We start from the raw sequence: 72089 nt of genomic DNA, 5'->3' as shown, positions 1-72089 counted from the left end.
TTTCTGGTGGGCCAGTGAGGTGTGTGCCAATAACTACATTGAATGGATGAAAAAATTAATCAATTAACAATTTTTTACTTGTCTTATAACAAAAAATATGCAAGCCATCATAAAAATATTAATAGCCCACATACAATGGAAAAAGCAGGAGTAAACCTGGGATTCAGAGGAAACAGGAGACTTGAAAACAACCACTATCCTGTTCATCCATTGCTTACATCTGTGTCTTGGGATAGCTCGTCCTCAGGCTGATTTCACCCTCACGGTGAGAATTATGGTCCACAACTCCTTTACCTTGCGTCACACATATCTGTCCCCAGAGGGGAAAATGACCAATGTCCACTCTTCAAAAAAATAAAAAAGAGGCAAATAATGGTTGTCTCCCAGACTCTTTCCAAATTTGTTTCAAGTTATACATAACTCATTAAAACTTCAATCCATGCTAGAACAGAACTATTTAGAAACTGAGCTGATGAAAAAGTTCTGGAAGATATCATGAAGTTTTTTATTTGCCCCTTTACTCTTTGCTTAGAGATTCTTTTTTTAATAGTATACTTGATAACAACGGACAAAATTTTCAGTGATGAAAACATTTTCTGATGCAAAGATGGCTCATGCTGTCACAGCTTTGATCTTAGCAAGACTCACCTTTAACATAGCTGACTCTTGCCAGAGAACACATTATCAAACAAACTGGTAATCAAATATTTAAAGCCATCATTTTTACATGGGAAATTTTCCTCAAAAAATTGTCTCAAAACTAGAGAATAGTCATATTCACTTAAAATGTTAACAAGGAGGCTTTAAACAAAATAATAGTATAAGCTCGGAAAGATAAATGTCTGTTGTGCTTGGAATGTATTAAGAGGCCTTTTACCTAATCTCACAACATATATGGCTGAAGTTAAGAACTAGAAAAAAAAGGAATAATGATGATTCAATAAACAACATTAAAGAAGCTTAAAATCATACTCAACTACATAGTAAGTTATTAAATTGACAAATATCTATTATGTGTCTACTTGTATTTATCATGTATTAATTTGTCCTGGTCATTTAAAAATATTTGAGAAACATACTGAGTTTTAAAAATAAAACCTCAACAGTTCTAGCAGTAATGAGAAGTAAGGAGGCTCCACTCATTTTTCCCTCTTCCACTGTAAGCTGGCATTTCTGTGACATTGTCCAGTAGTTTGCTTACCAGACCTTTTCATTCAATGGTTATGCCAACACCATTGGGTGAATTTGGCAATGAGAACGAGCAGCACATTCCATGCTAGTCAGGACACCACTGGGATTTAGAAATATAGAAACTCAGGTCCCATCCCAGACATACTGATTAAAATCTGCCTTTTAACAACCCCCCAGGAATGCTGTTAAAATCTGAGCAGCACTGATCTAGGTCACTGAATTAAATCCTTTTAACAGACAAACTGTACATTACATGCAAATAAAACTATCATTCTGTGTGATCCCATAGGATCAGCACTATTTGATACACAGTAAAGCATTCCAAGCTGCTTAAAACACACATTGTGACTGAAAAATCAAAGAACTTAGAACTGAAGATGTCTCAAAACTTGTCTACTCCAATTTCCTTTTTGTGGATGAGAAAACTATTGCAGAGAATATGTAGGCCGTCCAAAGTCTCATAGTTTTTTCTTTAATTACACTATAACTCTTTAATAATTACAGGTTTCCAAACACCAGGAATGACGAGCAAATCAGTATTTACAGTTTGTATTCACTTTAAAATATATGCTATCAATTCTAACACTTGTAGCTGTTCAAGAACCTTAGAAATTTAGTCCCAAGACAGTAGGTGCTCCTTCTGAATGCTCCCAAATACCAATACTTCCACCCTCCTGGGTGTTTTGTCATTGGGTAAAGTGCCTATTTGCCAATCACTAAACCCCACTAGATTACAGTGCGTAAGAGATTGTGTGACACCACTGTATATATGTCTGGTGGACTATAGGAACCTAATACATTTCTTGTTAATGAATTAATATAACCAACCAAATGAAATTAACTGATCAAAATCACACAACTGTTATTGAGGAAACCAGGATTAAAAACAAGTCCTTTAACAGGTGGCAAGGAAATTAGCAAATCTTAACTTAATCCACATTTTAACCTTGTCCAGATAAAAACTGACTGAATAAACATTTACTGAGATCCTAGGCTGTCCAAGGAACTAGGTTACATACAACTTCTGGAAGGCAAGAGTGAGTAAAACAAAAGCCCTACTCTTGGTATTTGCCAGTACACACCACATACAGACATTTACTAAAAGAAGAAACTCTATAGACTTTGAGGGAAGGCAGAGTTGGGTGTTCCTCAGCTTACTTCAATGTGATTACACTCGTAAGTGACAATGATTAGTGGCAGAGGCAAACTTAAAAAGTAGTCTGTCTCCCTTTCCTAATTAGTCATGTTTCTTAGCATATATGTTTACTTTATGTAGACAGCATATATGTTTTCCATTGGAATGTGGTAGGCTTTTCAGCTGAGGCTTTGTGAGCTTCTTTTGCATGACAAGTTACCCCTTTCCAGTGGTTTTCATCCTAAAGACCTGCTTCTGGTGCTAAAGCAACTTGCACTCATCTAGAGGCCAGTGCACGCAGGTGGGGAGAGGGAGAAGGAATCCTCTGGGCAGGGGCAGGGTTGCAGGCATGCCAGCACTCAACATCCAGAACCCCATCTGTTTATCTTCAACCAAGAGCAGAAAATCATTCAGAACACACAGGGTCTTAATGAACTATCATGTAACCTCTTAAAAAATCAACCTATACTTCACACAGAAGTTCAGGCAATGCAAATTATTTTAACATAATTGAAGGCTATTCTTAGATTAATATTTTTAAATACTACCATTTATTGATTAATCAGTCTGCATCACACTGTTATTAAGACCATTCATACTATTTCATGAAACCACAACTCTGGTGGGGTAAGCATGGCCTTTACAGAAGAAACTGAAGGAACAGAGGTTAACTGGTCCAAAGTCATAAGGCATGGGACAAAATGGTATTTGCCCCATGATTTGCACTAGTTTTCTGCTGCTCTTCATTTATCACTACTATCCAGTTTGGCTTAGAACCTTAGTGCTAATGGGTATTTCAGCTCTATCAGTAAGGAAGAGAACCAGATGAGACACCCATGGACTTGATCATCCATTCAATAACCAAGAGTTGCCCATAATGTACAATTACCTATAATCTTCAATGTTACCATCTACATTCATACACTAAGTAAGCAGCATGTCACAAGGACTTAATACAGGGAGGGCATCAAAACAAGCATCCCAACATGTTTGGTAAAGTGGAATTTTCATCTCATAAAAAATTACCCCATTTCTGGCAGTAGTGATTTTGATAATTTTTAATTCAAATAAATGATTTTAATATTTCTTTGTAGCCTAACACACTTTCAAAAAGTAGCATTTTTAATAATCTCAAATCAGAAACCATCTAATTTCTGGTTTCAGTTTCAAAAATATACTTTGGAGATGTGCATTTTTTAATTTCAAAGAGTATAATTAAATTTTTCAAATAAATTTATAAACAATTTTACAACTTGATTACTGTGGTGGTCACTACCACCATGGCTAGATGCTTAGACATCAACTCTCAGGAGCCAAATACTGCCCAGAATATAAATACATAAGGCCACTGTTGTCAAGGAGGGGAACAGTGACAGGTGAGGAAAAAGATCTGCAAATCAGAGTGATGAAGAAGTTAGGAGAGTACCTAACATCTCAGGTTAATGAAGGGAACAGGAATAAACATTAACAGAGATGGTAAACAAAAGGCACAGGTGTGGAAAGGAGTCAGCACAGCCAATGATTCAAGCTGATGAAGCAATCTCTTAAGAGTATCCTTCAAATTCTTGGTTAGTGATTGATGTCAAAGAAATAAAGGGGATCACACCCAAGATAATGGGGAAAAGAAAGCTGAAAAAGCTTAAGAGAGTTTAAAGGAAGGATCCACTCAATAGGAACAGAATAGAATTTGTCACAAGACGATTAGAGGTGACTACAAGCTGAGAGATGAAGAGAAATTACAGCTAAGGGAGATCCACCAAAAAATGATGGCCCAGCAGTCAGAGTGGAAGGGGCCACTTTTGACTGCAGTTTATTTTCTAAACAATAAATGTATTCAGCACCCCTCACAACTGAGCTTGGGGAATCACACCATTTAGCTTTACAGTATCATTGATTTAAATAGGTTACCCTAGTTTCAAATGTTAATATCATTGCAATTCTTCACAATCAAGGGTTTAAGACAACTGTGGTCACAAAGTAGAATCAAAAGATTTAGGAATTTTTCTCTGCAAGTACTATCTCTGGCTAATAAAAAAGAACACCGGTGAACTTATAACTTAGTTGTATTTCTACTAAATGAATATTAGACATCATAAAAAAGATATTTTCACAGCAGTCTGGCAAGATAAAAAAGGTTGGAATCTTTGAGGTCCACACAAGACAGTATAGACATAGCCAAAATAGAGGCAGATTCATAGACAGAGAAAACTGACAGCTCTGGGGGAAGTTGGAAGGGGGTGGGGGTTGAGGGATCAAGCAAAAAAGAAAAAAAAGAGAAAGAACTCATAGACATGGGTTCTGTGTGGTGACTGCATGGAGAGGAGGGTGTGGGAAGGGATGGTAATAGAAAAAAATAACAATAAAAAAAGATAAAAGCCAAGAAGAGGCAACAACAATATTTATATTTCAAGCAGAATTAATTCAATGAAACAGCCTCATTATTAAATTATTTTATATTTTAATTACTGTGCACTGTGTAATCTATGTTTTAATTTTATAAGGACTAAGAGCCTAAGCTTATACATTTGCATTAATACAGTTTTGTGCCCTAAATAATGTTTTAACAAAAATAATTCAAATAATCCTGAATCCATAATATTTTTCTTTAAAGAAATTCATATATTACTCAATTAAAGAGTGTCAGGGTATCACCTTTGGCTGGTTTGGCTCAATGGAATGTGTGCCAGCCCGCAGACTTAAAGGTCACTGGTTCGATTCCCAGTCAGGGCCCATGCCTAGGTTGCAGGCCAGGTCCCCAGTCAGGGGAGTGTGAGAGGCAACCAATCAATGTACGTCTCACAGATTGATGTTTCTCCCTCTTTTTCTCCCTACTTTTCCCTCTCTTAAAGATAAATAATTTTTTAAAAAATCTTTTAAAAAATTAATATTTTGTTAAAAGCCAGATAATTAGATATTTTGCTTTTCTTGTGACTCAATTATTGTCACCTGAATATTAAGATGGTTGAAAAAAGTCTATTACCCACTTTGAATGTGTTATATTAGCCGTTACAATTAATTTACAGCAACAGAAAGATACTTTATGATAATGTATATAATCTGGACATCTGACCATCATTACTCACTTGGCCAAAATGGCTTAAGCAGGGGTAAAACAATACATTTCTTTTTTATCAGTTATCAACTGTGGATAAAACCTACATTTCTTCCTCAAATTAGCACTTATGAACTATATAGGCTATAAAATCCCAGCCCTGTTTAAAAAAAGCATTTATAATTACTGTGCTTGTTGACTATAAAAGGATGAGTCTTTTCATCCCAAAATATGACTTTAAGTATTGTATCAAATTTTACTACATTTTTTATGAGGAAGTCCTGTTAAAATCTCATGTCCCATTACTTTGTAAAGTTATCCATTTTCAAAAGTCTGTTATTTAAAAAAGCTATTATATTAGATGAAGGAAGACTGTACACTCATTTGTTAACAGTGCTTCCTTATAATCTTTGAATTATCTTTTTTCAAGTTACTCTTGAAAATTACTGCACTGAATAAGCAACTAAAATTTCAATCAGCTCAATGATTTGCTTTTTTACTGGCCACAGGTTTCTCATTACTGTTGGTTTCTTGGTGCCAACTATATTAGTCCACCTTTGTAGATCAGAATACTAACTTTACTTTTGTGTAATCTTTGGCTGAAATTTCTAGATAAATTTAATAAAAGTAACTGCTCATTAAACAAAGACAAGAAAAAAGACTTACTATTTGAAATCTACTTTTGGCAGCAAATGGATCACTGTACCTGAAATTTGGTCAGCTGATTCACTTGTGAAAGGATGACTCCTGGAATCTTTCTAAATTAAGCAGGTGAGATCTGACTTTTATCATGAATTTCATAAATGAACTTGTCAAAAAAAATTGATCTTATGGACTACATGTAAAAATAATGACATACAGCAAATCCTTAGGAATTTTTCTGGGTGAGAATACCCTACTAAGGATTTAAATATCATAGCAACCTCTTCATATCTGATTATCTTTTTTTATCATGTACTCACTTCATGAGTTCCCAAAACTTCTTTATTGACAAAATGGTAGTTTTGACTTGTCATTTATTTTCAGTATCATCAAATACCTCCATTAATTTTCTCTTCAGAAAATGGTGGTGGTATTTTACTTTCAATGGCACACAATCCTTCTTAAATAGCCAGCATTTTCAGTATGAACTATGAGATTCTCATCTACTCTTTAAAACTTCTATAAAGCATATCAATTTTAGCATAAAAGATATTCTAACCCCATGCATTTTCTGCTTTCTAGTAAACACATTACTAAGGGGGAATTACTGTTAATGCTATAATCAATTCCATCATACACTGTACCTATTCCTTTTTGTAATGTTTCTATTTTACAAAACAAAATGTATACACTTTCCAAAACCTTGAGTTAGAATCCTTTTGTGAAAATAACCAAAAGTCAATAAAGTTGGTACTAGAAAATTATATTGGTATTTATCAAAAAAATCTTTATGATCCTTACAGCAATAACTATAATTCTCCACATATATGTTAAAAGATACTTATAAAAATGTGAAATTCCTTAAATACCTCCCAAAATCAAATTACTCATGATATTACAATTTATCATTAATACAGTCAAATCTCAGTTCTTGAACATCTCCTAACAATTTAGTTCTCAACAAAGTGATTGGTGGAAAAAATGTCTCAGTTGTCAAACAAAACCAGTCTTCCATCCAACAACCCCTTCAAACTGATACAGTCAAACCTAGGTTCTTGAACATCTCCCATCTCAAACAATTTCTCGAACGGCCTTCCAAAACAAATTAAATCTGAGAAACAAGGTTCCACTGTATTTACTTACAGTCTTTAAAATGTATGTAAGAACATAGCCACGTGTTCACAAAGTGAACATAATTTTGGAGGGATCCATGATGGCAGCAGAGTAGGTGGGAGCTACACTGATATTCTCCCAGGACCAAACTGAAAAGACAGGAAAAATATAGAGCAACCAACCTCAACAGCCAAATGAAGACTAGCTGAAGAGAAGTATTATACCCAGGGATTTAAGAAGCCACACTGAGACTGGTAGAAACTGTGCAGACACGAACAGGGCAGGCCTATACCCACAGGCAGTAGCTGAAGTTCCAAAGAACTATCTCAGCTGCACTGGTTCCCCCTGATAAGCTTGGGGTCTCAAGTCGAAGTGAGGCTCCCCAGCCCAGAGCACCAGAGCCAGTAAGAGGTGCCCACATACACCTGGCTGTGAAAAGCAGTGGGGTTATGGTACACCATGGAAACAGTAGAGACACAGGCACCCTCTTTTAAGGGCCAATGCACAAAATCACTTTCCCAGCCACCCAACCTGGGCTCAGGTGGAGGAAAGGTAGATTAGATTAGAGCAGTGTGAGGAGAGACTGGGGTTTGCGGCTCTGGGGAGAAAACTGAAGGAACCACCACCGGGACACCTGTGCTGAGTCATTCTGCCACACCAAAAGATGCCATCTTTCTTGGCTGGAGCAAACTCCTCCATTATCAGCCTGGGGGAATACAATATCCTTATCCTCTGGATTTCCTGTCACCCTACCCAGTGGAGCACACCGCTAAGAGGTCAGCAGCAGCCTGAGCCAGGTGTAGAGGTCTGGGAAGACTCAGGGGATGTCAGTGTCTGAGTTGTGTGACTTAAGTGGTGGGAGTCATTCCCCCCACTTCCCTGTGATCCTGACTGCCTCCTCCACAATATTAGCTAGCCCCACCCTCTTGACTCCTGGTGGCTCCATCCTGCTGATATCTGGGAAGAATTGGAAACAGTCTAAGTTGTGCAACTCTTGGGCAGGGGCCCTCAAGCTTCTCTAAACCTGACTGGCACCACCCCTCTCTCAACAAGTGGCCACTCCCTGCTAAGTTCAAGCTCCATGCAGGGAGGGACAGACTCAGTTGTCTGGCCCGAGGATAAGGGAAAATTTTTCCATCACCCAGAGCCTTCCCTTCACACAGTCAAATATTGGCCTACTGAGGCCTGAAAAGCTCTGCTGGCTTCACCCACCTTGATGACTCCCTCACACTCTACCCAACTACAAAGTTATGCAAGGACCCATTGGGTGACAGCTAGGTTTGGTATATCCTTGGACATTTGCTAAGTGTCCTCAGACCCAACAGAGGCACCAAGACAGAACGTGTAGAGATCTGGAGAACACCTCTCACCCCTACCTGGTGACTAAGAACTTACTGCATGCAACTCAAGTACTGCAGGAGGCTCTTTCAGTCAATGAACCTAAAAAAAAAAAATAGCTGGCAGGTGGAGGTGGACCTCAGGGTTCCTAGGAACTTTTGCTGACCTGCTCTGTGGTCCAGTAACAGTAAATAGTGGCTTGGTGTGGAGCCTGATCTTTCCTCCACACATCCAAGCCCAGCAAAGGCAGCTAAAAACTGTGAATCACCTTGCAGCTCCAAACAGGTTGCCCAGGGCCAGTAACAAGCAGCGTCTGAAACTGATCTGCACCAGAGTCCCACCCAAGACATCCCAAACGGCAAACCCAGTGGCCAGCTTCAGACATCACAGCAGGATCCAATTAGCTTCAAAAACAACATACCCAATACCTTGGCAGGCAACAGATCCTGCTGAGGTAGATTGTGCTTTGAGAGGTTAGCACCTGAACAGCAGCTCATAGCACTGTGGTTGGAGTTGATCCACACAGTCAGTCAGCCTGAGGGTTGACCCCATCCATGAATGGGCCAGGCAATAAAGACACAATTAAAACAGGAGGACCCATATAACCCACATAGGGACATTCCGGGAACACCCAGTTAGGTCATCAAGGAGACTGTGTCATGGGGCCCTGCATGATACATAATGCCACCCTACTAAGACTTGGAATCATCGCAGATCTACCTAACACATAGAAACAAACACAAAAAGGCAGGCAATAGGGAGATTAAGAAATATGCCTCAAACAAAAGAACATGAGAAAACTCCAGAAAAAGAGCAAAATGAAATGGAGACAAGCAGTTTACCAGATATGGAGTTCAAAACAATGGTTGTTAAGAATGCTCAATGAACTCAGGGGAAGAATGGATAAAATCAATGAGACCTTAACCAAAGACACAGAAAGCATAAAAAAGGACATGGCAACCATAACAAAGAACCAGTCAGAAAAAAATACAGTATCTAAAATGAAGGATACACTAGAAGACCTGGCCAGTGTAGCTCAGTTGGTTGGAACATCATCCCATAAATGAAAAGGTTGTGAATTTGATTCCCAGTCAGGGCACATATCTAGGCTGCTGATTAGAGGTCCCCAAGGTATGTCTGAGATGCAACTGATCGCTGTTTCTCTCTCACATTGTTTCTCTTCTTCTCTTTCTCCCTCCCTTCCCCTCTCTCTACACTCAATGAGCATGTCTTTAGGTGTGAATTAAAAGAAATACACAAAAGGAATAAATGGTTGGATAAAGCAAAGGACTGAATCAGCGATTTGGAAGACAAGGTAGAAGAAAACACCCAATGACAGCAGCAAAAATAGAGAAATTTTAAAAATGAAGATAGTTTAAGGGACCTTTGGGACAACATGAAGTGTAGTAACGTTCACATCACAGGGGTACCAGAAGGAGAAGCGAGAGAACAAGGGATTGAGAACCTATTCGAAGAAATGACTGAAAACTTCCCTAACTTGTTAAATGATAGGACACACAGGTCCAGGAAGCACAGAGAGTCCCTAACAAGATGACCCCTAAGAGGCACACTCAGGCACATCATAATGTAAAAGACAAAGGGAGGGTCTTAAAAGCAGCAAAAGACAGTTACCTAAAAAAATCCCATTAGACTATCAGCTGATTTCTCATGACAAACATTTCAGACCAAAAGGGATTAACAAGAAATACTCAAAGTGATGAAAAGGAAAAACCTACAACCAAGATTATTTTACCCAGCAAGGCTACTATTTAAAATTGAAGGAGAAATAAAGAGCATCCTAGAACAAAACAAACAGAAAACCAAATTAGGTTCTTTACCACCAAACCACTATTAATAGAAATGTTAAAAGGTCTTCTTTAAGACAAAAAACAAAGGGAAGAGGAAGGTAAAGAAGGAGAACAGTTGTAAGGAATAAAATGGTAATAAATACGTATGTATCAATAATCATTTTAAATGTGAATGGCTTAAGTACTCTAATCAAAACACGTAGGTTAGCTGAATGGGTAAGAAAACAAGACCACATACACTAGGGGGGAGCCAAAAATATCCTAATTTATTTATTAAAAATTGTGTATTTATTCTTACATTTAAACTTCAGTCACCTTCAAAGTACCCTCCATTTGATGCAATACACCCATTGAAATGTTTTTCTCCATTGTTCAAAACAGTTTTTGAACTTGTCAATTTTGATGCCTTTTAGTGCATCCGCCATTTTTTATTTCATCTCTTCCAAATTGGCAAAATATTTCCCTTTGAGGACTTTGTTCATCCAGGATAGACATACTAAAAAAAGGTCACTTGGAGAGATCAGGTAAATAAGGAGGATGGGGCACAAGGGTCATGCTGTTTTTAGTCAAAAACTGCTGAAAACTTAAGTGGTGTGAGCAGGTGCACTTGTAAATTACCCATCATGAAATGGGAATACAGTTTTGAGAGTCTTCAAAAAAAATTTCCCTGATGCTAGACACAGCCTCTCACAATGCCCGATGGTATACTCCTACAGATACTCACCTAGCAGAGCAAGCCTGTACTACAAGGGGCCCACCCTCCAGAAGATATCGAGTTTTCTGGGGAATCTTACTGCATATGCTATTGACAAGAGTCAATTCAGAAGACACACACAGACTAAAAGTACAGAGAAGGAAAGAGATATTTCATGCAAATGGAAAGAAAACTGTAGCAGTAATACTTATATCTAACAAAATAGACTCTAAAACAACAGCTATAAACAGCAACAAATAAGGACTCTATGTAATAACAAAGAAAGTAAGGTAACAACAGGAATATAACCCTGTAAACATTAATGCAACCAACATAGGAGCAGCAAAATATATAAAGCAAATCTTGATGGACGTAAAGAAAGAGCTCAACAGTAATACAGTCACAGAAGGGAACTTCAACAAAATCCACTGACATCAATGGATAGATCTTGAAAATGGAGAACAAGGAAACAGTGGCCTCAAATGGCACACTAGATCAGATGGATTTAATTGACATCCTCAAGAGTATTTCAACCCAAACCAGCAGAATATACATTATTCTCAAGCGCACATGAAACATTTTCTAGAACAGACCACAGGTTAGGACACAGAACAAGTCTCAATAAATTTAAAACATTGAAATTATATATGAAACACCTTCTCTGACCACCATGGTATGACAAGAAAACTAAAAAACCCACTAAAACATGCAGGCTAGATAACATGTTAATAAACAGTGAATGCGTCAACTATGAGATCAAGGAAGAATTCAAAAAACCTTGAAACAAGTGAATATTAGAATACAACAACCCAAAAACTATGGAACATGGTGAAAAAGTCCTAACAGTGAAATTCATAGCTTCACAAAACTATCTCAGGAAACAAAAAACTCAAACAATCTAACTATACACTTAAAGCAACTAGAGGAAGAAAAACTAACAAAGTCCAAAGTAAGTAAAAGGAAGAAAATAATAAAGATCACAGCAGAAATAAACAAGAGTGTTTTATTTTTTTTTAAAGAGTGTTTTAAAAAATACAAAATATCAATGAAAGAAAGTGCTGGTTGTTTGAAAACATAAATAAGACTGACAAACCTGTGCCCAGACAAATGAAGAAAAAAAAAGAGAGAACCCAAATAAAATCAGAAATGAAAGAAGAGAAACAACAATTGACTCTACAGAAAAAAAGAGATTGTAAGAAAATACTACAACTATATGGCAACAAATTGGACAATCTAGATGAAAGAGAAAAATTCCTAGAAACATGAAATCTTCCAAAACTGAAACAGGAAGAATCACAGAATCTGTGTAGACAGATTAAAACTAGTGAAATTGTATCAGTATTCAAAAAAACTCCTAAGAAACACAAGTTCTGGGCCAGATGGCTTCACAGGCAAATTTTACCAAACATTCAAATAACACACACCTATCCTCAAACTAATTCAAAAAATTCAAGGGGAGGAAAGACTCCCAAGCTCATTTTACCAGGCCAGCATTATTCTAATTCCAAAATCAGATAAAGACACTAAAAAGAAAAAAAAATATATATAGGCCAATACCCCTGATAAACATAGATGCTAAAATCCTCAACAAAATATTAGCAAACTGGATCCAGCAATACATTTTAAAAAATCATACACCATAATTAAGTGGGATTTATTCCTGGCTGCAAACTTGGAACTATATCTGCATTCATTAACATGACACACCACATAAAATTAAGGTTGAAAATCACAAGATCGTATCAATAAATGCAGAAAAAGCATTTAATAAAATATTGCACATTTATGATAAAAACTCTCAGCAAAGTGGGACTAGAGGGAACATACCTCAACAGAATAAAGGCCATATACAAAACCCATAGCCAGCATCATACTCAACGAGTAAAAAAGTGTCTCCCTTGATCAGGAACAAGACAGGGAGGTCCACTTTCACCTCTCTTATTCAACACAGTACTGTAAGTCCTAGCCATTGCAATCAGACAAGAAGTAAAAGGTATTCACATTGCAAAAAAAGAAGTAAAATTGTCATAATGTGAAGATGGCATCGTACTGCATGTAGAGACACTAAAGATTCCACAAAAAAATAAATATTAGAACTGATAAATTAATTCAGTAATATAACAGGACACAAAATAAGTAACAGAAATCAGTTCCATTTCCATACACCAATAATGAACTATCAAAAAGAGACTGAGAAAACAATCCCATTTATGACTGCATCAAAAAAATAAAATACCTTGGGATAAATTTAACATAGGATGTAAAAGACCTGTACTCTGAAAACTGAAGGAAGAAACTAAAAAAGATACAAGTAAGTGGAAGCAGAAACTGTGTTCATGGATAGGAAGAAATGGCACCCTTTACCGGAACCCCGGGGGGCCAAGATGGAGGCATAGGCAGAATCGCTTCACTTCCTTGCACAACCAAAATAAGGAAAACAACCAACTTAAAAGCAAAGAACCACCAAAACTGCCAGAAAAACATTTGCATAGAAGTCCAACAACCAAGGAACTGAAGAAACATTCAACCAGAGATAGGAGGGCAGGAGACAGACAGTGGGGTAGAAAGGACGTGGCAAGGCTGCAGCTGGAGGACTGCACAGGCAATCCCACATTCCTGCGTAGACAAGCCTGAGGAAAAGCCAGGGAGCAAGATGGACCTCAAAATCCAGGGTTTCAGCATGGGCAACTAAGGACTCAAAACCACAGTTTGAGGAAAAGGTATGTGGGGATTGCAGTGGTGGGAGAAACTCCCAGTCTCACAGGACAGTACGCTGGAGAGACCCACAGGGTCCTAGAATGTACACAAACCCACCCACCTGCAAATCAGCACCTAAAGGGCACAAACCACTTGTGGAAAGCAAGGGAAGTGATGGAAACTGGGATGAGAACACAGCAAGCAGCAATGTTCCCTCTCCGACCCCTCCCCCACATAGAGCACCACAAAGCAGCAAAGAGGGTTGCTCCACCCTGGCGAATACCTAAGGCTCTGCCCCTTGGACATAACAGGTGCACAAAAAAAAAAAAAAAAAATATATATATATATATATATATGGCCCAAATGAATGAACAGTTCAAAGCTCCAGAAAAAGAAATAAGCGACAAGGAGATAGCCAACCTATCTGATGCAGAGTTCAAAGCACTGGTAATCAGGATGCTCACAGAATTGGTTGAGCTTGCTTGTAAAATGAAGGAAGAAATGAAGGCTACACAAAGTGAAATAAAGGTAATACACAGGGAACCAACAGTCAAGGGAAGGAAAGTGGGACTGAGATAAAGGATTTGGAACAAAAGGAAAAAATAAGCATCCAACTTGAACAGAATGAAGAAACAAGAATGCAAAAAAAAAAAAAAAAAAGAGGAGACACTTAGGAACGAACCTCTGGGACAACTTTAAGTGTTCCAACATCGGAATCATGGGAGTGCCAGAAGAAGAAGAGCTAGAAATTGAAAACTTATTTGAACAAATAATGAAGGAAAACTTCCCCAATATGGTGAAGGAAATAGATGTTGGTAAAATACAGATACATGCAAAAAATATAATAGACCACTTTCTTACACCATACATAAGAATAAACTCAAAATGGATTAAATACTTAAATGTTAGACTCAAAACCATAAATATTCTGGAAGAAAACATAGGCAGGATGATCTAGAAAATTTCTCATAGTAATGTTTTCTGAAATATCGCCTTGGGCAAGGGAAACAAAAGATAAACATGGGACTGCATCACACTAAAAAATTTTTGCACAGTAAAGGAAATCATCAACAAAATGAAATAGCAAACTGGCACACAGCAGCCAGTGCTGTTGGAGAACAGTCAGTGGGGTTCTACTGCTTACTGCCTATAGGCAAAACTCTGGAATCAGAAGTTTGGTGGAAAAGGAAAGGGATGTTTATTTAAAGGCTATACAGTTCTGGATAATGGCCAGGTTTCTGCAACAGAGACGCCACTCCCTTTAAAACACTAAAGTCAAATAATTTTGCCACCCTCTGCCAGGCCAGACCAGTTCTAGGATGTGCCTGAAATCCCTTTTCCCATTTTAAACTGCCATCCTTGGGAGAATGCCGGGGGGAGAATCCAGGCTGCTTGGCAGATTTTTGGGCAGCTTGGCTCCAGGTGTCTCTCACAAGTCTGTGGGACTTGCCGGGCAGGGCTGTGTATCACTGACAAAGCTGCTGCCACTTTCTGTACAGAAGGGGTGCTGGAATGCTCCCCAACCACATGGCCTCCAGGGCCAACCAACCTCAGGAACTCAAGCCCACTGTGGCCGACTGGACTAGCAGGGGAAGGGAAAGACCCACGTGCTTCTTGGCATTTTCATTTTTAAAGACTTGGCTCAGAAACCCTGCAACAGAGTATCTAGCTTTTCAACCAATGTGCATCAATGTCCACCATATCTGTCAGCTCCACAGTGTCTCTGACCCTCTTCCCACTGCCATTTTGAGGAAAGGGCTGAGTTTCCCAGCCCTGCACAGGGGCACAAGCATCTCCTTTGAAGCTGGGAGTCACCTTATTACATGTGTTTTGTGACCTTTTCAGCCCACACATGTTCTGTACAAGCTCCCTCCAGCTGTGTCATAGGCACACCGGTTGTTTACCTCCCCTGGGGTAAGAAAGCCTATTTCGCAGGTTGCAGTTTCAAACCACCACCTCTGGGTTTCTCACTGCCCGCTCCCTTCTCCTGGGGAGGAGGGTCAGGCAGCTTCTCATACTGGATTGGAGTTCACCCCTCTGTTCCCCAGCAATCTGCAATGAACCACGTTGTTACAAAACCTCTAATTGAGAGAAAATATTCTCCAATGATACATGTGATAAGGACGTAATATTCAAAATTAATACTCATACAACTCTACATCAATAAAAAAATAAGTAAATTAAAAACTGGGCAAAGAACCTAAATAGACACTTCTCCAGAGTGGATACACAGATGGGCAATACACATATGAAATAGACACATGGTATCAGAGAAATGCAAATTAAAACCACAATGAGGTATCACCTCACACCTGTCAGAATGGCTATCATCAACAAACAAGTGCTGATGAAGATGTGGAGAAAAGGTGTCCCTCAGGCATTGCTGGTGGGAATGCAGACTGGTACAGCCACTGTGGAAAGCAGTAGGGAATTACCTGAAACAATTAAAAATGAAACTTCCTTATGACCCAGCTATTCTTTTGAGAATTTATCCAAAGAAACCTGACACTAATTTGAAAGAATGTATACACCAGTATGTTAATTTCAGCATTAATTACAAAAGCCAAGATTTGTAAGCCCAAGTGCCCATCAGTAGATGAGCGGATAAAAAAGCTTTGGTACATATATACAATGGAACACTACTCACTAGTATAAAAAAAGGAAATCTTACCTTTTGCAATAGCACAGATTGACCTGGAAAGTATTATGTTAAGTGAAATAAGCCAGTCAGAGAAAGACAAATATATGATTTCACTTATATGTGGAATCTAATGAACGAAATAAACTAACCAACAAAACAGAAACAGACTCATAGATAGAGAGGACAGACTGTCCGAGGAGAGGTGGTAGTGGGGCTGAATGCAAATCGTGAAAGGATGAACAGGGGGAAAAAACCAAGAACAAAAAACTTCAGAGACAGACAACAGAATGACTATTACCAAGGGAAATAGAGGTGGGGAGAGAAAGAAGTGGGTCACGGGGGGGACGAATCGTGATGGCAGGAGATTTGACTTGGGGTGGTGAACACACAATACAATATACAAACGATGTATTATGAATTGTACCCCTGAAACCTATATACAATTTTATTAACCGTGACCCCAATAAAATTATTTTTTAAAAAGTTAACCTAAGTTTTGACTGAAGTCTTTAATTTCTTGAGCACCTGCCAGTACTACCCAAAGCCATGCACACCAAATCCATGAAGGAAAATGCATTAAAATTTTATAGCTTTGTCCTCTTTTCCCAAAAAATATGAATTTCATATGTATTTATCAATAATATTTAGTGGGAAATACTTATATGGATATATTGATATTAAGCAATCCAGACTAATAAATTATATGGGATTCAAACTAATGCACTTTACAATCATTTACCCAAGTCTGAAGTGTGATAAATTATTTTGAAAGGACTATTTAAAATTATACATTTTGGTATTTTACACATGAACACACAATACACTTAAATATCATCGACTATTCTTATAATTGTTCCAAAATTCTAAAAACTCCATAACAGCAAATGCCATTGCTTTAAAATACTAATAAAATTCTGAAAATTAGTAATTAAAACCATTAAAGCATAATACTGACCTAACAGGACAAGAATTTTATTTTTGTAATCTTTATTAATATAAAATCATCCCCTAGGGTCTCATCTCCTAACCTTTTAAACAAATTTCAAAGGCAATCTTACAGTTCATTTAAGTTAATAACACACTCCCACAACCTTAGCCACTTTACAAAACAGGCAAATAAAAAATAACTTCAAAACTGCTGTCTTAGAAATATTACTACATTTAAGAGTGGTTATGTATTAACTCCTATAATCAACCAGTGTGTCATAACTTGCCATGTACATCTTGACTGTTACATGCAAAATGGATCCTGCTTTGGAAATTAGCTAAAGAGCATGCAGATTTCAGCAGAGATCCAGTCTCAAAAACAAAAGAAGGGACATAAACATTATAGAGCCAACTCAGACAACATATACTTGAGGGAAATTAAAAAAAAAAATCAAAATTTCACAATATTGGATGGATATGGGGAAAGGAAAGAGGATGAGATTAAGGTACCCAGATTCTCAGCCCACCAATATAGAAATAATTTAATAGAATTCAAATGCTTCACAGCGCCCATGTATGATGAGATGCATTTTCAAAGTGGAAATTATTAAAGAGATTGATTTAGACCACCAGTAACTATGTATGACATCAGTGTAATCCAACTTAATCTCCTTTAACAATAGAATAATTTTAAGAATGTATTCCAAGGTTCATTTCAAACCTATTTTAATAAATTACACATGCACTAATTTGTATTGATATGTTCTCTATGTGTCAGTTTAAAGCATTTTAAAAATCTTCCACAATTAAAATAGAATAGCCATGTTGAAATTAAAAGTTTAGACAAACTGTTAATGACTTTAATATATTATTGACCCAGAAAAGGTAGCTCAAAGCTTTAGATTTAAATGAACTTGATACAAACATGTCAGGGCATGTTTAAGAAATCTGTCCTTGTCACCAGACTGCCTTTCTATTTTGTTCAGTGAATTCCGTATGAAAAAAGTATTTTCAGCACAGTAATACACCTAGGGCTTTGAAATGGAAACCAGTAATTTAAAACCTCTCATCACTTTGGTAAAACAGAACATCAGTACGGAATTACCTATGTGCCAAAGTGAAAGACAGTGGAATGGATCAAATTAATCCAGTTAGTATTAAAAGCATTGAGAGAAGAAATGTCCCAGAAAAATAAAGAAAAAAGTTATAAGGAAAAAAATATAACGTATATTAGAATAATTAAAATCTGTAATTCTATAAAAATTGCTAGAATTCAAACATATTTTTAATATATTTCTGGTAAAATCAAAGTGAAAATATAGTATTTGGGATTCCTCCTTGTCCAAAGAAATTAAACATTTCAAATAATTTGTACTCTGCAAATTCCAATTCACAAGAAGTATACAAAACAGGATAAATAATAAAAAGTGTATATGAATGGAAAGCTACAACAATTCAAATTTTTGCTACCTCGGCAAGGTACTGTACACATACCACATCAATATAATAGAAATGGCACAGTTTCTGAGGACACAATCCACATTTTATTTACATTTTAAGACTAACTTTAATCTCAAAAATCACATATCCATACACTTATTTCCTTTTTGCTGATTTCACTTAAACTTAAATGCATGTTTGCCAAAGACTGTAAACAAATATTTGTCATGTCTGTTACATGTAACATACAGAAATAGCTTTTAACAGAAATTCATCAACCTTTCCCATGACATTTTTTTTTATTATAAAGGCAGGTATCAAAACAATCCTTAACATATTTTTGATACTACTGGTAGTCAGCATCCACATTACTTTGAAAATTAAAACAATTTTTGACAATATTCATTATACCTGCTACTTCAGACAATTTAAACTGAAGCTCTTTTCAACTAAGCAAGATGGATAAAGCATGCCATTTCTCTTTTTCCTTCTTGAGATTTTTAGAAACACACATGCTTCCACCACAGCTATCTGACACTTCTCACCATACTTTCATCTTATAAACCTGAATTCTATTTTGAGTACTCCAGGTTTATGTTTAAATGACAGTGCCTTAACCAACAAATGTGCTGCATTTTTCCTTCTGTTACCTGAAAACATAATGCATATACATATATTAAATATATTCTTACAAATGTCCAGGTCATGTTTACCAGTTGGAATTCTTTTACTTAATGTGTGGGTATTTTGCATTGTGATATTTAATCAAGACATTAACATGAATAGAAGATTGTTGATTTAAGACAAGTTTGAGATCCACTAAAATTAATTGTTGTATGTTTGTCCTTCTGGTGGCTGTGGAAGCTTCATATTCTCTTTGGACATCATTAGACGTCTTAGTTCTTGAAGTACAACTTTAATGCTATATGAATTTTGCCATTTTGCTAATACCGGTATGCTCCGTGCATCTACCTGAAAGGAGAGATAAATAAATAAAATTAATTGCCAAGTTTAAAGTACTCTGGTACCAATTTATTAAAACATTTTAATAAGTCCTTTTAAAAACTAGTAGCCTGGCTCTCTTTCCATCAAAGTCAATGTTATAATTACAGGTTCATATAATATTTAGGACAATAATCTTTAACAGGTATTTCCAAAAAAATTGTACCTTGTGTATGTGTGCTTTTCGATATTTTACAAATAAACGTGTAGTGAACTTTGGTCATCAGAAATTAAAAAAATGTTACATTAAATAACTACATTGTAAACATATTTACTAATTCCTTCTTGACAAAATAAGGATGGAGAGTTCCTCTCCATTCCCAATGCCTCTACCAAAAATCTGGGCAATTATCTCCAATGGGATTTAGGAAAGAACTGTGAACCTGATCTCTGCTTTCAGATTTTTCTTTCCAATGTGTTCTATGTACCACACTGAATAAACCTTCCACTATGAAAGACTGGCATAATGTGGCTGGAGCTCCTTCAAAGCTTCATTTCCAGGTAATTGCCATCACTTGACCTATTTGGCACTTCCCTGGAAAATACCATTCACAAGGCTCTTCTTTAACTGACCTCAAAACTCACACATTGGGTACTGCCTATTCTGTCACCCACCCATGCCACCCCTGCCCTTGATATTAAAGATTGGCTGGGGTGGGGCGGAGAGATGTAAAGAAAATGCAGACAACTGTAACTGAATAACAATAAAAATTAAAAAAAAAAAAAAAAGCAGTGTCAATTGTTTAACGTCCCTACTGCCAGGGGAGGTGATAACAGGGCAAACAAGGAGGTAACCAAAATACTTCAGAGGAATCTACTGATGTTTGTAGGGTCACTGAAAAGTTCTAAAACATGCCTGTAAATCTAGAAGACCACACACATACAAGGCTGTGCACAGGCTCCTGAAAGACCTGAGAAGGCCATAAACTGTCACCCGTGGCTAACCTTGAGCAACATATAAAAAAGATTATTTACCATAACCATATGAGATTCATCCAAGAAATGCAAGGCTATTTCAATATTTTAAGGTCAATCAATGTAATATGCCATATAAAAATAGAAAACAAATCATGATCATCTCAACAGACACAGAAAAGCATTTGACAGAATCCAATAACCTTGTATGATAAAAACACTAAAAAAACAGAAGGGAACTATCTCAACCTAATAAAGGGCATCTATAAAAAACATACAGCTACCATCACACTTTACTGTATGAAAGACCAAATACTTCCCTCCTGATATCAGGAACAAGGCAAGGATTTCCAGTCTTATCACTGCTATTCATGACGGAACTGGAAGTTCTAAATAGGCAATCAGGCAAGAAAATGAAATAAAAGGTATCCAGGTAGAAAAGAAATAAGTAAAATTATCTCTATTTATAGTTGACATGATCTTATATAAAGAAAAGTCTAAGATATCCATTGAAGAAATTATTAGAGCTAATAAACAAGTATAGCAGGGCTGCAGGAGACAGGATCAACACACAAAAACTAGCTGTATGTCTGTATACCTGCAAAGAACAATTTAAAAATCAAAGAAAGAAAACCATGCTAGTTACAGTAGGGAAAAGAGAATAAAATACATAGGTATAAATTTAACAGAAGTGTAAGAACTGTACATCGAAAACTATAAAAAAATTGTTGACAGACATTAAAGTCCTAAACAAATGGAAAGATCCCATCACTTGGATAAGACGGCTTAATACTAAGACAAAAATATTCCTCAAATTGACCTATGGATTCAATACAATCCCTATGAAAATTTCAACTTTTTTTTTTTTTTGAAGTGGAAAAACTGATCCTTAAATCCATATGACAATGAAAGGAACCCAGAATAGCCAAAACAATATGAAAAAGAAGAACCAAGTTCTTCCAATTTCAAAAGTTGCTACAAAGCTGTAGTAATCAAGGAGGTGGTGCTTATATAAGGATGAGTGTACCTGTCAATGGAATACAATTGAGAGCCCCAAAATAAATCCATGCATCATACATACACAATGAACTTATCTTTGACAAGAATACACAGTAAGAAGTCTCTTCAATTAGTGGTGTTCGGACAACTAAATATCCATATGCAAAAGAATAAAGTTGTACCCTTAACTCTCACCATACACAAAAATTAAGTCAAAATGGGTAACACACCTAAATTAAGAGCAAAAGCTATAAAACTGTTAGAAGAGCCCTGGCCAAGTAGTTCAACTGGTTGGAGCATCATCCCATACACCAAAAGGTTGCAGGTTTAATTCCCAGTCAGGGCACATACCTAGGTAGCAGGTTCAATCACTGGTCAGGGCATGTATAGGAGACAACTGATTGATGTTTCTCACATTGACACCTCTGTCTGTCTGTCTGTGTCTGTCTGTCTGTCTCTCTCTGTCCTCCCTTCCTTTCTCTCTAAAAATCAGTAAGAAAGATATCCTTGGCTGAGGATTTAAAAAATAATAATTTTTAAAAAAGCACTGTCAGAAGAAAACAGGAGTAAATCTTGACATTGGATTTTGTAATGGTTTCTGAGATATAACAGAGTACATTCAACAAAAAAGAAAAGAATAAGATAAAATGGTTACATCAAAATGTAAAATGTTTGTGTTGCAAACCACACAATCAAGAAAGTAAAGAGAAAACCCATGGAATAGGAAAAAAACTTGCAAATCATACATTTGATCAGGAACTCTTTTTCACTATTTAAAGAACCCTTACAACTTAGTAATAAAATTATCTCAATTCAAATGTGGGCAAAGGCAGACTGTGGTAGGCAGCTTTTATGGACTGGTTTGTTAAAACCCTAACCCTTACAGCAAGGGTGTCAAACTGGTTTTCATGGGGGGGGCCAAGGTGAGGGGATGGCACATCAGCCTCATAGTTGCCTTCAAAGAGCCGAATGTAATTTTAGGACTGTATAAATGTAACTACTCTTTAACAGTTAAGTGAGAGCGGCGCTGCCACTGGGTAGAAAATGGGTAGAAACAATGTGCTGGGCCAGATAAAACAAGATGGAGGGCCAGATTCGGCCCCAGGGGCCTTGTGTTTGCCACCTGTGCCCTACAGGGATGGAATTAGAAGCTGAGGTGTCTGGGAAGTAATTAGGCTTAGATGAGGTCATAAAGGTAGAGCACCTATGATGGAATTCCTTTTAAGAAGAGAGACTAGAGAGCTTGTTCTCACTTTCATGTGAGGACAAGAAGTCAGTATCTACAACAAGGATGAGTATTCTCACAAAATCCAACCATGCTAGCACCCTGATCTTGATCTTCCCAGCCTCCAGAACTGAGAAATAAATTTCCGTTATTTAAACCACCCCAGTCTGTGGTATTTTTGTTATAGCAGCCCAAACTAAGACAGCTGTTGTCATGGCTCCCAAAGATCTTCAACTCCTGATATTCATGTTCTATGGGACCCCTCCTTTTGAGTAAGGGCTAGACCTAGTGACTTGCTTCTAATGAACAGACTATTGAGATGTCATTTCTAATATTAAAGTACAAAAATATTCTAGCTTCTTACTCTTTCCTGCTTTTACTCCTTGCTTCACAGGTGGAAGTCAGCTGCCATGTTGTGAACTGCCCTAAAAAGAGAGGCTTATATGGCAAGGAACTGAGAGTGCTTTCTGGGCAGCAGTGAGCAAGAAACCGATGCCCTCAGTCCAAAAACCCACGAAATACTGAATTCTGCCAACAACCAAAAGACTGAGGTTGGAATTGGATCACTTCTTAGTCAAGCATTCAGGTGAGACCACAGCACAGGCTGACATCTTGACTGCAGCCTATAAGACCCTGAGCCATATGACCTAGAAAAGCTGGACCTCCATTCCTGGCCCACCGAAACTGTGAGATAATAACTGTGTAATAACTGAAACAACAGAAACTGTGTCCTGTTGTTTCAACTGCTTTAGAAAAATAGACAAAGAATCTAAATAGACATTTCTCCAAAGAAGATTCACAAGTGGCCAATAAGCATTTGGAAATGTACTCAACTTCATCAGCCTAATCAAGGCATTGCAAATCAAACCCACAATGAAATAAATACTACTATACACTTTGTAGGATGGCTATAAAAAAAAAAAACAGACAATAACAATTGTTGGCAAGGATGTGGAAGAGTTGGACCTCTCACATGCTGCTGGTGGGAATATAGAATGGTATGTTCACTTTGAAAAACAGTCTGGTAGTTCCTCAAAATGTTAAACATTGAGTTACCATATGACCCAGCAATTCCACTTCAAGGTATATTTACTCAAGAGAAATCAAAATGTTATACCTACCAGGTGATAAACGGATAAACAAAATGTGGTATCACTATATTATGGAATATACTCAGCAATAAAAAGACAAAAAGTACTAATAAATGGCTACAATATCAATGAACCTTGAAAATACTAGATTAAGTGAAAGAAGTTAGTCACAGAAGAATAGATACTATATGATTCCATTTATACAAAAAGTCCAGGATAGGCAAATCTATAAAGACAGAAAGTAGTGGTTGTTTAGTGTGAGGGAGATAGGGAGTGGAAAGTGACAACAAATGGGTAAGGGGGTTGCTTTGAGAAAGATAAAAATGTTCTAAAACTGGATTCTGGTAATAGGTCCACAACCCCACTGAATTATATACTTTAAATGAGTGTATTGTATGGTATGTAAATTATGTAACAGTAAAACTATTTAAAAATAGAACAGAAAAATAATTTTTATAATCTCTGACAAGCAACTGAAACAATGTTAACATATTTAAAAATGCTTCTTCTAACGCTTTGACTTAGAAGAGAAGCAATTCCATTAACCTATTTTAAACAGATCCCATAAGTGAAGAAGTTTATAAAGTCAGTCAAGAGAATACCAAGTTTTTCTAAAGCAGAAACAAACACTTCTAGCTGTAAAGTTAAAAGATAGTTAAATAAACGTAAGTGATTGCAAACCCTGTAAAATACCAACAGAATGCATAAAAATTGGGGGGAAAAATAAAAAGAGATGAAAGAAAAGAGCACAGGAAAATAATTATCATGTCAGAACAAGTCTGGATCTTATCTGACTATAATATTCAAAAACCTCTAAAACTTGAGACCTTACAGCATAAAACACTGTAATTCATGCTTTACAGTGTTAACCACCCACAAAAAATAATTTTGACTGGTTCTATGAAGTAAATATCAACCAAAATGACTAAAGCAACAGCCATAATTCATCCATAAATCACCTCAAAGTGTATGAAATCATCCTGGCACAATCACCAGTAGTTAATGTGAAATTCCCTGCTATTTACTAGTTATAAAATTAATAATTTAAATCTTAGTTATCAATCAAGGGAAAAACTCATTCCCAATATGTTCACCATACCTCAATCCTCTATACACACACCTACACTCCAATAATTTTATTTTACTGTTTTCTAATCCCCACTCCAGCTTGACACTGAAGTACTGGTGGGACTGTATATTCTCAGGGTGCTTTTACACATAGCCAGCAAGACCTAAACACACAGCCCTGTGGAAAGCAACTTGGCAGGCAGTATTCAATCAAACTAAAGATAAACCCCATACCTCAGCAGACATTCCACTTCTAGTTGTATATGCCCTGGAGCAAGTGCTATTCAAAGTAGTTTCCATAGAACAGTGTTAGATCTTGAACTGATTTTTACTAGTCCCTGACAAGATAAACATAGGAATTCAGAGTAGGGGTCAGAGAGACCTAGAGCAATTTAACAGAGAAATTTTTATTTTAAAAAATCAGAGCTTGTATTTTATCTTTGTTATTTCATTTTTCTAGTAATTTAATTTTATTATATTTTACAACAGTATGTATCTACAGCATTGGATCCAATAAATAAACACCAGGTCCTGAGAGGCACTGCCTTAAGGTAAAAGAACACTTGTACAATCTTTTCAGAGAAAACTGAAAAAATCTAAATGCTCAGCAAGTAAAAAATGGAATATTAAACAGTTTAAAAAAACAAATTTGCATGACTCAACATAGGTAAATCCAAAAAATCAGTGACATGTGATTGCACACAAAAATGACACAATATAGAGGTATACACAGGTGCACAGTAAAAGCACAAAAATCATGCACAGAAATTATAAACTGCAAATCCAAGATGGGACTACCTCTGAGGAAAGAGGGAAAGGGAAAACTGGGGAGAGGCGCACAGAGAGTTAACTATTTATAATGCAGTCTTTTAAAAAGATGTTAAAAATAAGGTAAAAATATTCAGATATGACAAAAGTAGGTGGAGGATGTTGGTTATATCATTCTCTAAAACTGGTCTGTAGGTTAGAAATATTTCTTTTGAAACACCAAAAATAAAAACAAGAGAAAAGTGATAATAAATTTACAGTAACTGCTACAAAGGAAAATAACAACGTGACTACATATAACAGAGTAACAAGAGATAAAATTCACACTGGGGACTCAGGAAGGACTTCTTTAAGAAACAGATTCTTTGAGAATCTGTTAGGATTAACTAGAATAGAGATGTCCAGACAGGAAGATACAGAAAGTGCAAAAGAAGGTCCTAGAGCCCAATGAAAGGTGTGCAGGGCAGCATGTACTGTCAGCTGATGAGTCATGGCAAGAACCATGCACACTGTGGCTGAAGCTATTAAAAACTTCAAAGCATGTGCAATTTGTGTTTTAGAAAAATCCCTCACTGTTGGAGGAGGGAATTACAAATATGGGAAGGATGAAATCTATAATAAGCCTTGTAGTGTTGGGATAGAATTGGAAGTATAGGTATAAATTCATGGTTTTAGCTACATAGATAGATAGATAGAAACAGGGAGGGAGGGAGGAACATTAGGTGTACATATGTGATAAATTAGGTAAAACTATAAAGTAAGTAAACATAAAATAAAATTTTCTAGATGTTAATTACCCTTGCTGGAGAAAGAGAACACAGGGATGGGATAAGGAGCAGCACACAGAAGTTAAGAATATTGACAACATTCTATAATATTTCCTAAGATGGATAAAGTTAATTCTAATATTATGTTATTATGATCCCCAACATATATTTTGCATGTAAGTGTGATCTCAACATGGCATCTCAAAGAGTCTAACCCTTTAATTCTGAATCAATCTACTCATATTGGAAATTTAGCTATTTCTACCAACTTTCATATGTGAATCAGGTAGAGTGTGTCATTTTGGTTTATTTGCTTTAAATAAACAACAGTGTACAACAACCACGATTATTTGTTTCAATACAGACATACCTGTTCCTTAAAAAAAATTCCCTTTTCCTACATAGTCATCCTTTTAATCTCACCAAATATACTAATAACTTAACCCTAAAGAAAAGTAACATTCAAAAAAGAAACCAATGGTCATCTTTTCACCAAATAAGGATTCAATGAACTATGACTGAAGTAATTAACAAAACCCAAAGAGAAGTATAGCTATCATACCTAAATATATGAAGATTGTAAGGATGGGATAATTTATAAAAGAAAAACAATGTAAGATAAACTTCTTTAGACTTTCATCTAAATAAAGATCCTTTTATTTTAACTTTCTCCTGACTATATATTATAGGTTATATAAGAATAAAATGATTACTTTAACTTACCATTCCACTGGAATTATTTATTCCATTCATATTAATTTTGGTTACAAATCTAACTGATGGAGGAGCTTCTGGGTATTTAGGTCCACATTCTACTTTCAGGCTATATATTCTGTTTTCATAATTCGTCTAGAAGGCAAAAAAAAAATAACAATAATATTCAAGTGCTAATGAAGAGGAAAAGTACAATTTGAATGTACTTGATATTATTGTGTATGTGATCAAGAATTTACTTTTCTATTCCAATTTATTTGACCTATATAGTTAGAAAAAATGCAGCAAACATACTCAATAGTAGAGATTTTATAAAATAATTCTATACAGTCATATCAAAATGATAAGAATTTGCTTTTTGTGATACAAACAATGCCTATAACAAAAGAAAAAAGTAAACCACTTAAATTCAGGTTTTCCTAAAAAGTTTACATTGTTGGGGAAGGAAGTACTTGACTGTGTCACGCACATATAAAGGTTCCCATTTGTCCAGGACAACTCTGTTTATTCCTACTGTCCTAGTATTAACATTAATTGTGCTTTTCACTCTCAAAAGAACCTGTTTGGACAACAAATTATATGGTTATCCCACTCTTAGGGCAATCAGTAACTTCCAGCAAAAGGAAAAACACTATACTTTACTATCTTACAGCAAGAAAATATTTCATGCCTATTATTAGTTATATTTCCATTACTACTTTACTAATTGTATGGTTCATTAAATTCCATTATCTGAATTCAGAGATAAAACAGCGAGCTTTATGTTTCCACATCATTTTAAAACAGGTTTCCTTAATTGAGAAGTTTCACACTACCATACCAAAGACTTAATGGTTCTAGATCATTCATGGCTTATTTTCATGCCCTATAATTAACTCTTCTTTATCATCATGACTTGCTCACTTGATTAACTTACTGGTACACACTTAAAACACAAAAGTAAAAATTAATGAAAGGGACAAATGCAATGCCTGTTGGTTTCTACAGTAACCTGGGGGTGGGTGGTGCAGCTAACCACGCTACAGATTTCACTTACCAAAACTGAACCACAGCTTCCTTTCCCTTAAGAGTTACTTCTAAGTAGAGATCAGATCAGGGATATCAAACTTCTATAGTTTAAAATATATGTAACACTCTTATATATATATTAAAAATTTCAGTATTTTAAAAACAAACAGCTATATAAAACTCATCGAAGTTCAATGGTAAACATATTAATAATATGATCAGCACTTTAGATGATACAAAAAAGGACTAACATCAGATCTCAAGGAAATCATCTAGTCTGTGGTTCTCCAATCTGGAAGAACATCAGCCTCTTCAGAAAACTTGCATTTAAAAAAAGATAGTAATAATACTCCCAAGAAGTTCCATAACATTAAAGATACTCAAAGTATGTGGAAACAACCAGAACTCCCATATTTGCTGGGTGTCAAAATGATATAACCATTTTGTAAACAACTTGGCATTTTCTTATGAAGATTAACTAGGCATACTCCTACCCTATGAATTAGATATTCCATTCCTAAGCAAGAGAAATGAAGACAAACATACATTCACAAAAAGACTTTTAAAAAAAATGCTCATAGCAGCTTTGTTTGTAATAGCCAGAAAGTAGATAAAATCCAAATACCCAAGAACAGGAGAACTGATAAGCCTATTATAGCATATCCATGAAGTAAACTACTACTCAGTAATAAAAAGAAACACTATTACTACATAGAACAACACAGATGACAACCGAAGACACACTGCATGATTCCATTTATACAAAGTTCTACAACAGTCAAAACTGTACGTTGCACAAAGTAGTGACTGGGGTGGGAAAGGGATGGGAAGGGACACAGGGAACTCTGTGGGGTGATGGAAATGTTCTCCATCTCAGTAAGTGTGTGGGTAACAAGGTACACATTTGTCAAAACTTGTGGTAAAATCTATGCATTTCACTATATATATATTATACCTCAATTTTTTAAAAAAAGTTGAAGAACTATAAGCTAGCCTATTGATCTAATTCAGTGCTCAGATTACACATCATACTACCTTTTGATACCTTGGGTTAATTTTTCTTTTATCTCTAAACAGTCAAGTCTTTCTATTATCTAACAAAAGAATAAAATAAAATAGAACAGAGTAGGAAAAGGAACTAATAATTACTAAGTATGCATTATAGTCAGATATTCTCCTACTAATTATTAATTCATTTAATTCTTAAAACTTCAAAAGATGGGTATAACACCTCCATTTGCATGTAAAGAAACATACATATAAGGAAAAGTAACTAAACCTCTAAAGCTAAAAAAATGTTGTTCGTAAAATTTAACACAAACATGGAAAAAAGAAATTGCTAATTCACATCACATAAATCCAAATAGATACTGTGATAACACACACACACAAAAAACAGTACTCTTAATCAGTAGCACATTAAAAAAAAAAAAAACAACAGCTAACTAAATAGCAGTATGTTAAGATAAGAATTTTCCTATTACCCTGGCTGAATGTGGATACCTAAAGCTAAGAACAAAATTGCTCTAAATATGGTACCTTCTAAATAGAAAACAACTAATGTGAGACAAGCCCTGGCAGTTTTATTAAATGGCAAATGAATGAGTTCTATAACCACTCACCCTATCCTAGCCCCATATGCCTCAGTGAGGGAGATAACTGGAGAAAAGATGCAAGGCAGAAAATCATTGTGTAGTGAGCAGTCTGGCTTGGGAGGTGTGTACTGTGCCTTTGCAAGGTACTCCCCTCTGGCCTCTTCTGGCACCCAAGAGTGGGAAAGTGCTCCAAAACTACCACCCACAGAAAGCAGAGGACCCACTGGAAGAGAAGCATGGCCTGGCAGTCAGCAGCTCTGGTCTATGTGCCCCCCTTGCCGAGAAAGCCCTAACCTCCCCACAAGCTAGAATGGTGTTTGCCCCACTGGGTTGCTGCACTGGACACAGAAGCTTCTTGCACCTCTGTGACACCGGAAAAGACAGCCAGCTTGGAAAGTCCTGCTGGTGACCACAACTGGGCAAGAGATCAAGCAGAAGCTACTCTTCAACATTTGGGAACTATGCTTTGAAACAGCCCACAAAAATCACTGAGGAACTTAGATATAAGCTCCAAAACCAATCTTAAAGTCCACTGGAGATAGTAGCTGGGGAAAAAAATAATCATAATTCCCACTTTATACTCCATCAGTTCAGACTGTCAAATGTTCAAACCATTCATTAAGATGCTCTTAAGTTAAAGACATCTTTTTTTAACAAAATAGACATGGTAATAATGTTCACAGGCAGTGAAAATCAAGGTTATAAATATTGTTATAAAATAGGTCAAAAATTCTAATCATCAGTATTATATTTCCTTCTTCAAAAGTCTTATGGAAAAATCAGAGTGGAGGGATGGGGGAGTTTGTTAGTTTAGTAGTGTATACAAATTTTGCAAAGGAATACCAGAAAATATAAAACTTACATTAATTTATCCTTTAAAGTTAGCACTGCTGCCCTGGCTGGTGTGGCTAAGAGGACTGAGTGCCAGCCTGTGAACCAAAGGGTCGCCAGTTGGATTTCCAATTAGGGCACATGCCTGGGCTGCGGACCAGGTCCGCAGTAAGGGGCACATGAGAGGCAACCACACACTGATGTTTCTCTCCCTCTCTTTCTCTTTCATTTCCCTTCTCTATAAAAATAAATAAATAAAATTTAAAAAAAAATAAAGTTAGCATCACTGCTAATTACCTGGTCCATTTTTCTTTTGTAATAATCCACAGGAAATCTAAACACTACCCAATAGGAAAGCTGGTGAAATGTTTCCATCACAAGGTAGTAAAACAGTATACAAAGCCAGAGTAAAAAAGACCTTCAAATGTGTTTCTTCCAGCAAGTCAAAAGATTATACAATACATATTTTAATGACTCACTGCAGGGAGTGCAGTTAAATGGGACCTTTTAGGAAGGAATGCAATGTAGAAAAAAATTTCCCAATCTGAACAAATTCTGAGTAAAATTAAAGTTCATAAACTTCAGGAAGACCTAAGAATAAAACACAGTGGGCTTGTTCCCAACATCATTAGAAAATATGCAATAATCCTAGACTTTTCAATAGATATTATAGATGAAGAAACTGAGGCCTATAGCATTTACATGGTAAGTCAACTATCACAAAGCAAATAGCAACATGCACTGAAGAGAAACCAATTTAGAAATTATTGGTTACACATAGTGGGTTAGTAATATATATCAGGATAGACTGTTTGCTCTTCCCAGATAACCCCTCCCATTTCCTCACCTTTTCTCCTGTCTATCTGGAATGTTTTCCACCCCCACAACCACTTTATGAAATCCTACCAGTTAGTTCTTTAAGGCTCATTCCAAAGGCAATGTCCTCCACTGTTCAGCCTTCCTCTATTATTCCAGCTAGAAGAAACATATTCTAAAGTCCCTTAGTGAAGTTTCTCTGCCATATTTAAAGTCTGCCATTTGTTTTCTTCTCTACTAAACTACAAACACCTTGATGGCAATGAGGATATCAATCTTTCCCCCTAAATCCTCCAGAAAAATCAAGTATTATACCCTGCACAAGGGAAGCATCAATAAATGTATACAAAATTAAAAGGGAGTAATTGTTTCTCTTAGAAGTATCATGATTATTTTAATATTATAAAATAAAATGCTTACTGTAAAGTACGAAAATATTAATAGAAAAAATATGTAATTTATAGCACTGACCCTTGGCGGCCCAATAATCATGCCTGTCCACCTTGTAAGTGTCATGTCTTCATCATCTTCAAGGCCCCAGCTAACTGTACCATCGCCTACTCCTTTTTGTCCTTCTTCAAGTTCTTCCAACAAGCGAAAATTACGAGGAACTTTAACTCCTATACAAAAGAACATCAATGTAAATGCAAAAAGCTCACAATTATAAGCACTACACATATTCAAATGCAGCTTTTTCCAAATTATAATTTATTTCCCAAAAAGCCAAAATTGCTTCAAAAATTTCTGCCCCAGAAAATGCTGAATCTAACAACCTCTCAAAAGGAAAATGCTAAAGAAAGCACTGTACCTAATATTAACCGTATAGAATATGTATATAAATTTCTAATTAATCAATTTTATACTGACATAAATTAATCATAAGGAAATCATATTAAAGTGAATAGTTGAGATTTTTTTAAACATAGTTCTCTGACTGCAATTTTTTTTAATGGCTCCTATTTTGATTTGATAGGGAAATTTCAGTTATTCTTGCTTAATATATATAGCAGGATGAGTAACACTAAACAGTAGATAATCTAAAAATGACACATTTGCTTACATAGTAATAACTTTTTCTAGTATTTGTTTGGCTTGTGCTTCTACTAACAGAGGTTAATAGGAAGTGACATAGTTGATTGGAGGAAATTATAGATTATATGCTACAGCAAATGTATTTGCTAAATAATGATTAATATAGGACTCTGGAGTGTATCTTTCTAATTTTGAAGATGAAAATTGACAATTTTCATGTATTTTATATATGAGAGAATATAATATTAAAATTGTGTTTTTCCATCTCAAACTTTCATATATATAACTTTATAACATTTATGGTATATTTATATAAAATGTTGTATTTATTTAATGAGATTTCTGTTCCTAGCCAAGAACACTGTATCAAATAAATGGACACGTTCAGAAAGTTCATGAAAGTTCAATTTCATTAACATATACGCTCCAATGATTTTCAAAGAATAGAATGATGTCCATCTTTTAAAAAGCATTAAAAGGTACTACTTGCTAGAATGCTAAAGCACCCCTACCCACAGTCCTCAGCCGTCTCTTTCCTGTTCTCATTCCTAACCAATGGGGTCCTGTGTCTTCCATATCAGTACCAGTACATAATCATTAATATTCAATAGGATAGTTACTCAATTTTAAAACAAATTTCCTAGGGCCTGCCCTTCACCTATTTGTCCAGAACCTGGCAAATTTCACATAAGCCACAAACCATTCTCACACCTCCACTTCTATATCCTTTAACTTCATGGCTCCTTACCTTATTTCCTAAATCAACAGAGGTTATCTTCCTCTATGACTAGAATCTCCGAGCCTTCCAGTTTCCCACTCTGTCATTTTCACTAACTTTGGTCTTTGCCATCATTTTGGCCTCCAATCCATGGAATCAAACCATGATTCTTCCAATTTATCACAAACTTTCCTAGGATCACTGGCCTGGCCTCTCCGAAATATGGATCCTGTGGTTTCCTTTGTTCTCAATAGCATCTAACATGAAACACCCTCCAGCCCCACTACAGAACTCCTGAAAAATTAGGTAATGGCTCTGAGAATCCTCTCTCTTTGGCTCTGGTGGAAGCATGTGTTCACATGCTCTCGCACTCTCTTGTACACACACGAACAAGTAATTATGAAGCACAAAGAAAGAAATGATATCTTCTTTAAAGCAACTATTATTTTGTATAACTTGTCTCTTCTGAAACCAAAACATCTCTTATACTTGCTAATTCACAGTAATCCTTCTACATACATAATCAAAAGCCAGTAAGTACTTAACTTAAAAACACTAGTCACTTTATGTGCTTCATAAAAAAATTCTTGAAAATCTTTGGCCACAGAAATATGAAACTGTTATAAATTGCAAAAACAAGAGTAGTTGTTATTATAACTAATGTGATTATTAATAACTGTTTAGCATACACTGTATTCTATCTTAAACAAATTATCCCATTTAATCCTAAAAGCATTCATTCTACAGTTGTGGACACTCAAGTTTGAAGAAGTTATGTGACTTGCCAGTTTCCAGACCAAAGTCACTCTTTTAACCCTTAAGTTACACAGCACTACAAGCTACACAGGGAACATATCCTGACACAGATCTAGGAGTCAGATTCCCCACCTGACATGTGACCTCAGCAGTTTTCTCATCTGTAAATGTGAGATAATGATGGTTCCTACCTCACAAAAGCATTGTGAAATTTATACAAGGTAATCCGCCTGAAACAATAAATGATGGCTATGATTTTAGTTTCCAATAATATTAAGTAGAATTGCATAAAACGTCTACTTAACCTTATATAAATTGTGCAATAAATAAAAGCTTTTTGTACAATCTTGTAGGGTGACCCCTGGGAAATTTTACCCTAAACTGTAAATTTCTATTCATATAACGACTGCTATTTGCTATTGAGTTGCTTTTTAAAGTAATCTTAAATGAGCTTGATTACCTTTATCATTATGAAGTCATTCCCCAAGAATACTTCCAATTCTTTTTTGGGGAGAACGAAATTTTATTCTAAAAATGGATCTCAGTAAAAATGAAATACCAAAAGCTGGTTATTATAATAAAAAGAAAAAACAGTTATTTGCTTTAAATTATTTTCTAAAAAATACAGTCTCATCATTATAATATACTGCCAACTATCATTTCCCCATATTCAAATTACTGATTTTATGGTTTGTCCAAAGAAATTTTAAAATCATTGACTGGATTCTGCCTATATAGACATATATCTGGATTGCATTTGCCTTCAAGTAAGTATATTCTCAAGTATTGCAAACAAATTGAACATTTGATTAAGTAAAAATAATTAGAAAGATAAATTTATGCTTAGGAAATGTGCTCCAAAGCAAAAATATTGGTTTGCATCATCATTTCCCTCAATTCTTGTACATGACCAAAAAACAAACAAACAAAAAGACAGAAAGAAGAAGAAACACAAAAACTGACTATATTGAAGCACTGGTATTTCAAAGTAACAAATTATACCACTTATCTGGTGAGAAAGGACATTAAATTATTTCACATTCAAAGCACATTTGAAAGATATATAATGACATTTAATACTTAAAAAGTGGTTTTGTATCTTCAAGGTGCTAAAGAAACAATACTCAAGAAAACTGCAGGCCTATCTACAAAGTTCTGAGTGATTTGAAGTACTGAAATATCAAGAATGTGGGGACAACACTTAATTAAATTTAAACTTAAGTTTAAACTTAAAAGGCTCCCATTACTATAAAATATATCTCAAGTGTATTTTGCAAAGATATTAAAGCAGTAGCTGAAAGCAATACAGCTAAGTTGGTAACATACAACTTACCTATCAGCCCAAATCATGCTTGAAACTAATGTAAATACATGCCTTTCATACTATTTCCTCCACATTGTATATGTCACATACATCCTGTCACATGCATATTTTAGACAATTTTTATCACCCCTATTCACCACATCAATTGGCCATAATACACAGTGAGTAGAAATTACCCTTTTATATCAAAATTCTTGCTATGGTATTCTCCATGAACCAAAAACTGATCACAAAAGTTACACATAATCCCTATTGTAGCTCCATGTTTATTAGGACATCTTAGCTCATTTCTAAAAAATTGGTGTGATTTACTTTGACCAATCTAAGAAATATTATTAAGGGGTAGTGCACTTGGTGGGAGTTACACACACCCTCCCAGGACAAAACTGGAATTACAACTAAGTTACAAAACTATCAACCTGAATAACCAATTGAGGACTAGCTAAACAGAAGTCTTCCCCATATCCATGTGCAGTGGTTGAGAATCTGGAGGGATATCTCGGCTGCAAAGGTTTTTCCCCAGAAGAGCAAGAGGTCTTAACCCCATGCTCAGCTCTCCAGCCACGATCACCAGAGCCAGGAAGAGGAGCCCACATAACACACGGTTGTGAAAATCAGGGATTCTTTCTGGCAGGGAGAGAAGGGAGACTGCTACAAACCCAGGCCCCCTCATAGAGGACCAGTGCACAAAATCTCAGTCACTCACCCCAGGCTCTGTCAAGGATGAAAAAAAGTAGACTGGAGTAATGTGAGGACAGACTGGGTTACATGGTTTCAGGGGATCTCCGTGCTGAGTCCCTCACTCCTACTGTACACAGACACCATTATTCCTGGATGGAACACTCCCCTCCACTTAGCATCAGTCTTGAGGGATTCACTAGCCCCACCCCGCCATGCTCACAACCGTCAGCTACCTGAACCAGTGGTATAAACTTTCCTAAAGGAATCCTGAAGTCCAGGTATACACAGGGGGTGTCAGAGGCTGAACTGTGTGGCTCTGGGGTGGGGACCATTTTTCCCCTCACATGCTTGACTGACATCACCATTCCTGTACAGATGTCTCCCCTCTCACAGTGCAATTTTGGTTGTTTTGGCCTGATGAACTCTTGTGGCCCCACCCTAAAGAGTCCCTCAGACCACAGCTCACCACAAAACTTCGCAGGCACCTGGCAGGTGACAGCTAGCCTTGATGTATCCTGAGACTTTTGCTGACAGGCCTCACACTCAGCACTGTGGAGTTTGAATCTGTATCATCCTGGTGAATACCACTCACCCCTACTTGATAACTCAGAGAACATCCTCACATAATTCATGAACCATGGGAAGCTCTTTCAGTAACTGAACCTAACAAGCAGACAGTAGGGGAGACAAATCTTGGGGTGTCTTGGGCCTTTTCGTGACTAGCTCTAGACTCAGCTCTAGGCTTAGTTCTAATGGAAGGCAGCTTGGCCCCTCCCATAGGCACCCAGGCCAAAGATAGGCAGCTCGAACTGTGGATCATACTGCAGCTCCAAACAGGTGGCCCAGAGCCAGTGAGAGGCCGCTCCTGACTTTAACCTGCATTGGGGTCCCTCTCAAAAGGCCCCAGAACAAACACACCCAGGTGGCAGGCTCCAGATCATGTCAGAGGATGACCCAAGTGGTAACACAAGCAACACACCCAAAGGGAGATCTCAAGAGGTGTCAGAACCTACTGGAGTGAGTTCTACTCCCAGGATCAGGCCCTGCACAGAAGCAGTAGAATGTGGTCAGGGTGGATCACAGTCAGCCAATCTGAGGATGAATGCCACCAACAAACAGGCCAACAGCAATCAAGACTCAAGTATTAGGAAGGCTCACAAACCCACACAAGGGACATTCAGGGGACACCTTGCTCAGGTGATCAGAAAGACTGTAGTAATGAATGAGCCCTACAAGGCAGCCACTACATAAAGTAACAATACCAGGACTGGGAAACAATCTACCTAATACACAGAAACAAATACAACAGGTAGTCAAAATGGGGAGACAAAAAAACATTCTTCAAAGGAATAGACAGAGAAATCCCCAGGAAAAAAACTAAATCAAATGAAGGTAAGCAAGCTACCAGATACAAAGTTCAAACCAAAAATTATACGGATACTTAAGAAACTTAGGGGAAGAATGAATGAATTCAGTAAGAACTTAATGAATAGCAGTTTAGATGAAGCAGAGAATTGAATCAGCTATTCAGAAGATAAGGCAGCAAAAAACATTCATTCAAAGCAGCAAAAAGAAAAAGAATTTTTTAAAATGAGGATAGTTTAAAGAACCTCTGGGACAACATCAAGCATAACAACATTCATGTCATATAAGTACCAGAGGAAGAGCGACAGCTAGAGATTGAGAACTTATTTGAAGAAATAGAGACTGAAAACTTCCATAACCTGGCAAAGGGAAAGACACAGTTCAGAAAGCACAGATAGTCTCAACAATATAAACTCAAACAGGCCCACACCAAAACACATGATAATTAAAATGACAAAGGTTAAAGACTAAAAGAAAATCTTTTTTTAATTTTAATTTTTTAATTGTTATTCAATTACAGTTGTGTGCCTTTTCTCCCCATCCCTCCACCCCCCCAGCTGAACCCCCCTCCCTCCCCCACCTCCTCCCTCCCCCTTGATTTTATCCATGTGTCCTTTATAGTAGTTCCTGTAATCCCCTCTCCTCACTGTCCCCTCCCCACTCCCCCCTGACCATTGTTAGATCGTTGTTCACTTCAATGTCTCTGGTTATATTTTGTTTCCTTTTTTCTTCTATTTATTATGTTCCAGTTAAAGGTGAGATCATATGGTATTTGTCCCTCACCGCCTGGCATATTTCACTTAGCATAATGCTCTCCAGTTCCATCTATGCTGTGGCAAAGGGTGTAAGCTCCTTCTTTCTCTCTGCTGCTAGAAGGTTGTGGGTTATTGTTAAACTGATTAAAAGAAAATCTTAAAAGCACCAAGAGAAAGATGGTTAGCTATGTACAAAGGAGCTCGCACAAGACTGTCAGCTGATTTCTCAACAGAAACATTTCAGGCCAGAAAACACTGGCACAAAGTACTTAAAGTGATTAAAAGCAAGGCCCTAAAACCAAGGCTATTCTACCCCATAAGGCTATCATTTAAAACTAAAGAAAAAATAAAAAAGAAAAATAAAGGGTTTCTCAGACCAAAAAAAACAAAACAAAAACAAAAACAAAACACCTGAAGGAGGCCATCAATACCAAACCAGTAATGCAATGAAGGTAGCATTTCAACAAGAGAATATAACCCTTGTAAACATCTATGCACCAAACACTGGTGCACCTAAATATATAAGGTAAACACTGATAGACATAAAGGGAGAAACTGACATTAATAGAGTCGTAGCAGGAGATTTTAAGGCCCCATTGACATCAATGGATAGATCCTCAAGGCAGAAAATCAACAAGGACACAGTCGCCTTAAAGGACACACTAGACCAAATGAATTTTATTAATATTTTCAGAGTACATCATCCCAAAGCAGTTAAGTACTCTTAAATACACACAGAACATTTTCCAGGACAGACTACCCATTAGGCCACCAAAAAAGTCTCAATAAATTTAAAAACACTGGAATCATACAGAGCATCTTCTCTGACCACAACGGTATGAAACAAGTAATCAATTTCTGGGGGAAAAATGAAAAACACACAAACACATGGAGGTCAAATAACTTTTACTAAACAATGAATGGGTTAACAGTGATTTCAAGGAAGAAATCAGGAGTGCTGGCCAAGATGGAAGTGTAGGCAGAAATGCTTTGCTTCCTAACACAACCAAAAGAAGGATAACAATTTAAAAACAAAGAACAGTCAAAACTACCAGAAAAACATTTGCATATAAGTCCAACAACCAAGGAGTTAAAGGAACATTCATCCAGCCAGTAGGAGGGGTGGAGACTGGCAGCCAGGACACAGAGGATGCGCAACAAGGAAAGGCAGCAGACCGAATGGGTGAACCCACATCTGTGGGTGGGGAATGGGGATGAACAACGGAGAGCGAGACAGACCACAAAACCCAGGGTTTCAGCATCAGAAACTAAAAGACCCAAAACCCCAGGCTGTAAAAAAACCTGTGGGGTTTATGGAAGCGGGAGAAATTCCTAGCGTCACAGGAGAGTACATTGGAGAGATCCACAGATCCTAAAACATAAACAAACCCATCCACCTGCGAATGAACACCTGAAAGGGTACAATCTGCTTGTTCGAACAAAGGAAAGTGGGATGAAAGCAGAGCAAGCAACATTGTTCCCTATCTGACCACTCCCTCACATACAGTGCCATAAAGCAGCAAAGAGGGTTGCCCTGCCGCAGTGAATCTAAGGCTCTGCCCCTTACCATGTTAACAGGTGCCCGGAGTCAAGAAATATGGCCTAAATGAAGGAGAAGAACAGATCAAAACTCCAGAAAAAGAAAGAAGCGATGAGGAGATACATAACCTGTCTGATGCAGAGTTCAAAACACTGGTAATCAGGATGCTCACAGAATTGAGTTCGGTCGCCAAATGAAGGAAGAAATGAAGGCTACACAAAGTGAAATAAAGGAAAATATATAGGGAACCAACAGTGAAAGGAAAGAAACCAGGACTCAAATCAATTATTTGGAAAAGGAAGAAATAAGCATCCAACTGGCACAGAATGAAGAAAAAAGAATGCAAAAAAAAATGAGGAGAGGCTTACAACTTTAAGTGTTCCAACATCTGAATCAGGGGAGTGCTGCAAGGACAAGAGGAAGATCAAGAAATTCAAAACTTATTTGAACAAATAATGAAGGAAAACTTCCTTAATCTGGCAAAGGAAATAGACTTCCAGGAAGTCCAGGAAGCTCAGAGAGTCCCTCAAGGAGGAATACACCAAGACACATCATAATTAAGTTACCCAAGATTAAAGATAAGGAGAGAATCCTTTTTAAAAAAAAAAGTATTTTATTGCTCAATTACAGTTGTCTGCATTTACTCCCCACCCCAGATAAGGAGAGAATCTTAAAAGCAGCAAGAGGAAAGGAGAGAGTTACGTACAAAGGAGTTCCCATAAGACTATCAGCTGATTTCTCAAAAGAAACCTTACAGGCAAGAAGGGGCTGGAAAGAAGTATTCAAAGTCATGAAAAGCAAGGACCTGCATCCAAGATTACTCTATCCAGCAAAGCTATTATTTGGAAGGGCAGATAAAGTGCTTCCCAGGTAAAGTCAAGTTAAAGGAGTTCACCACCACCAAGCCCTTATTTTATGAAATGTTAAAAAGACTTACCTTAAGAAATAAAAGATCAAAATCTATGAACAGTAAAATAACAGCAAACTCACAACTATCAACAATGGAGTGTAAAAAACAAAAACTAAGCAAACAACTAGAACAGGAAAAGAATCACATAAATGGAGATTACATGGAGGGTTGTCAGAGGGGAGGAGGAGGGAGAGAATGAAGAGAAAGGTACAGGGAATTAGAAGCATAATAGATAGTCATAAAATAGACAGGGGAAGGTTAAGAATAGTACAGGAGATGGAAACACCTATACTACAAAGAACTTATATGTACAACCTATGGTCATGAACTGTGGTGGGTGGGGTGGTAGAGAAATGCTGAAGGGTGGGGGGCAGTGCAGGGAAGAGGGGCATGAAGGAGAGAAAAAAACTGGGACAACTGTAATAGCATAATCAATAAAATACACTTTTAATAAAATCAAAAGATACCCCAAGACAAATGAAAATGAAAAGCAATCACTCAAAATCTATGGGACACAGACAACACTGTCTGAAGATGGATATTGATAGTAATACAGGCCTGAACCAAGAAACAAAAAAATAAAATAAAATGAACAATCTAACCTTACAACCTAATGAAGTAGAAAAAGAACAAAGCCCAAAGTGAGTAGGAGGAAGGAAATAATAGAGATAAGGGCAAAAATAAACAAAATAGAGTCTTTAAAAATACAAAATATTAATGAAACCAAGAGCTGGTTCTTTGAAAAGATAACAAGAGTTAATAAACTTTTAACAAGATTAATCCAGGAAAAAAAAAAGAGGACCCCCCCAAAACTAAAACTGCGAATGAAAGAGAAGTAGTAACAACTGACACCACAGAAATGCAAAGGCCTGCATGCAAAGAAAATATTACAATTATATGCTAACAAATTGGGCAATCTGAAAAAAATGGATAAATCCATACAAACATACAATCTTCAAAAACTGAATCAAGAAGAATGAAGAAATCTGAACAGACCAATTACAACTAACAAAACTGAAGCAGTAATCAAAAAATTCCCAACAAGCCAAAAGTCCTGGATCGAATGGTTTCACAGGTGTATTATTCAAACTTTCAAAGAACTAACAGCTACCCTTCTCAAACTATCCCAAGAACTTCAAGAGGCTGAAAGACTCCCAAGATGATTTAATGAGGCCAGTATTATCCTAATTTCAAAATCAGGTAATAACACTAAAGAGAAAACAAACTGTAGCTCCATTTTTTTCTGATGAACATGCATGAAAATATCCTTAATAAAATATCAGCAAAGAAAATTCAGCAATACATTAGGAAGATCATACACCATCATCAAGTGGGATATATTCCTAGGATGCAAAGTTGGTACAATATCCATAAACATGATATACCACTTAAACAAAATAAATAAAACTCATACAATCACTTCAATACATGCCAGAAAAAACACTTTACAAAACCAGCACCCATTTATTAAAAACTCTCAGCAAAGCAGGAACAGAGGGAACGTACTTTAACATAATAAAGGCTGTTATGACACAGCTATTCCACTTCTGGATATATATTAAAGAAACTGAAAACACTAGTTCAAAAGAATATATGCACCCCTATGCTCATTGCAGCATCATTCACAATAGACAAGATATGGAAGCAACCAGAGTGCCTACCAACAGACGAGTGGATAAAACGCTGTGGTACATATTTACAATGGAATATTATTTAGCCATCAAACAAAAACAAAATCTTACTACTTATGAAAGCAAGGATGGTCCTAGAGAATTATTATGTTAAGTGAAATAAGTCAGAGCAAGACAAATACTATTTGATTTCACTAATATATGGAATCTGAAAAAATATGTAAGTGAACAAACAAAACAGTAACAGACTCACAGATACATAGAACAGATCGCTGGTTACCAGATGGGACAGGTGTTGGATGACCCAGTGAAAATAGTGAAGAGATTAAGTACAAGTTGGGGAATTCCACTCAAGATGGCAGTGTAGGCAGACACGGCTGGTCTCTTCACACAATCACACCAAAATTACAACTGAAGTATAGAACAACCATCACTCAGGAATATCAGAAATCGAGATGAGCCCTGACTGGTGTGACTCAGTGGATTGAGTGCCGGCCTGCGAATCAAAGGATCGCTGGTTTGATTCCCAGTCTAGCACACATGCCTAGGTTGCGGGCCAGGTTCCCAATAGAGGGCGCACAAGAGGCAACCACACATTGATGTTTCTCTCCCTCTCTATCCCTACCTTCCTCTCTCTAAAAATTAAGTAAATAAAATCTTTAAAAAATGGAAGTCTGACAACTACAGAATTAAAGAAACCACATCCATCCAGAAAGGTAGGAGGGGTACAGATGCAGAACAGGCTGGTCCCTCACGTGTGGTGGATAAAAATTCTGGAGGAGTATCTTGGGAGCAAGGAGTCCCAGACCCATACCAGGCCCCCAGCCTAGGATTCCAGTGCCAGGATGATTTGGTCCCCAAAACTGGCTGCAAAAACCAGCTGGGAATGACTCAGGAGAAGAAAATGCTGGAGCCCCGGGTAGTTCCTCATAAAGAACCCACACACAGATTCACCTACTCAGACTTACTCCCTCTGAGCTCCAGCACCCAGGTAGCAGCTTGAAAGGCATCAGTGGCATACAGGGGGAAACTGAAGTATCTGGTATCATTTTGAGCAGAGGCCACGGTCCCTTTGCTAATCCTCCCCCCACAAGCCAGCAAGCTGTTGCCATATCTGAGACTCCAACAACCTGGCTAACACTGTTTGACCTACCTTGGAGATCCCTAGAGACTCCACCCCATCCAACTTCTGGGCGCACCCAAGCTGCTTTGCCCTCAGAATGTCTAGTCTTGGCTCCTAAATCCTATCAAACAAGCAAGGGCTGGCTTCAGAGATTCAGAGCAGCAGCCAGATAAGATTAACAGCTTGGCTTCCCCTGGGAATCTCCAGGCCCAGCACAAGTAGCAACCATCTCTGATACCTTTACAGCAAAGTTAGGATGCCCCAGGCAGAACACATGTGGTGTCTGACCTAGGCCTGAACCACCCAGGGAAACCCCAGGGCCAGTGCAGCCAGTGAACAGCTACAGACCACAGTGGAGCACCACCACCCTGCCTCTGCACAGATGATCCTCCACTCTGTGGAGGTTACTGGTCTGTGGTCACAGCCAATGCTTACAGCTGACTGGCCTGGGTAAATCCCTCCCATTGATCTGCCAACAGCAACCAAGGTTCAACTACAAGAAGAGTGTGTACTCTGCCCACATGAAGGGCACCCCTCAAATACCCAGCTTGGGTCATAGGGCATGCTGTGGCACTGGGCCCATATAATACCTACTACATTAGGCCACACTACCAAGACACAAGAGTCAAAGCAGCCCTACCTAATGCATAGAAAGGAACACAGGAAGGCTGCCAAAACGAGGAGACAAAAGAAACATGGAATGAAAGAACAGATCAAAACTCCAGAAAAAGAGCTACACAAAAGTGGGATAAGCAATCTATCAAATACAGAGTTCAATATAGTTGTTATAAGGATGCTCAAGAAACTTAGTGAGGACCTCAGCGGCATAAAAAAGACCCAGTCAGAAACAAAGGATACACTAATTGAATAAAGAACAATTTAGAGGAAAACAACAATGGAGTGGATGAAGCCAAGAATCAAATCAATGATTTGGAACATAAGGAAGCAAAAAACCACCACACAGATCAAGAAGAAAAAAGAATGCAAAAAATGAGGATAGTATAAACAGCCTCTGGGACACCAGCTTCACAAGGTCCAACATTCACACCAGAAGGAGAAGAGAAGAGAAACAGCAAGAAACTGGAAATCTACCTGAAAAAATAGGGAAAGAAAATGATCCTAATTTGGTGAAGGAAACAGACATGCAAGTCTAGGAAGCACAAGTGTCCCAATTATAATGGATGCAAAGAGGCACACTCCAAGATACATCATAATTAAAAGGCCAAAGGTTAAATATAAAGAGAGATTCTTAAAAGCAGCAAGAGAAAAGAATTTAACAGATGGATACCAGATGGAAGGGGTTGTGGGAGAATGGGTGAAGAGGTGAGGAGAGTAAGAAGTACAAATAGGTAGTTACAGAATAGCCATGGGGATGAAAGTAAAGTATAGGAAATGGAGTAGCCAAAGAACTTATACACATGACCCATGGATATAAACAATGGTGGGGGGATTTCCTGAGGGAGTAGGGGGTGCTGGGTGGAGGGGGACAAAGGAATAAGGAAAACTGTAACAACATAATCAATAAAATATAATTTTAAAAACAGACTTACAAGTTGGTACTTACAAAATAGTCATGGGGATGTAAACTACAGCGTAAGGAATGTTGACAATGATAGTGTAATAACTATGTATGTTGCCAGGTAAGTACTGGAATTACCAGGGGATCATCTTATAAAGTATATGATTGTCTAATCATTCTGCTGTACACCTGAAACTAATACAAAATAGTACTGAATGTAAATTGTTTAGTATGACTAAATACCTCCTTTTGTCAAAACTTGACTCTTAATTTAGACTGCTGGAAGACAGACTATAAAATGGAAAACACCCTAAAATATGTTGGCTAATACTGGTGGTCCCTATAATACTGTGCCTTCAAGTGTTTCCTCTTCAGCAAGGGAGGAAGGGGAATGGTCTGAAGATACCCAATAAGGAAACAGGATGTTTCATGTGTTAAAAATTCCTGTTTTAAAACTTCGTAAGAACTTATTTCAAAATACACTGGTGCTTTAGTATAAAAAAATGCTGTTTTAGCCCTGGCTGGTGTAGCTCAATGGATTGAGCACGAGCCTGTGAACCAAAGGGTCACCAGTTCGATTCCCAGTCAGGGTACATGCCTGGGTTGTGAACCAGGTGCCCAGTAGGGGGCATGTGATAGGCAACCACACACTGATGTTTCTCTCCCTCTCTTTCTCCTTCCCTTCCCCTCTCTATAAAAATAAATAAATAAGATCTTTTAAAAAAATAAAACTTTGTATTATTACTAAAAAAATTAAAATAAAATATGCTGTTTTCCTTAGTTTTTCAGTAAAAGCAACAGTGCATGAGAATGCATTTTTATCCTGTAGGTTTAGTAGCTTGAGTGGAGCTCCATAATCCTTTGGTAGATAAACAGAGCATTAATCTATAGCTCTGACTACAGAGTTCGAAGTGTTATTTTGGAAATCATAAGGGGTTTTTTAAGTTAACTGTGTTTATACTACATTAAATGTTTCTAGATATTAAAAGCAGCTCTACATCTCTTAATATGTATATATGTATAATAGCTGAATAACTCACTATATGTATACAGATATACATGTAACTATATGTATAAATCACTATATGTATAATAGCTGATTATGAAATAAAGCAATTTTCAGTGGCAATGGTAGTCTTGCAGAAACAAAAATCTAACTTCTTATTTAATACTAACAACTAAGTCTTTAAAACATTATCATATTAGATTATCTCAGAATACACTTCCAGTCAACATGGAGGCACAGGTAAACACACTTTACCTCCTCACACAACTACAGCAAAAATTACAACTACAAAATAAATAACACCCAGGTTCGTCAGAAAATCAAGCTGTATGGAAGTCCAATAACCAAGGATTTAAAGAAGCCACATTCATTCAGATAGGTAGAAGGGGTGGAGATGTGAAGAGGCACAGAGATGCAAAGTGAAACAGAAAGGCAAAGAGATATGGAACAGGAAGTCCCCCACTCATTTATTGTGGATAAAAATCAGGAGGTAGACAGGGGGAGGGTAAGAATAGTGTAGGAAATGTAGAAGCCAAAGAACTTATAAGTATGACCCATGGACATGAACTATAGGGGGGGAATGTGGGAGGGAGGGGGTGGGCAGGATGGAGTGGAGTGAGGGGGGGGAAATGGGACAACTGTAATAGCATAATCAATAAATAAATTTAAAAAAAATCGGGAGGTATACCTTGGGAGTGAGGGATCCCAGCCCCAGACTAGACCACCCAGCCCAGGGTTCCAGGACCAGGAAGATAAGTTCCTATAACTGCTGGCTATAAAAACCAGTGAGAATTGGGGCAGCAAAAGAAACCGCAGGATTCTCAGGAGACTCCACTTATAGGGCCCACAATGGTCTTAGGACTTACACAGACCTACTCTCTCTGGGATTTAGTACCAGGGCAAAAGCTAGAAGGGCACAAGTGGCATACAAGGAGAAAGTGAAGTGACTAGCAACAGAGTGAGTACAGAAAGGCAGCTTCCTCCTGGGAAAATCTCCAGAGGCCAGGCAGTGGCATTGTCCCCTCTCCGAGCCCTCCCCCCCAGAGTCCAAAGTGGTAACATGGATTGCCCTGCCCTGGCAATTACCTAAGGCTCCAACCCACACAATTTACAAAGTGTACTTTTCTACAACAGGCCACACTATGAAGACAGGGGGTCAAAGCAGCTCTAAACAGAAACAAACATGGGAGCTGCCAAATAGTGGAGACAAAAAAATATACCCAACTGAAATAACAGAGCAAAACTCCACAGACAGAACAAAACGAAAAGAGATAAGCAACCTATCAGATGCAGAGTTCAGAACACTGCTTATCAGGATGCTCGAAGAAATCACTGGGTACTGCAATAGCATAAAAAAGACCCAGGCAGAAATGAAGGTTACAGTAAGTGAAATAATGAAAAATCTACAGGGAACCAACACTGCAGGGGCTGAAGCCAAGAACCAAATCAACGATTTGAAACATAAAAAAGCATTCAATCAGAACAGCAAGAAAAAGAATAAAAAAAAAAATGAGCAGAGAATAAGCAGCCTCTGGAACATTTCCAAACGTACAAATATCCAAATGGCAAGGGTACCAGAAGGAGAACAGGAAGAGCAAGAAATTGAAAAATTATTTGAAAAAATAATGAAAGAAAATGTCCCTAATCTGATGAAGGAAATAGACATACAAGTCCAGGAAGCACAGAGTCCCAAACAGGCTGGATCCAAAGAGGACCACACCAAGACACATCATAATTAAAACGCCAAAGGTTAAAGATAAAAAGAGAAAACCTTAAAAGCAACAGGAGAAAAGCAGAGTTACCTACAAAGGAGTTCCCATAAGACTGTCAGCTGATTGTTCTCAAATTTTGCAGGCTAAAAGGGACTGGCAAGAAGTATTTAAGGTGAGGAAAAGCAAGGACTAACAATCAAGATTACTGTATCCAGCAAAGGTATCATTTAAATGTGAAGGGCAGATAAAGCACTTCCCAGATGAAGTATCACCAAAGGCATTCATCATCACCACGCCATATTACATGAAATGTTAAAGGGAATTATACAAGAAAAAGAAGATCAAAACTATGAACATTAGGCTTCCGGCCAAGAAGGTGTAGGTAGATATACTTCACTTCCTCACCCAACCAAAATAAGGATAACAACCAACTTAAAAATTAAAAAACAAACAGAACAGCCAGAAAATCGAACTGTATGGAAGTCCAACGAGTTAAAGAAACACTCATCTAGACTGGTCAGAGGGGCAGAAACGAGCAGTGGGATCAAAGAGGTACTGAGGCAATGGGGCAGACCGGGCAGGCAAAGTGGCAGCTGGCAGACCAGGAGGTCCCACATTCACATGCAGATAATCTGGGAGGAACAACTGGGGAGCAAGACAGACCACGCAAACCAGTGATTCAGTGCAGGAAACTAAAGTCTCAAAACCTCTGGCTGTAAAAATCTATGCATGTTTTGGCAGCAGGAGAAACTCCCAGCCTCACAGAGAGTTTGTTGGAGAGACCCACAGGGTCCTAGAATGTATACAAACCCATCCACCAGCGAATGAGCACCAGAAGGGCCTAACTTGCTTGTGGGTAGCAGGGGAAGTCACTGAAAGAAGGGCGAGTGCTGAGCAAATGGAATTGTTCCCTCTCTCACCCCTCCCCCCCACACAGTGCCACAACACAATGAAGTGGGTTGCCCACCCTACCTAAGGCTCCACCCCTCACAGAATAACAGCTGCACCGAGACAAAGAAATATGGCCCAAATGGAAGAACAGATCAAAACTCAGAGAAAGAACTAAGCAGTAAGATAGCCAACCTATCAGATACAGAGTTCAAAACACTGGTAATCAAGATGCTCACAGAAACGATTGAGTATGGACAAAAATTAGAGGAAGAAGTGAAGACTATGCAAAGTGAACTAAAGGAAAATATATAGGGACCCAACAGTGAACGTTAGGAAACCAGGACTCAATTCAATGGTTTGGAGAAGGATGAAATAAATATTCAACCAGAACAGAATGAAGAAACAAGAATGCAAAAAAAATGAGGACAGGCTTAGGAACCTCTGGGAAAGCTTTAAATGTTCCAAATTCTGAATCATAAGGGTGCCAGAAGAGGAAGAACAAGAAATTTAAACTTATTTGAAAAAGTAATGGAGAACTTCCCTAATCTGGCAAAGGAAACAGACGTCTAGGAAGTCCAGGAAGCTCAGAGAGTCCCAAAGAAGCTGGGCCCAAGGAAGCACACACCAAGACACATCATAATTACATTGTCCAAGATTAAAGAGGAGAGAATCTTAAAAGCATCAAGAGAAAAGGAGACAGTTACCTACAAAGGAGTTCCCATAGATTATCAGCTAATTTCTCAAAAGAAACATTACAGGAAAGAAGGTTCTGGAAAGAAGTGTTCAAAGTCATGAAAGGCAAGGAACTAAACCTTAATTACTCTATCCAGCAAAGCTATGATTTAGAATGGAAAGGCAGATAAAGTGCATCCTAGGTTAGGTCAAGTTAAAGGAGTTCACCACCACCAAGCCATTATTATATGAAATGTTAAAGGGATTTATCTAAGAAAAAGAAGAAAATCAAAACTATGAACAGTAAAATGACAACAAACTCACAACTATCAATCACTGAACCTAAAAACAAAGCAGACTAAGCAAACAACTAGAACAGGAACAGTACCACAGAAATGGAGATCACAAGGTTTCCGGCCAAGATGGAGGCGTAGGTAGACACACTGCGCCTCCTCGCACAACCAAAAGAAGGACAACAACAATTTAAAGACAAAAAACAACCAGAACTGACAGCAAATCGAACCACATGGAAGTCCGACAACCAATGACATAAAGAAGAAACCTTCATCCAGACCAGTAGGAGGGGTGGAGATGGGAAGCTGGGCAGAGAGGAGTCACGGCAGCACGGAGGCTGGCAGATCCAGAGAGGTGGGGGATTGTGGAACGAATGGGGCAGGCAGTGCGACAGCTAGCAGACCCTGTGGCCCCACATTCACGCACAGATAAACCTGGAGGAATGGCGGGGGAGCGAAACAAACCACACAACCCAGGGCTCCAGCTCGAGGAAATAAAGCCTCAAACCTCTGAGTGAAAACGCCCGTGGGGGTTGAGGCGGAAGCAGGAGAAACTCCCAGCCTCACAGGAGAGGTCGTTGGAGAGACCCAAAGGGGCCTAGAGCGTGCACAAGCCCACCCACTTGGGAACCAGCACCATAGGGGCACAATTTGATTGTGGGTAGCAGAGGGAATGACTGAAATCCAGCAGAGAATGGAGCAGGCGCCATTGCTCCCTCTCGGACCCTCTCCCACGTACAGCTTCACAGTGCAGCAACCAGCGTTACCCAGCCCTGATGAACACCTAAGCCTCCGCCCCTTTACATAACAGGCACGCCAAGACAAAAAAAAAAAAAGGCCCAAATGAAAGAACAGATGAAAGCTCCAGAAAAAAACACAACTCAGCAACAAAGAGATAGCCAACCTATCAGATGCACAGTTCAAAACTCTGGTAATCAAGATGCTCACAGAATTGGTTGAATTTGATCGCAAATTAGATAAAAAAATGAAGGCTATGCTAAGAGAAACAAAGGAAAATGTACAGGGAACCAGTAGTGATGTGAAGGAAACTGGGACTCAAATCAACGGTGTGGACCAGAATGAAGAAAAAAACATCCAACCGGAAAAGAATGAAGCAACAGGAATTCAGAAAAATGAGGAGAGGCTTAGGAACCTCCAGGAAATCTTTAGACGGTCCAACATCCGAATTATAGGGGTGCCAGAAGGAGAAGAGGAAGAACAAAAAATTGAAAACTTATTTGAACAAATAATGAAGGAGAACTTCCCTAATCTGGCAAAGGAAATAGATTTCCAGGAAGCTCAGAGAGTCCCAAAGAAGCTGGACCCAAGGAGGAACACACTAAGACACATCGTAATTACATTACCCAGGATTCAACAGAAGGAGAGAATCTTAGAAGCAGCAAGAGAAAAAAACACAGTTACCCACAAAGGAGTTCCCACAAGACTGTCAGCTGATTTCTCAAAAGAAACCTTACAGGCAAGAAGAGGCTGGAAAGAAGTATTCCAAGTCATGAAAGGCAAGGACCTACATCCAAGATTGCTCTATCCAGCAAAGCTTTCATTTAGAATGGAAGGGCAGATAAAAGTGCTTCTCATATAAGGTCAAGTTAAAGGAGTTCATCATCACCAAGCCCTTATTATATGAAATGTTAAAGGGACTTATCTAAGAACAAGAAAATAAAAAATATGAACAGTAAAATGACAGCAAACTCACAGTTATTAACTACCACACCTAAAACAAAAACAAAAGCAAACTAAGCAAACAACTAGAACAGGAACAGAACCACAGAAATGGAGATCACATGAAGGGTTATCAATAGGGGAGTGGGAGGGTAAAAGAGGGGAGAAAGGTACAGAGAATAAATGGTAGGTAGAAAATAGACAGGGGGAGGGTAAGAATAGTACAGGAAATGTAGAAGCCAAAGAACTTATATGTATGACCCATGGACATGAACTATAGGGGGGAAATGTGGGAGGGAGGGGGTGGACAGGATGGAGTGGAGTGATGGGGGGGAAACGGGACAACTGTAATACCACAATCAATAAATATATTTAAAAAAAAGAAATGGAGATCACATGGAGGGTTATCAGTGTGGAGGCTGAGTAGAAAGAATGCGGGAAAAAGTACAAGCAATAGGAAACATAATTAGGAGGTACAAAATAGACAGGGTGCAATTAAGAATAGCATAGGAAAAGAAGCAGCCAGAAAATTTATATGTATGACCCATGGACATGAACTAAGGTGGTGTGGGGGAAATCCTGGAGGGAAGGGAGGGATAGGGTGAAGTGGGATAAAGGGGAGAAAATACGAGACAACTATAATAAGTATAATCAGTATAATATACTAAAAATAAACTATGAACATTAAAATGGCAATAAATTTACAACTATCATCAACTGAATCTAAAAAAGAAACTGAGCAAACAGCAGAACAGGAATAGAATCGTAGATATGGAGATCATTTGGAGGGTTATCAGCTAGGAGGAGGAAGGGACAGAATAAAGGAAAGGTACAGGGATTAAAAACTACAAATTGGTAGGGACAAAACAAGACAGGGGATGTTATGAAGAGTATAGGAAACTGAGTGGCCAAAGAACTTACATGCATGTCCCATGGACATGAACGGTGGGGGAGGGAATGCTGGAGGGAATGCAGGCACCAGGTGGAGGGGGGCAAAAGGGAAATACTGGGACAACTGTTAACAGCATATTCAATAGGATATATTTTTTAAAATAAAAAAAAAACATTATCATGTTAAATATTGCAACTCACTGATATTACAGAGGAAATATATATCAACTATTGAAAGTGCAAAGAAGGTCATTAATAAAAATATAGGCTCTCTGTTGGCTAACAGGGCTAAGCTCAGGTATTGTTTATCTGTTTTATTTGATGTGGGTGTGGGGTGGAGGGTGGTGTGCATTTTGTTTCTAAACCAAGTGCTAAGCTTTAAAACATAAAACACTGATGCTCTCTGAGGAGACACTTAAACTAAAATTATGTGTAAGACTTGGTTTACTCATAAAAGTTTACTCACAGTAAAAGTTTTGCTGTGACATTAGTAATTAAGTTACATCCAGTTGTGAATAGCACTGAAGTTCTCTGCATGAGCAACAAACACAATCAACATTCTGAGTGTGGTGACAAACTTATATGTATGCCCAGATGGCATTGTGCCTTTTAATGTCTTCCAAATAAATGAAAATAGGACAGCATTTGTCTTACTATGTATTTTCTAAAGGTGAATCATTGTATTGACTGTATGCTCCAAATGTTCATTAAAAACCCAAACCAAGCCCTTTTTACCATGAGTAATCATGAGGAATCTTAAAATATTTATATAATATGTTGCATCCCTAATGCATGGCCTGTTTATACTATTTTCAAAAAGAGAACACTGTCTTAAACTAATTGATAGGGTGCATCAATCTTTCCACTGGTCCTTGAATTCCCTTAAATGATAGGATCATGTTCATGAATGGTTCTTTACAGAATGCCTCTTCTTGAATAATACATTTTCCATCCAATGTAAAAAAGATAAAATCCCCTGAGGTAATCCAACACCACCAACAAAGCTGCCAATATCAAATTTTGATCCTTTCTTTTCTTTAAAATTTATAGTTGCAGTGACTGTTACTGATGAAGCTACACAGGTCACTGAACTATTGTGGGTTGTGGATGTCGACATCTGGGATATGTTTTGTGAAACATTGTTTATTTGTGCGTACTTTAAAGTGGTAGAAGTCTGTATTTGTTGAGACCCCTGTTACATTTTTAGATGTTACTACGGGTTTCAAGGTGGTGATACATCATGTTTTTGAGATTGGGGAAACTGGAAATGATTTATGTTTTTAAAAATTTTAAATTGAATGATCCCCTCAGATGTGAAATTACACAAATACTGATTTTATTAAATATTTTAAATTATATTTAAATAATTCACAGAAAAAAATCAGAGGATATTCTTCTGCTTAAATGAAGGTTTATCAGGGAAAGCAACTTTAACTTTTTTCTCTAAAACTTACATGAGACTAAAAATTATTTCACCAAAATATTTAAGTTTAAATTTACAAGTCAATTAAAATTCAATTATTAAATGAAAACATGTTTGTGGAGCCCAGTATTTTAAAATCTGGTATATATTCCCCTCACTGAGTGTTTAAGAAATTTCTAACGATTGTTTTAATCAAATCTAAGATGGCATCAACTATATGGGAGACCACTATTTTAAGCAATTAAAGAATACTACAAAGTAAACTACATAACATATAATGATTTCATATTGAAATGTCTTAGAATGGATGAAATATGGTAGATAAAAATATATCTGAAAAAAAATCAAATCAAACGTTGTGCACCTGAAGCACCTGTACTACACCTTCAAACATACGTGAAAAAAACTCCAAATTAGAGGATTTGCAAAGTACCTCAATTCTGTGATAGGGGGGTTGCATTATATATAGGAGAATATGAATCATGCTACTGGTACTCTTTTCAGTTACAACCAAAACCACTCTGCCCTCAACTACAATCCAAAACTACAACTATACGAATAATTCATTTAGAAGTCTATGTGCTGTACACAACTCAGCTAGCATTCATTTAATTACTATATTTGAACATAAAATATCTTAGTACTGTTTCACTTCAAAACATAAACAAAATTTGTAAGTAAAACATTATATCGGGTTGGCCAAAAAGTTTGACTTTTAAGTAAAAATAAGACACATTTTTCAATTTCACCAATAACTTTATTGAACAATGTATTCACCATTTTGTTCCACTACCTTCTGCCATCTTTCAGGCAACTTCATTACTTCCATCTTCCCAAAACTTTTTATCAGTTTAAGCAAAGAACCATTCCAGGTGCCATTTTCAGTCTTCTAGGGAATTGAAAGTTTTTCCATTAAGAAAATTTTGTAAAGACTGAAATAAATGGAAACCCAAAGGTGCCACGTCTGGTGAATACAGCAGATGAATCAGAATTTCCCAGCCAAGATGTAACAGTTTTTGCCTGGTCATCAGCTTACATTAAGATTATACGTGCTCTGTTGAATAATTCTGGATGCTTTTCGTCAAGTCCTGCTTTTAATTGTTCTTACTGGGAGCAGTACTTGTTGGAATGAATCGTTTGATTTTCTGGAAGGAACTCTTAAGAGGACTCTCTTCAAATCCCACCATACACACATCACATTCTTTGGATGAAGACTGGCCTTTGGTGTGTGGTTGGTGGTGGTTCATTTCCCTTGCCTTCCCCATCTCTTCTTTTCCACATTATTATAATGTATCCACTTTTCACTGCCTGTCACAATTTGTTTTAAAAACAACATTTTCCTTGTGCTTAAGAATGTGGAAATATGGTCAAGAAGGTTTTTTTCCACTTAACTTACATGAAACCCTAACATCAAAGTGAGTAACCTAACTTCGCAAACCGCTTTTGACACATGCTATCTGTCACAGCACCTTCTCCATACACTGCACAAATCTTTTGCATTTCAGTTGCGTTTTAACCTTTCTTGAAATAATAAAGCATAATATGCCAAAAATGTTGCCTATTTCCTTCCATCTTCAGCATTAAAATGGCCACACAAAAATTCACTAATTTTGATTTTTTAAAAATGCATGCTGATATGACAGCTGTCACAATACAATCTTACAAAATTGTTTCAAATGAAGTTAAAGACAACTAAGCACCACTAGAGCCATCTTATACACATACAAACACTGCAAATAAACTTTTTGGCCAACCCAAATACAAAGGGGAAAAGCTAGATTTTACTTAAGCTATTTATTTTCTTATTAATAAACTGCTTACATAGAAAGAGTATTATAAAAAACATGAGGGGGGAACTGGATGAAAAAAGGTGAAGGGATTAGCTGAAGAACACACATGCATAACCCACAGACACAGACAAGAATGTGGTGATTGGCCAGAGGGAAGGGGGCAGCAAGGACTGGATGGAGGTGGGCAAATGGGGGTGGAATGGGGACATCTGTAATAGTGTCAACATAGAAATAAATTTAAATTAAAAAAAGAAAAGAAAATGATGGCATAAGGGGCACTTGATAAACACTTGATGAATTTATGGCAGGTGCTACTTTGAATATTTCAACATTTATGGACCAGTCCTGTAGCAGGTTTTGCTAATTTCAAACACAAAGAAATCCCTTCCCCAAGTTCTTCAATTGCAGTGAAGTGAAGACAACAACATAAGCAGATACATTCAAATACAAGGCAATAAATTGTTGCAGAAGAATTTGCTCAGATACACTACAGATATCTTACTGATTAAGCAAGAATACAGAAGGTATCTAGTATTCTTCAGAAAAGCAGCTAACAATGATTATTTCAGAACTAGGAAAGGACAATTCCCTTTGAACAAACTAGGGAGTGAAGGAAAATTAGGTAAGCCACAATATACTCTGGTTCCTCTCTAGTATGAATTTCTACACAAAATTAAGAGGGGTATACACTCTACGAGATATGAGATCTTCTGAGAGGGTCCACTTAAATGAGTATTAACTTCTCCCCTGAGTCTAGGAAACTACAGTTAGCTTCTCAAGTCAGAAAAACATACTAAACAAAGTAAGTCAGTATCTCTCCAAATCACTGTTTGTAAGGTAAGCATTTCAGAAATTGAAGACTTTTCAATTACTTAAGTAGTATCTCCTGTTAAGAAATAACTACTTACATTAATACCATTGAGTGAACCAAAACTGATCATTTGGATAGCAGGTGACACTAACATGAAACACACAGTACACCAAGCTATGCATTGTTTATGCTTGTCAATAATATTTTTCAGTAAGTAGACTAAAAAATTTATGGCATAATTACAGTACTTAAAGAGAATAATCTGCCTGGAGTATGTCTGATATCTGGGTACACAACTTTTTCTTTTTTAATGTAAAGTTAACCTCACACCTAGGTGGAGCTTAGGCTCCTCCCCTCTGTCTCATGGTAACTATAACCAGATCATCAGTTAGAACTTACATAATGTCAACATGATGTTTTTAAACAAAAATCCAACTACATACCAAAAGCAAGAGTTTGCATTCTAATAAAATAGAAAAATAAATAAATTGAACTTGGACTTCATCAAAATCTAAAACTTTTGCATTTCAGAGGATACCAAGAAAACAGAATGAGAAAATGCAGTATATCTGATAAGGGACTTGCATCTAGAATATATGACGAACTCTTACAGCTCAATAATAAAAGAAGACCAATTAAAAAATGAGCAAAGGGTCTGAATAGACATTTTCTTCTAATAAGATATACAGAGGGCCAATAAGCCCATGAAAAGATGTTCAAAATCATTAGTCATCAGGGAAATGCAAATCAAAACCACATTGAAATACTATGTAAAACCATTAGAATAGCTACAATCTAAAAGTTATACAGTGCTTTTTAGGATGTGGAGAAATCACAGGGCTCTTGTTCACTGCTGGATGGAATATAAAGTAGTGTCCCTATTAAGAACAGGGACGCCATTTTAGTGTCTGGCAGTTCCTCGAACAATTAAAACACACAGTTAGCATATGACCCAGCAATTCCACTACTGGTATACACCCAGAAAAATGAATATATATATCCAGACAGGAACTTGTACACAGATGTTTATAACAGTATTCATAATAGCCAAAAGTGAAAACAACCCAAATCAACAGATGAATAGATAAGTAAAATGTGGTAGATAATGAGTATTAATATATGCTACAACATAACATGGCTAAAAACCAATGAACTGTACACTTTATATAGGTGAACTGTATGCTATGTGAACTATACCACAAGAAGTGTTTAAAAAAAAAAAGAACTCCTTGAAACCAAATCCAATATTCATTTACAGCTCCATCTCCCAGAGGCTTCCGATTTCTCATGACCCATCACTAGAAGGTGTAATCAAGGAGATCACAGAAAAGACCGGCTTTTTTCCACAAGACCCTGGATTTTGGGAACAATTTCAAAACGCCTGGAGAGAAAAAGGCTAGGTTACACAGCTGTTACCTAGTCCTTCCAGTCCCCAAAATCTTGAAAACAAGATTCTCCTACCTGATAAGCAAACACAATTTTGTCCAGAGTCACCCTATTTGGGAAAGCAGATAAAAGGATGAATGCTGGGGGTGGGGAGGATCAGTTTTATACTTCCTGAAGACCTACATGACAAGCAATCCTGGAAATGTGAAGATAGCTCATTAGGTTGTAATTCCTACTTCTGCTACAGTGATGAGTTTCTATAAAACCCTCACAGCACTCCCTATGACCTCCCCTCAGCTCCCCAAAATGAAATCAGAGAGAAAATCTCATATTTATAAGAATCACTAAAGAAACAATTACTATGAATATATTTGCTTGCAAAATAGCCCTGGATGATGTGGTTCAGTGGATTGAGCGCAGGCCTACCAAAGGATGGCTGGTTCGATTCCCAGTAAGGACACTTGCCTAGGTTGCTGGACAGGTCCCCAGTAGAGGGCATGTGAGAGGCAACCAAACATGGATGTGTTTCCCCCTCTCTTTCTCCTCCCCTTCCTCTCTCCCTAAAAATAAAATGAAATCTTTAAAAATATATTTAGCCACTAAAATCACTTTTCCTAATTTGTTATTCAATATTCACTCCTTGCAAGAACATGCAGTTTTATTTACATATAATTCCATTAGACTCTACCAAGTGTCTACTCTTAATTCTTAATGGCATTTATTTATGAAATAACATTATTGGGTTCCCACTAAATGAAAGCAACCAAAAAGTTTATACAATACAATCAGATACAAAAGGAACATCAAAACTTGAAATTAAGAAACTTTCTCTGGGATGAACCCAAGATGTCAGAAAACGAAGTGGAAGTTACACTAACCTCCTCCCAGGGCCAAACTGAAACTACCACTAAATTAAAGAAATCCTCCTGAAAAAAAAAAAAAGAAAAAAATACCTGAACACTAGCTGGAGGGAAGCCTTATAGCCAAGGACATTAAGAAAGACACCACTCCAGCACAACATGACTGGTAGGGAGTGTGGGGGAAGCACTAGAGGACTGGCTGGGCTCCCAGGAGCAGCAGCTAACTTGCTGGAGGGATACCTCAGCAGCCAGGAAGGTTCCCCCTGAGAAGTGTGGGGTCTAAACTCCAAGCTGGGCTCTCCAGACTAGAGCCCCAGAACTGGCAAAGGAACCCAAATAACACCTGGCTGTAAAAAGCAGCGGGGTTTCTGTTCACCAAGGACAGACAACTAGAGACACAATGAGCCTCTTAAAGGGCCAATGGAGCAAAGTGCATCTGCAGCCACTCACCCTGGACACTGGCAAAGGGATGGCAGAGTGGACTAGAGATGCAAGAGTCTGAGGTTCGTGGCTCTGGGAGGAAACGGAATGGTCAGCCACCAGGAACTCTGTGCTGACTCATTCCCCGTAATGCAGAGACCACCTTTCTGGGTCAGAGCACTCCCCTCCAAGTGGCATCAGCCTGGGGAGAAGCAATAGCTCCACCCACAGGAAGCCCTATTGCCCCACCCTGTGAAGCTATAGCTGGAGGCTATTCACTGATCAAGTCTAGCAGCTAAGGCAGACCTGTGGGAGCTCTGAGACTTTAGCTGACCATCTCCCATGCCCGCTGTTGTTAAAATCCTGCCTTGGTGCACAGCCTGGTTCTTCCTGCAAACACACAGGCCCAGCACAGGGAGCCACAAACTGTCGATCCCTGACACTCCAAACCTGAAGCCCAGGTCCAGTGACAGGGAGCTCCTGACATGCGTCTGCACTAGAGTCTTTGCAGACCCACCTAATACACAAACAAATTCAAAGAAACAGCCAAAATGGAAACACAAAAACAGACCCCAAATGCAAGAAAGAGAGGATTCTCCAGAAGAGCTAGATAAAATTAAGGCAGGCAATTTATCATATAGAGAGTTTATAGTAATGATTATAAGGTTACTCAACAGCATGAAAAAAGGCATAGAAACCATAAAAAAGGACCAGTCAGAAATAAAGAATGCAATTATCTGAAATAAATAATACACTGGAAGGAATAAACAGTAGGTTGGATGAAGCAGAGGATCAAATCAGTGATTTAGAAGAGAAGGTAGAAAACACACACCCAGGCAGAGCAGCAAAAAGAAAAAAGAATTTAAAAAATGAGTATTGCTTAAGAACTATTTTGGACAGCACGAAGTATAACAACACCCGCATCGTGAGAATACCAGAAGGAGAAGACAGCGAGCAAGGGATCGAGAACCTATTTGAAGAAATAATGATTAAAAACTTCCCTAATCTGCTGAAGGAAAAAGGCATACAAGTGCAGGAAGCTCAGAGTCCCCAACAAGTTGGACCCAAAGAGGCCTACACCCAGACACATCATAATTAAAACGGCAAAGCTTAGAGACAAGGAGAGAATCCTGAAACTGGAAGAGAAAAGCAGATAGTTACCTACAAGGAAGCTCCAATTAGACCGTTACCTGATTTCTCAACAGAAACATTTCAGGCTAGAAGGGACTGGCATGAAATATGCAAGGTGATGAAAGCCAAGGACTTAAACCAAGACTACTTTACCCAGCAAGGCTATCATTTAAAATTCAAGGAGAAATAGAGAACTTCCTTGACAAGAAAAAGCTAAAGGAGTTTGTTAACACCAAACCAGTACTGCAACAAATGTCAAAGGGCATGCTTTAAAAAGAGGAAAAAAGGGGGGGGGGGCACGAGTAAAAGAGTTAAAAAATAAAGTGGCAGCAAATCCGTACCTGTCAATTATCACCTTTAATGTAAGTGGCTTAAATGCTCTAACCAAAAGACAAGGTAGCTGAAAGGATAAGAAAGCAAGACCCATACATATGCTCTCTCCAAGAGATGCACCTCAGATCAAAAGATACACACAGACTAACAGTTAAGGAATGGAAAAAGATATTTCCTCCAAACACAAAAGAAAATAAAGTGGGGGTAGCAGTACTTATACCCAACAAAATAGACTTTAAAACCAAGGCTATATAGTAAGGACAAAAAAAGGACACTAAATGATATTGGGAACAATCCAACGAGAGAATAAAACCCTAGTAAACATTTTTTAAAAGATTTTACTTATATACTTTTAGAAAGAGGGGAAGGGAGGGAGAGGGAGAGAAACATCAACATGAGAGAGATACATCAATCGGTTGCTGGCTGCATCTCACACGTCCCCACCTAGGGACCTGGCCCACAACCCAGGCACGTGCCCTGACTAGGAATCCAGCCAACGACCTTTTGAATCACAGGCCAGCACTCAATCTTCTGAGCCACACCTGCCAGGGCCCTAGTAAACATTTATGCATCCAACATAGGGGCATCTAAATATGTAAGGAAAATCTTGATGGACATATGGGGACAGATCAACAGAAATAATCAGAGTCTGGGATTTTAACACCCTGCTTATTTCAATGGATAGACCTTGCAGGCACAAAGTCAACATGGAGACAGCAGCCTTCAATGACACATTAGAGGAATGGATTTAATTGATATCTTCTGAGCATTTCAACCCATAACAGCAGAATATATGTACTTTTCAAGTGCACATGGAACGTTTTCTAGGACAGACCACATGTTGGGACACAAAACAGGTCTCAACAAATTTAAGAAGACTAAAATCATATCAAGCATCTTCTCAGACCACAATGCTGTAAGACTAGAAAGCAATCACAAAAAGAACACCGAGAAACAAGGAGACGTGGAAGTTAAAGAGCATGTTATTAAGCAATGATTCAGTTAACAACTGCGATCAAGGAAGAATCAAATGATACTATGAAACGAATGAAATTGAGAACACAACAACCCAAAATATGTGGGACACAGGGGAAACAATCCTGAGGGAAATTTATAGCATTACCAGCTTATCTCAAGAAATGAGAGTTCATAGAAACGATCTAACTGGACACTGAAAGGAACTTGAAAAATAAAAACAAAGTCCAAAGTGATTAGAAGGAAGGAAATAATAAAGATCAGAGTACAAATAAACAAAATAGTCTTAAAAAAATGATACCAAAGATCAAAGAATCAAAGAGCTGGTTCTCTGAAAAGATAAACAAGATTGAAAACTGTTGGGAACTGCCCTGCCTGGTTGCAGAAGCTGTAACCCCTCCATGGCTAAGGCTGAGTAAAAAGACCTTGGGACCATAAGCCACTAAACACACAAAACATATCCTCCCAGCAGGGGCACAGCCTCTGCCCCCTTTACTTCACCCTGCTTGGCCCCTGGAGGATGGGTGGATAGTCAATGACAGGTAAGATTCCTCAAGGGAGGAACAAACTAAGACAGGCACAGTCATCTTGAAGGGGTCACTAGGGAAAGGCATAGGGGACTATAGAAAAGGGGTAATGGACTTTCATCCTTCAGCTTTGTAATAGCCTGAGTCCTCATTCTATCTGAAAGATGTCTCCTAATCTCTTGGCTGCCATACTTCCCCCACCTGATTTAAGCCTGAAACAATGCTGGAGGCAGTTCCCCAGGGCAATCAGGCCTAAGAAAGAATGCATAAAATCCTGTGAAACCTGATTTGCTAAGAATGCCCTCAATTTAAATGCTAAGGGTCCAAACATAAAATGAGGTTGTTTCCCAAAGTTTTATGGCCCTTTAACAATCACTCTATCTGACCCTGACTCAGAATAAGCCCTTATAGTTCTCTGAATGTTATCTATTCCTTGATCATTCCTGCCTGACAATGACTGATGAGCTTTACGTTTATGTTCTGTATTTCTATGCAAACTAAACCCAATAAAAGCCAACTGAGAAAGAGGCTCAAGACCTTTCTCCTCTGAGAGACTGCCTTTCCTCCCCAAGCAGATCATGTCTTCGTAGACTTATTCTCATCTGAGGTGGCCAGGGAAGCTCTGCATGCAGAGCCCCCATCACAGAAAACCTTTAACCAGTCTCATAAAAAAATAAAAAGAAGAAAAAGAAAGAAAGGATCCAATAAATAAAATCAGAAATGCAAGAGGAGAAATAACAACTGACACCAAAAAAATACAAAGGATTGTTAAGAAAATATTATGAACAACTACATGCCAACAAATTGGACAACCTGGATAAAATGAATAAATTCCCATAAACATAATTTTCCAAGTAAAATTAGGAAGAATCAGAGAATCTGGATAGATTACACATAGTATAATTGAAGCAGAAATCAAAAAACTCCCAACAAACAAAAGCTCTGGTCTAGATGGCTTTACATGTGGATGTTCCCAAACATTCCAAAATAACTAACACCTCTCCTTCTCAAACTACTTCCAAAAATTCAAGCGGAGGGAAGACTATCAAGATCATTTTACAAGGCCAGTAGTATTCTAATTCCAAAACTATATTAAAAAAACAGAAAAAAAAATTGCAGGCCATTATCCCTGATGAATAGAGATGATGAAATCCTCAAAAAAATATTAGCAAACCGAATACAGCAATGCAGCAAATAGATCATACACCATGATTAAGTGCTATTTATTCCACAAAATGCAAGGTTGGTACAACATTCGCAAATCAATGTGATACATCAGATAAACAAAATGAGGAATAAAAACCACATGATCCTATCAACAGTTGCAGAAAAAGCACTGGATGAAATCCAGCACCCATTTATGATAAAAACTCTCAGCCAATTGGGAATAGAGGGAACATACCTAAACATAATAAAGATCATAAATGACAAACCTAATGCCAACATCATACTCACTGGGCAAAAACTCAAAGTGTTCCCCTGACAATCCGCACAAGACAAGGATGTCCACTTTCACTTCCCTTACTCAACATGGTACTGGACTCCTAACCACAGCAATCAGACAAGAAGAAGAAATGAAAGGCATCTACATTCAAAACGAAGAAGTCAAAATGTCTTTATTTGCAGATGACATGATATTCTACATAGAGAACCCTGAAGATTCCATGAAGAAACTACTAGAACAGATCAACGAAATCAGCAAAATAGCAGGATACAAACTAAACATCCAAAAAAGTTGCATTTGTATGTGCCAATAATGAACTCTCGGTAAAGGAAATTAAGAAAACAACCCCATTCACAATTGCTTTAAAATAAACTAAACAACTAGGAATAAATCTGACCAAGGATGTGAAAGACCTGTACTAGGAAAATTATAAGCCACTGAAGAAAGAAATTGAAGAAGATACAAATAAGTGGAAGCACATACCATGTACAAGTATAGGAAGAATTAACACTGTTAAATGTCCATGATACCCAAAGCAATCTACAGACTCAACACAATTCCTATTAAGATTCCAATGCCTTATTTCACACAACTGGAACAAGTATGTCAAAAATTTATATGGAAGCACAAAGGCCCTGCCTAGCAACAGTGATCCTGAGAAAGAACAAAGTTGGAGGAATCACTCTACTTAATATCAAACTATACTATAAGGCCATAGTAATCAAAACAGCATGGTACTGGCATAAAAACAGAAACACAGTTCAATGGAACAGAGCAGAGATTAAAGAAATGAAACCACAACTTTATAGTCTATTAATATTTGACAGAAGAAGCAAGCACATACAATTGGCTAAAGATAGCTCATTTAACAAATGGTATTGGAAAAATGGACAGATATGTGCAGAAAGATGAATCTACAAGAGCTTCTTACACCACACACAAGAATAAATTCAAAATGGATAAAAATCCTAAAAGAAAACATAGCCAGTAAAATCTTACACACTGCTCATAGCAATATTTTACCTGACATACAGGGTACAGCACAAATAATGCCCCTTTTTTATTACAAAATCTTTTATTACAAAATCATAAGCATGTAATTCTGTAACATAACAGTATCACACTCAAGCACACCCTATGATGTGTTAGGTGAAATATTCAAATTAAAACTATAAATTCTTACATCTGTATTATTACCCTACAAACCACACTCAAGCAGGTTTTACTTTTGCTGAATCCTGTGTATCCTCAGGCAATGGAAACAAAAGAAAAAATAAACAAATGGGACTATATCAAACTAAAAAGTTTTTGCACAGCAAATAAAACCATCATAAAATAAAAAAACAACCTTCTTTTTAATGGAAGAACTTATATGCTGATACATCTGATAACAGCTTAATATTCAAAATTTATTTTTAAAAAGTTATAAAATTCAACACCAAAAAGAAACCCAATTTAAAAATAGGCAAAGGACCAGAATAGACACTTCTCAAAAGAGGACATACAGATTGCCAACACACTTACAAAAATATGCTCAACATGACTAATCATCAAAGAAATGCAAATCCAAACCATGAGATAACACCTCACACTAGTCAGAATGACTATCATCAATAAATCAAACAAGTGCTGGTGAGGATGTGAAGAAAGGGGAACACTTGTGCACTGGTGGTGGGAATGCAGACTGGTGGAAAGCAGTATGGTGACATCTCAAAAATTAAAAACAGATCTGCCTTGTGACTCAGCAATCCCACTTCCGGGAATATATCAGAAGGAATCCAAAACACTAATTTGAAAGAACATATGAACCCCTATGTTCACTGCAGCATCATTTACAATTGCCAAGCTATGAAGCAGCCAAGTGTCCATCAGTACATATGTGGATAAAACAACTATGGGACATATACCAATGGAATACTCCTCAGCCACAAAAAGGTAGAAAATTTTACCCTTTGCAACAGCATAGATAAACCTGGAGAACATCATGCTAAGTGAAATAAGCCAGTCAGAGTAAGACGAATACCATATGGTTTCACTCATATGGGAAATCTAATGAACAAACTGAACTAACAAGCAAACAGAGTCAGACCTGTAGATAAGAGAGCTGGTTGACAGCCACTGGGTGTGGGTTGCAAGTGAGGGTATTGAGCAAAAAGGAAAAAGGACTCATGGACATCGATAACAGTGTGGTGACTATGGGGGGAGAGGGTTATAAGGGGGATAAATGGTAATGGAAACATGCAATAGAAATAAATTGAGATTAAAATTAAGAATCTATCTCTGGACTCAACATCGAGATAAAACTTGTGAAAGTCACTTCATATTTGTATTAACACTGCCCATATATAAAATGAACTTGGCCTATAGCCTAGCTGATCCATAATGTACTTTCCATTAGAAGTTTTATTTCAATATACGTAAAGACCTAGTATAAGACTATAAGGGTTTCTCTCCTTCAGTGGTTTGAAACTTCTCTGGGTTCCGACTTAAACTGTAAATAGCAACTGATCTTACAGAAATCCAGTAAGACTTTGTAAACAAGACTAAATCATTCCCAAACCCAGTACTGAAGTCTCATCTTATATAAACCTGAAATATTTACTTACAAATACATTTGCTCTTGAAAAAGGTAACTCCTTTTAAAACAAGCTTTTGAACATAAAATTTTATTCTATTTATTCCAATCCACACGCCTCATACCTGCTTCTCGAAAGTTGTACGTCAAACAACACCCCAAACAATTGTTATGTGGATGGTTCCACATGTGGGGAATCTTTGCTTTTCACAGTTTTCACTGTGCAGGATTCCAGTGACCATGGTTTCGTTAAATAACACCAGTTTCCCAACAACACAGTTCAGACCTCAGTACCACCATACATTAACTATGAGTAACTACATAAAGTACCAACTTTGCTATTTCTTCAGTCCAGAAATCACTATGCAAGTAAGAGTTGGGCATACTACAGTGACCAACCGCTTCACATCCTTCAGTCTGTCTGATGATGAGTCACTGCGCGTCTGTCACTCAGTCCACTTAGACAGCAAAGCATGTAGCAGTGCTGCCTCCTTGTCTAACAGTGGGAAGTAAAGCCATGCGACATTCTATAAAAATAGCCAGAAAAGAAAATCAGCCAACAGAGGAATGTGCAGGAAAGAAACAAAAACTGGTAATGCTGGAAGTGAAACATAAATCAAATGGAAATGGTTATAGAAGAAATACCCCACCATGTGAATGCTAGAGACTCTAGAGGAGCAGCCAGAGGAACTTTGCGAAGGTGAGTTTATGTACGGAAAAGAGGAAAGTAACTGTGAAGAAAGGATGACAATGCTCCAGAGGAAGTGGAAAACTTCAGAATAAACTCTCAGAGAGATTTCCTAACAGTGAAAGCACGAAGGAGGAAACACTGGAAGCTGATCCTAACTCAGGAGTATGAGAATTCACCAAAGCATAGAAGATATGCTGTGCTGCATCACAAGCTGTATGATCAGAAGAAAAAGGCGTGCATTGTTCAAACTGCACTTGGGAAATTTATACAGAAACAAAACACTAATTCTTCATGTCGCTAGTGTTTAAAGTACAGTATACTAAACAAATATAAGTTTGCTATTTTATTATTTCCTATACACTGTAACCACAAGAAGAGTTTTTAACCACTTAGCAAACATTTTCAAATGTCACAGAATGCTCATAATTTATCTCCCTTAGTTGGACTCATTTGAAGTTTCAGTTTGAATCGTCATTTTTGCCACCCCAGACTAATGTGCCGAGGGAGAACAGCCTATATAGTAAGGATATATTATTTAATGATATTATCAACAGCAAGCGTTTACCAAGAGCATCCCGGTTCCTAACTAACCTAGAAAAATGCACTCGGCCTGTTACTGAAGACTCAAGACAGAAATACTCTGGCCTGCTGCACTTCAGCTCTTCTGTTATTTACTTCCCAGGCTCCACGTTATGATCTACGCGTGCAAATCTCTTCCATTACTACTCCCCAGTGCTGATCATATCCAAGTGTCTTCATCTCGAAGGTGGGAAAACAAAATCACGTCGTCCAACCTTTGTGTTAAAGTGCTAGGGAAAGCCAGGCTTACGAGACAGAGTGGCATGCCTCGCATGGCACAGTTAATCAATCAGGAGCAACAGGGGCATTAAAAGACAGTTCTCGTTCCAGCATACACAATGATGCTTACTTCTGAAGAGGCTAATTAGGTTTTATTTTCCACCCACATGATTACACAGACCTACTAGCAGAGAAAAAATATTCCATATTTTTTGAGACTCTTATTACTTAGACATTTTAACTCATCTGCATTCAGAGCTCTCTTGTAACACCAGTAGAACTCAGTAAGAAATTTTAAAACATTTCATGCTTCAGTGTATCCTGATGGGATATTGGGACGCAAAATGGACTTCGGGTAAAAACTAAGAAAATGTGAGTATCCTATAGACTTCAGTTAATAATGCATACGTATTGGTTCGTTAATAGTGACAAAAGTCCCACACTAATGTTGGACAGTACAGGAAACTGAGTATAAGGTAGACGGGAATTCACAACTTTCCTGTAAATCTAAAACCATTGTACAATAAAGATTTCTTTAAAGACCTATTGTACATACTCTTTATCTAACACTAATTTTTTACTAGTACTGGGATATAATGAAATTTTTGAATCACAGGTACTGTATGTACTAGTTTCTATTCCCTAGAGTAGTGTTCCTTAAGCTACACCCTGAGCAATCTGCTAGGAAGTGTGAAAGACACTCTCTGGTAAGAGGCCTGATTTGAGGAATACTCCAATTCATAGTTCCTCAAAACAGAGAGAGCACTAAACTGAGGGTAAAACAAAACCTCATTCTAATACTGAATTAGTAACCAACTATGTAAAACATTTCATTTCTTTAAGCCTCAGTTTTCTCATCTGCAAAATAAGAGGACCCAAGTATGTTTCAGCTTAACAGTCTCAATCCAACTAGAATTTCTTCCCAAAATGTTTCTTCTACTAAAAGTAAAACATATGATTTAGACAATGACATTAAAATACAATGCTTTAATAAGGATCAAATTCTATTTGTCAGTTTTTTTTCTCTTTCTGGCCTATTATCAAACTACTGTATTTTTATCAAGAGTATTCTGACTTAAAATCTAACTCACCTCATTTTACATTTCAAGCTATATCGCATTTATTTCACAAATACACAGGTACTGTGTACCTCCCTGACTACCAAGAAGCAAACAATACAAAACATAGCTAATAAAAAATATAATTTAAAACTAGTTTCAAAACACAGTCCAAAGTTTTTTCTGCACTCATCTGTCTACCAATTCGATAACAATGTTAATGAATTAAAGAATGGAAAATGGACAAATGTAATCATTTTAAATTCACCAGGGCAAATTTTTAGCAACAGTTTCCAAACAAATTCCAGTTGTTTAAAAAAGCTTAATTACCTGCCCAAAATACCTTCTTTTTAATTATTCTAAGTTTCAAATTTCATAAAACCAATGACAGAATTAAACTGCAACAATAAGACGACTAAATATAAACTGGAAAATGCAGATTTCCTCTGTAAAATATAATCTAAATAATAATCTAGCAGCAACTTCCTCAGAATTTACATTTGACGTCCAAAAATGACTAAACATGGTTAAAAAAAAGTATCTTCCATTAATATCATCTACTATTTGGTCTTTTCAAAGTATTTTCACACACCCTCATATGTTTAATGTTAGACAATAATCATGTTTAAATGAACAATACAATCCATAAAATGAAAAGTATCAATCAAATTAAAATGCACCATTTTATTACTACAATTTCAAGAACCTACAGGTACTAAGTACAATTCTTAAAAAGTTATGGCTCCATCACAAGCACACTCGATTTTAAACATCAAGTACATTAATTGAAGTTGTAACACGAAAAGGTCACTTTTCTTTGCTTCCCCCTTCCCCAAGGGGCGCACCCTTCCCAGAAGTACTGCAATACCTGCTATAGGCGCGGAGTGGACGGAACAAGCTCCTATTCCTTCTCCCAGCTCCCAAAATTCCATTTAATATAATGACCTCGGACAGAGGACATATCAGATATTAAACTGATTAAGAACAGATACTACACTTAATCTCAGCTGAAAGGCTGGGAAGCAATGAAAGGCCACTTTTTAAAATAACCCTTGCTTTATTAGTTGCTCTAACCCGAAGTATACTGAAATATTTCCCCAAAGCTAACATCGTTGGAAATCTTAACTTTGACACCTGCACAATAATAAAGATGAGATTTAAGACAATTCTTCAGTAAGATGTATGTAGACTGTACCCTTAGGGATTACACCTTGAAAGTACCGATCACAATACACTGAAGCCTTCCATTTCAGCACATAATCTGAAAATTGTTTTTATTATGCAGTGAGAGCGTGAAATATTAAATCACACTGTTCTATAATCTGGTTTCCAAAGGTCCGAGGTATTAATACTTTTAAGGATTAAAACATTTTTTATATTTTATAAGTGGTCAAATTTCTAAAGCCTCATCGTTAAAACTTGCTCTCAAAGTCCGTGCTCATAGGAAACTAAATACTGTATACAGGAATTAAGCAGCTTATCTAAGGAACCACTTCTATTCAGTTAGCTTTCCTTTTCTTCTGAGCTTTTATTTTGTTTGCACTGTAGTTTTCAACTTAATGGGGGGAAAAAAGCAACATGCATTAAATCAGGTAAGAATGGTCATCTTTCCGTTATTACAAAGAGCAACAGTCCTCTCCTCCTCTACCCATGTCAAGGACAGTCCAGGGGATGTGGACCTCCACTTGACCAGGGATGCTCGGTAAGGAGACACCTCCGCGCGCACTGGAGGTTCAGACCCGCCCACCTCCTGCCATCCCACTTTCCTCCCACTCCGCCTTCCAACTAAGATTCGGACAGGCACCCACGGGACCCTGCGAGTGCGCTAGCGTCATCCCGCCCCAGGCTCGCGAACGCGCGGCCGACGTGCGAGCACGACCCGTTGCCACCAACGGCCGCCCCGGGACCTCGGCGCGCCGGACCCTCCCCAATTCGGGGCTTCTCTCTGCAAGGAGCCCGCCATCTGAGAAGGCGCACTCTGGCTTCACCCACATGGTCAGCGCCCAGCTGCCAGCAGCAGACGGAGGGGCAGAGCCCGGTCGAAGTGGGAAATCATTTAGCCCGGCCCGGAAACCGACCTGTGGAGACCGCCATCTTCTCCTGCACCCCGACGCAGCCGTCTTCACGCACGGCGACGTTGTGCGTCCCTGTCGGGAGCTCGCCGACCCGCCCGCCACGCAGCTTCTGTTCTCGCGTAACCTCGGACCCCGCCCTCCGCAGCCGGTGCTTCAGCTTGGTGGGGAAGTGGAAAGGGAGCTTTTCTGCCCTGTTGGCAGCTTTCCGAGATTCTATTATTCAAAGTAAAACGTTAAACAAAGAGTTGTTTGGAAGGCAAAGCCGAGTCAATCACCATGATATAAAGCAAAGACAAGAAGAAAATACCTTTTAAAAACATGTGTTATGGAGCTAGGTAAGCTAAGACAGCCTGTCTGGAGAAGTGCTGGAAGGGAGACTATGCACAGATTTTCAAACTCTTGGTGTAAAGTTTTATGCACCCAGTAGTTTGCCATGTATAATGCGCACTTTGTTGTCCACATTTTTCAGGGAAAAATAAGGCTGTGCATTATACAGGGATAGTACCTGAAATAGCATGTGTCTGTTCTTGTGTTTTGTAGTATTCGTTCCATAACATTACTTGTACCATAACATGTTCAAAGTAAACGCTAAAATTCCTTTCTAATACAAAAAACAGGTATCTGTAAGGAAAGATTTTTTTCCCCTGAAAGCTTGGCCTAAAACGTGGGTGCACATTATACACAGCAAAATATGGTCCGTATAAAACATCTCATTAAGAAAGTAAAAAAGAAGGAAATCTTACCATTTTGCCACAGCATGGATGGACGTGGAAAGCATTATTAGTTAATTACATCAGAGAAAAGGCAAATACCATAGGATGTCACTCATGTGGAATGCAATGAACAAAATAAAAACAGACTCATACATACAGAGAATAGAATGACAGCTGTCACAGGGGAGGGGAGTTTGGGGGCTGGATGAAAACGGTGAAGGGATTAAGCAAAAAAAAGAAAACTTAGTAGACGCAGACAATAGTACAGTGATTACCAGAGGGAAAGAGGGGCGAGGGAGGTAAAGAAGATAAAGCAGAAGTAAATTGTGAGGGACAGAGACTTGATTTGGATAATGAACACATAATACAATATACGGGTGATGTATTATATAATTGTGCACTTGAAACTTATATACCAGTAACTATTTCTGAAATTTAAATTTTTTTATCCTCAACTGAGGGTATTTTTTCATTGCTTTTTAGAGAGGGGGAAGAGACAGAGGAAGGGACAGAGATTCATCCATGAGAAAGAGAAACATTGATTGGTTGCCTCCTGCACGTGCTTGGACCAGGGATCCTTGGTGCCTGATCTGGGATCAAACCCGTGACCTAGTGTATGACCTGACCAGGAATCGAATCCACAACCTTTCAGTTACAGGACAATGCTCTAACCAAGTGAGCCATACAGGCCTAGGCCATATGTAATTTTATTAACCAATGTCACACCAGTAAGTTCCTAAAAATTTTAAAAATAAATTTTAAAGGGAAATAAAAAATGTTTTATATAGATTAAATATTGAAATGAAAATGTTGTTTATATATTGAATTAGAGTACATTATTAAAATAAAAGCCCAAACGAAATATGGGCATTGACAATTCTGTGTTGAAAAATGATTCAAAAGAGTTGAAAAAAAATGTCAAGAGACCCTAAGAATTCAACCAAATTATTTCATTTGTATTTTCCTTTTGAGATATGCATACTAGAGAAAAAATTAAAATCCACATATAAATCTGAATAGTGGTTACAAAGAATATGAAACAAAATTTCTAAGTAACTAGGAGGAATTATGTGCTTAAAAAGCAGAGATTTTACAGCCTTAGT

At 37.7% G+C, this 72089-nt stretch overlaps 1 protein-coding gene and 1 non-coding gene across 3 annotated transcripts; both read right to left on the bottom strand.

Moving 5' to 3' along the window:
• Positions 1 to 18759: 18759 nt before the first annotated feature.
• Positions 18760 to 70403, bottom strand: UBE2V2 (ubiquitin conjugating enzyme E2 V2). Of its 2 annotated transcripts, none has more exons than XM_053930022.1 (4): positions 70277 to 70403; positions 31949 to 32097; positions 27237 to 27362; positions 18760 to 19650 (listed from the first exon to the last, which is right to left on the bottom strand). In XM_053930022.1, the coding sequence occupies exons 1-4, from the start codon at positions 70290 to 70292 to the stop codon at positions 19504 to 19506; spliced, it is 438 nt and encodes a 145-aa protein (XP_053785997.1). In that variant the 5' UTR covers positions 70293 to 70403; the 3' UTR covers positions 18760 to 19503. The 2 variants fall into 2 exon arrangements, with proteins under 2 accessions (XP_053785997.1, XP_053785998.1); XM_053930023.1 differs by having other exon boundaries at positions 70191 to 70326.
• On the bottom strand, positions 69033 to 69225 carry LOC112296428 (U2 spliceosomal RNA). The gene has a single exon (XR_008427580.1). It is a non-coding gene; the product is annotated as a U2 spliceosomal RNA (small nuclear RNA).
• Positions 70404 to 72089: the final 1686 nt, after the last annotated feature.

The sequence above is a fragment of the Desmodus rotundus genome, chromosome 8, assembly GCF_022682495.2.
Source record: "Desmodus rotundus isolate HL8 chromosome 8, HLdesRot8A.1, whole genome shotgun sequence".
NCBI classification, from domain to species: Eukaryota; Metazoa; Chordata; class Mammalia; order Chiroptera; family Phyllostomidae; genus Desmodus; species Desmodus rotundus.
Note: the sequence above shows the minus strand (reverse complement) of the source record. Positions and strands in the feature narration are given on the sequence as shown.

Coding starts and splice junctions, on each gene's coding strand:
- UBE2V2 (XM_053930022.1), bottom strand. Junction 27,363..31,948: donor TGATTATTGGGCCGCCAAGG/GTCAGTGCTATA, acceptor TTTGCCTTCTAG/ACGAATTATGAAAACAGAAT. Junction 19,651..27,236: donor TAAATAATTCCAGTGGAATG/GTAAGTTAAAGT, acceptor CTCTCCTTTCAG/GTAGATGCACGGAGCATACC.